A 72089-nucleotide genomic window follows, 5' to 3' on the forward strand; every position below is an offset into this window, starting at 1 on the left:
AAAAAAAAAGACACATGAGTTTATTATCAACACTGAAAAGAAATGTAATAAGCTACGTAAACCTTTAGCATCAGAAGAAAATGAGTATTTTAAAAATGTAATTGAAAGAAGAAACCATTGAAGAGAAAAGAAATGGAATAAGAGAGAAAATCAAGTTATTAAGAGTGAAGAAGGAAAAAGGGAGGCAAGATTTTTGTGACTGAAAAATTAGACCAGCAATTAAGGGAATGCTATGAGGAATTCAATACTAAATTGGTTTGTGTCCATGGGAAAAGGGGGGTGAGGACTGAAAAGTGAAGATAGCATTTAGCAAAGAGCTGAAGAGGCTGGTGGAAGAACAGATATTCACAAGACAGATTAAACAACAACAACAACAAAAATGTGAGAAAAGAGGAAACAGAAAGAACTGGTGGAAAACATGTCTGGCCTGAAGGTCCAAGTCAGCAGAATCTAGGAGCAAAGGCTGCACAGTGAAGGAAGGGAGAGGAGGTCTGCCTCCTGCAGGACAACAACGCACAGGTTAAACTAGAGACCCAACAAGAGAAGCTCCCACAATGGAAGACAGAAACAGGAAACTAAGGCCATTCTTTTTGAAAAGCAAGAGAAGATAATCTATGTAGCAAGAGCACAGACAGGAGGGGCCTGGATGAAACTTGAGGGATGGGCCCTTCAAGACTTAGAAAAGGAGGCAGATAAAAATAAGCAAGGCTGACTGGAGAGATGGCTCAGAGGTTAAGCACACCGGTCCTGAGTTCAATTCCCAGCAACTACATGATGGCTCATAACCATCTGTAATGAGGTCTGGTGCCCTCATTACATAGAGGTGTACAGGAGGAACATTGTATTCATAATAAATAATCTTAAAAAAAAAGGCAAATGAATGAAGACATGGCAAGAGAAAAAAAAGGTATATTATGAACATCTAACTTAGTGACAAAAGGAAAAAACAGCTCAGGAGAAAATGGGACAGAACACCAGAGGACACAAAAGCAAAGAAGTTGGCTAAGGAGGGTCAGGAGCTGGCACTTAAAAGGGGGGCTAGAACGGAACTCATGAAAGAGGATATGTGTACATGGAGACCCAAAGTTCAAGAAAAGCATAAGGAACCGAGTTATATCTATTTTATTATTTGCCTTTACGTTTTAAAAGTTAATCGCTTACTCCTACTGCTTATTCTCTGGCCTACCAGCATCACCCATCCTTCTACTGCCTCGCTACTGGCCATTCAGCTTTTTATTAGACCAGTCAGGTGCCTTAGGCAGGCAAGGTGTAACAAATGCAACACATCTTTACCATAGTTAGACAATTATTCTGCAACGCAAATGCAATACATCTCTACATAACTGATTCAGAAAATATATTGAGTGAGGTAACCCAGACCCAGAAATACAAATGTTGCGTGTTCTCTCTTATTGGAGGCTCCTAACTCCAAATCTTCAGATGTGAATACCTAGTCTGCAGTTAACTACAGAAACTAAGAAAGTTAAACGAGACCATTTCCAGGCTAAGGAGATTGAGGGGAAATTAAGAGGGTAATAGTAGGGTACAAGTGATCTGGTAGAGGAAATGGGAAAAGGGGGGCTACTTAGAGAAGGAAAAAAGGGGTAAACACATCAGAAGGGAGATGGATAAAATAATTGTATGGTAATCTGACAAGGCCACAAGGATTATAATACTATTTACCTTAAAAGTACCTACAATACATGTAATTCTGGGTGTGGATATTCATATATAGTTTTAAGAAACTTTTCTCATTTGGGCTGATGGTACTTCTCCCAAGAACCAAAGATCATCTAACAAAAACTTCAGTGCCAGATATGAGTAGCCTTCTTTTGAGTTGTTGACTAGGACTGTCCAAGAGACTCCAAAACCATTACAAACTATTGACATTGCCCTTGGTTATCCCCCAGAGGTGGAAGATAAATCCCTGCTTTTGAAGATACCAGGGCCAGAGGCACCTGAGCTGGAACTGACCTGAAATCCCCCTCTCAGAGGACTTTTATGGTACCAGAAGGTTCTACGTAAGCTTCCAAAGGAGGGAGGCAAGCAACAGTCCTACCCAGCTATGATGTCTATGAACCACATCAAAACCAGCATGGCATTATAACTTTATGGGTGCAGTAGTGGCACACACACCTCAGTGGTAACCAACAGCTCTCTAGCCTGACTTAAAACCTGCTCAACAAGAGGGATACCATGCCTGGTACTGGAAACCTAGCTGACTAGTCAGTGCTAGTGAAGTCATGGTTATTAGAGGAGAACCTATAGCTACTAATTTACTAACCCGGCAACATCCCTAACAACAATCGAAAAGCATTTGCTCATATATTCACAAGTAAGTGTAGTCTTCACCACTCATCCAGGGACTTCTCTGCAACAGAGGGAGACGACTACAGGAAGACATAACCAATCCAAGTACAGACTTGTGGAGACCAGTTCCAACAGAAACATTTACAAAACACTCCCACACCTAAGGCTCAGCGATTATTGCTGAAGAGGGGGCAGAAAGAGTATAAAATCCAAAAGATTAGGGAGTTTGCTGTGAGATTGTGTCTTATAGTAACATCAGGCACTATACCTGTAAAGTCTCACCCACATGAATGCTCAAACATGAGCTGAACAAGAATGGCACCAATGAACATGCCAAACTAGATGGGGAAAAATCTATGAGGAATCAACCCTACACAAAGAACTATAGGCTAGGGCTGGAGAGATGCTCAGTGGTTAAGAGCACTGACTGCTCTTCCAGGGGACCAGAGCTCAATTCCCAGCACACTTTCACACCAATGCACACAAAATAAAGTTAAATAAACCATAAAAATATTTTTTAAAAAAAGAGCTATAGGCTATTGAGGAAAGCTGGCAGTGGGAGAGGTGGTCCTCCTCAGGGAAGAGTACATCAATCGTCTAGTACTAAATGGTCAGCCCTGAAAGCAAACATACCAGTAACATTCTATGGACTCAACAGGTTATATATACTTGTATAAAAATACATATATGGATGCAATAACAATTAGTGAAAAAGGGAAAGGCCATGAATTTGAAGGACAGTGGGGAGGGGCATAGAGGAGGGCTTGGAGGGAGGAAATGGAAGCAAGAGATGTTGTGATTAAATTGTACTCTCAAAAATAAAAATTACTGGGGCTGGAGAGATGGCTCAGAGGTTGAGCATTGCCTGCTCTTCCAAAGGTCCTCAGTTCAATTCCCAGCAACCACATGGTTGCTCACAACCATCTGTAATGAGGTCTGGTGCCCTCTTCTGGCCTGCAGTTATACACACAGACAGAATATTGTATACATAATAAATAAATATTTAAAAAAAATAAAATAAAAATTATTCTCTTGGAACTCAGTGGTTAAAAGCATTTGCAGTTGTGGGTCTGGAGGACCCACATTCAGTTCTTAGCACCCACTTGGTCAGCTCACAACCACCTATAACTCCAGTTCTTCTGGCTGCCATGGGTACCAGCATTCATGTAGACACGTGTACACATGCACACACGCACATATGTATACACACACACACACACACACACAAAGTAAATATTTTTTTTGATTTTTTAGAGCTTTTAATAGTCAAACACAGAGGTCTGCTTCATTTCAGCTCCTTTACTGCCAAGCCAGGGGGCAGGGACTGTTTCAGTTTCTCGGCTTTCTCCTTGTCTGTGATGACCAGGGTGTAAAGGTACCTGCTACAGCGAACCTTGAACTTCACATTATCCTTGTTCTTCTTGATCTTGACAGATTTGGCATCCTTCCACCGGGCCGTCAGCAGGAAGTCCTTGATTTCCTCAATTTTCTGAGGCATGGCGACGGGCGCTCGGCGCTGGAGACCGTACCTCGGATTTAACCCCCGTCCCCGACTATCCCAAAGACTCACAGCCCAAAGTAAATATTTTAAAAAAGTTATTTCCTCAATGATTTTACGTTTTTTGTTTGTTTGTTTAGTTTTGTTTTGAGAGAGGGTCTCATGTAGTTAGGCTGGCCTTGAACTCCTGGCCTCTTGCCTCTACCTTTCAAGTACTGAGATTATACGGAAGCATCTTCACAACTGACTAGCTAGTCACCTTGCCTTTTAAAGGTGCAGAGTATGCATCTTGCAGAAGAAGGAAAACGGTGTGAGGTTTCGTTAGGGAACCTGCTATGTTGCGGGTGTGACTTGCCAGTAAAATTTATGTTGAAGTTCGGTTGCCCATGTGAGATGATTAAGAGGCTATGGGACCTTTAAGAGGTAATTAGGTTATAGGGTCTCCACTCGCATGAAGGAATTAATAAAGTGCCATAAAAGTGGGTTAGTTATCAGGAGGGCTTGTGCAGTGGGTCAGTTGCTCTGTTCCTCAGTTCTGCACACTCACTTCCCCTAGCCTTTCCATCACTCATGGAGCAGCACATGGCCCTCGGCCGAAGATGAGCAAATTCTGGAGCCATGCTCTTGGACTTTCAACAAAATGGACCAAAATCCATCTCTTTTTCTTAGGTGTTAACTACTTCAGCTACTGTTAGAGCAATAGCAATAACACTTAGGTCTATTTCTATTTCTGTGCCATGGTGATTAATAATGGTGGATATCAGGTGTTTTTTTTAATTTTCATTTTGCTCTTAGAAGTGCTGTCTTTCTAATGCAGTGAGACTAGATCCCTCTATTCTGTTCACTCCCGTTACTCCAATGATATTGACCATCAGTGGTTTCCTGTCTTGCTTCTAGATTTACTTATTTCATGTTATGTGTATGACTGCCTAACCTGCACTTATGTATGTGCACCACTTGTGTGCCTGGTGCCTGCAGAGGTCAGAAGAGGCCACTGGATCCTTGGGAACTGGAGTTATAGATGGTTGTAAGCTAGTATGTGGGTGCTAGGAACTAAACCCTGGGCCTCTTCAAGACCAGTCAGTGTTCTTAACCACCCAGCCATCCTTCTACATCAAGTGCTGTTAACCACTGAGCCATCTCTCCAGCCCCATTTCTTCAACTTTTTTTTTTTAATACAGGCTCTTATTCTGTATCCCAGTGCTGCAGGACAATGGTCTTCTACTCTGTAAAGATCTGTCACTTATATTGCTTTAATAAAACGCTGATTGGCCAGTGGCCAGGCAGGAAGCATAGGCGGGGCAACCAGAACAGGAGAATTCTGGGAAGAGAAAAGGGTCAGTCTGTAGTTGTCACCCAGACACAGAGGAAGCAAGATGAGAATGCCTCACTGATAAAAGGTTCCAAGGCACGTGGCTGACACAGACGAGAATTATGGGTTAATGTACAATGTAAGAGTTAAAAGAGTTAATAAGAAGCTTGAGCTAATAGGTCAACCAGTTTATGATTAATGTTTATGATAATGAACAGCTGCCGGATTGGGCGGGACAGAAATCTCTGACAACAGCCCAGGCTAGCCTTGAATTCAGACAGGGATCCTCTTGTTTCGGCATCCCAGGCACAGGGATTACAGGCTTGCACCACCACTTCCTGAAGTTCTCAAAGGCTTCTTTTGTGTAGCTGTTCTCTTTTCATTCATGTTTGCTTGAAAAACACCCACTTAAAAAGCCCTGCCCCCATCCTGTGATGTACAAGCCCTACTCAAAGCCGTCGCCCTAGCTGCTTCTTTCTAGAACACACCACTGCAAATATCCCACTAGGAGCGGAGCTGTACCAGAACATTAAGGTTTGGCTGATACTATCAAATTGTTCCCAACTGGCTGATAAAATGAGTGACAGTGTGTTTAGAAGCAGGCCTCTGGAAACAGACTTCACTTCTCACGTCTGTTTGAAGGGGTTCTTGGAATATCACCTTTGAGCTCGGTTTCATCACAGTCTTGTCATTTCACAACACTGACAGAATGGAAGTAAGGAACGCCATTTGCGTCTCCTTCCCAGGATCCAGATTCACATCACTACACCCATCCTTGTGATTCAAATCTTTACCGCAAACCCAATTCCCTTTTTGGACATTTCCAAGAGGCAACTGCTTAATCTGCCTGCTGAAAGTGAAGTCATTAAAACCCAATCAGGAAGGCTGCAGATGTTGCCTTCAAGCTGTGCAGCTTCCCAGCTGCTTCTACACAAAGCTCAGATCTAGGATCAGAAAGTATCTTCCAGCTAGGACTCAAATCCCAGTTTCAGCCCTTACCAGCTGGATGATCTAGAATTCAGTGGTTTTCAACCTTCCTAATGCTGCGACCCTTTAACACAGTTCCTCATGTTGTGACTCCCAACCAGAATATTACTTTGTAACTCTAATACTACTGCTCTGAATCATAATGTAAATGTCTGATATGCAGGATATCTGATATTCAACCCCAAAGGGGTTGACCCATAAATTAAGAACAGCTGGTTTAGAAAGTCGTTTTGGCAGTACAATTATAGTTGGCTATTCTCTTTCAAAAGGCTAGAGGATCAAAATAGAAAAGATTTGTTTGGGGACATAGATATGGCTCATGGCACACACACAGGCAAAACATATGTATACAAATCTCTTTTTAAAAGTGTAGTTGGCGGGCGGTGGTGGCGCACGCCTTTAATCCCAGCACTTGGGAGGCAGAGGCAGGCGGATCTCTGCGAGTTCGAGACCAGCCTGGTCTACAAGAGCTAGTTCCAGGACAGGCTCCAAAGCTACAGAGAAACCCTGTCTCGAAAAACCAAAAAAAAAAAAAAAAAAAAAAAAAAAAGTGTAGTTGGGTGATGGTGGTGCACGCCTTTAATCCCAGCACTTGGGGAGGCAGAAGCAGGTGGGTCTCTGTGAGTTTGAGGCCAGCCCGCTCCACAAAGCAAGTTCCAGGACAGGCTCCAAAAATATAAAGAGAAACCCTATCTCAAAAACGACCCCCAAAAGGTGTATTCTTTCTAGATTATAAAATAGCTATAAAACATGGTTTATCCTTGTTTATTCTTCATGAGAAATGGTGAGATATTTGAAGACTGAAACTTATCAACTGAAACAGTTAAATTTTTACACAGTAGGGCACAGAACCCTACCTATTTTATACAAGTGCATTATCTCTTTGGATCACACTCACCCCTCCATTACTCTCTGCCTCCTTCCCCTTCTCACTAACGCCCTCCTCTTCCCAACCCGTTCCCCTTTTGCTCTCACGTGTGTGCTTGTGTGACTGTCTCATTAGGGTTCCTTATAGGAATGTACATGGGGTTTGTTTACAGAGGCATGGACACTTCACCAGTAACTACACCACTGAAATAAAAGTCTCTCCATCCATCCCCCATCAACCATTAACTGCACATAAAACCTCAGGGGGGGTGGGACCCCATGGGCCCTTCCCCCTTCCATAACAGGACGTTGATCTGTCTAACCTTGCACAGATGATCACAGATGCTGTGAGTTCAAGATTGCGATAGTCATATCCTACCTGGAAGCCAGTATGCTACCTTGTTTCCCCTACCGCCTCTGTCTTTTTACATTCTTCCCACCCCTTCCACTAGTGCCCTGAGATTTCTAGAGAGTGATATAGACTCCCTATTTTTGAACATTTAACAGTCATTTACTCTCAGTACTTTGACTTGCTAGAAAGATGTTTCTCTGACCAACACTGACAGCAGCACTCATTTACAGGCATATGCACATAGCTATTTAGAAGGCAACTTGATGGATACATCATAACTATTAGCAAGACAACACAGCAGCTGTTTCCTGTCTTGGGTTTATGACCTCCTTGGTCATGGGCTTTTGACTGGGTATCAGATGAAACTATTCTCCTGTGGTGCCAGCATCAGCGCCATGCAGAAAGTGCTTGGTTACCCCCATAACACACTTGCCACTATTGTACCAGTGGGATCAGCTTGGCTAGCTGCTGTGTACTGTTGTAGCTAGGGTCCACAACTGATGACAGTTCTCAGCAGCCCGCCTAGCTGCCCTGTACTGTTGTAGCTACGATCCATTACTGACGACAGTTCTCAGTGCTTGCATAGCATCTTCCAGCACTATGAGATCCAGCTAACACGCAGAAAACTTCCAGCTTGATTTATGTCCTGAGACCAAAGCACCTTCAGAAGTACGGTCTTACTACCTAGTTCTGGTGACAATCGATTGTTCTGGGGCATCAAGGAACTCCCTCACCAACATCTCATGGCATTGGGATTTTCATTTAATAACCTGTAACCTTTTTTTTTTTTAAATCAAGTATCAGATTTCTTCCTCTACTGTAATGTATCCCAGACTGCCCATGAATTCATTCTGCTGCTGAGGATGACACTGAACTCCTGATCTTGCCCCATCTTAGCAGTGCTGGAAGTACCCAATTTCATGCAGTACTAGAGATCAAACCCAGGGATTTGTGTATGCTAGGTTAGCAGTATCACCAGCATTTCTTCGAACTGATACAATCTAAGTAATCTTAAGGATGGTTAAGTTCACAATTGGCAAAAAAACAAACAAAAAACCCCAAACAACACACATTGCTCATCACTTAGTTTTCTTCTATATAGTTTGGAGAGCTCAAGTCCAATTTTGGTTAGTATCACTATGGAGAGTGAGTTCAGCTAAGTTGGGAGCTTGGAGAGTCACGTCGAATAATAAGCAAGCCCCTCTGAACAGCCTTCCGTGCAACATTTGCAAACTAAAAAGGCAGAGGCTGTCATGAGACCTGCAAGCTATTCATAACTGTATCTCTAATGCAAGAGGAAAGGAAGTCAAAATAACGCCATTGGATCATTTTAAGATGCCGAGTTGTCAGACTAAAGCCTTGCTTGCAGAAATCCAACATACTCACTTCTCGGAGATCACAATGCCAACCAAGCTACTCAAGCACAGCTAGAAGAGGGAAAGCATAAGACCATTTTGGCCTTTACACACAGTAGACCTCACTGTCCTCTCAAAATAAAAATTCATAAGCTAGGTCTTATCTTCCTAATGTTTCAAGGAGGAGACTTCAGTGATTCAATAGCTATAGTTTTGGAAAAAATGCAATTTTAGGATAAATAAGGGAGCTTACTAGGAACCTCCAGCTTGGACTTATTAAAATGTGTCTTTAAGTTGGGTGGTGGTGCACGCCTTTAATCCCAGCACTCGGGAGGCAGAGGAAGACGGATCTTTGTGAGTTCGAAACCAACCTGGTCTACAAGAGCTAGTTCCAGGACAAGCTCCAAAAAAAAAACCTTGTCTTGAAAAACAAACAAACAAAAAAATCCAAAACAATAGAACAAAAACAAAACAAAACAGGTCTTTGATTGTTCAGCTGGTATGCTCTATTCTTTTACTGTATTTTCCCCTGTAGCATTTTTTTTCTGGGGCTGAAGAGATGTCTCAGAGGCTAACAGAACTTGCTCTTTCAGAGGACTTGGGTTCAGTTCTCAGCATCCAACATGGTGGCTCCCAATCATCTGTAACTACTTTTAGGGTATCTAGCACCCTTTTCTGACTTCTCCAAGAACCAGCCCAAATATAGTTGCACATACATTTGCAGACAAAACTCAATAGTTTGATGCCAGTTGTTACATCACAAATTATCATCTAATATATAACTATTGACTACATTCATTATTCCTATGCTTAAAAAATACATTTAAAGTAACTAGAACATTCTCTGGGTTTTTACCATTAGTCAACCCAAGGCCTCAGGTGAGTTCTGGCTTCTCCTAGAGACTCAGTTTTCAGGTCTCTAAGTTGTGAAGTATTGCATACTACTGCATAGTGTCTCGATGGACACTTTGAATCTAGCCTTGTGGATCTTCCCCAAGGGCAGCCACCTAACAACAGGATTTAAGAAGAACACATCTCTTACTTCATTCAGCAACTGGTGGATACAGATGCAGAGACCCACAGCCAAACATTGGACTAAACTTGGGGAATCCTGCTGAAGACAGGCGGGTTAGGGTTATAGAAGCCAGAAGGATCAAGACATCACAAAAAAACCCCACAGAATCAACTAACCTGAGCTCACAGGCGTTCACAGAGACCAAACCAACAACCAGAGAGCCTGCATGAAACTGACCTAGGCCCTCTGCATATATGTGACAAGTTGTGTAGCTTGGTCCTCTTGTGGGCCTCCTAACAGTGGGAGTTGTCTCTGACTCTTTGGCTGGCTTTTGGGACTCTACTCCTCATACTGGGTGCCTTGCCCAGCCTTAATACAAGGCAAGGTGCTTAGTCTTACAACTCGATATATCATGTTTTGTCAATATCCATAAGAGGCCTGTTCTTTTCTGAACAGAAATGGTGGAGGAATGGATGGGGGCAGGGGAAGAGGGGCAGAAGAGATGGGGGGAGGGGTTAAGAGGAGAGGAAGAAGGGGAAGCTGTGGTTTGGATATAAAATGAAACTGAAAAAAAATCTCCCAGAAGTGGTGGCACATATCCTTAATCCCAGCACTCAGGAGGCAGAGGCAGACAGATTGCTTAGAGTTTAAGGCCAGTCTTGTCACAGAGGGAGTTCAGGACAGCCAGGGATACACAGAGAAACCCTGTCTAAAGAACAAACACAAGAAAATACATCTCTCCCAATTACATTCTACTCCTAGCAGCAGTAACACTCTGCTCTTGGATCCGACTTCCCTTCCCACTGTCCTTCCTTTAAAACAAAAGTGCATATGGGTGCTTTGTCTATGTACCTTGACACCATGCCTTTGTGTCCACAGAAATCAGAAGAGGGCAGATCCTGTGGAATTGAAGTTATGGATGGCTGTGAACTGCCAATGTGGATGATGAGAATGGAACTTGGGTCCTCTGGAAAAACAGCAAGTTCCTTCCTTTAACCACTGAACCATCTCCTTGTCCTCCTTTGATTTTCTTTACTCGTTTGATGAATGATCCTTCTGCTTTACATTCTACAAGCTAGGATTACAGCTATGTGCCTAGCAAGATGGTCTTTTTGTTTTAAAGATTAAACAAAACTACAGGGCTAGAGCTAAGAGAAATACAAACCACGAGGGCAGCTAAATGCTTACAGGACTACCTAAGCCATTTAAAAGTAAAGAGAGATGGGCATCTGTCTAGAAATATGTGAATTTCTTAAGGGTGAAGTGTCATTTCTTCAACATTAAGATTTTTGCTAGTGAACAAAAGTATGATAGAAAACCCATTAGAAACAAATTCAGAAACAAAAAAGGTATAAAATACAAGTACACATTTTCAAGTATACAATTTGTTTTTATTTACAATACCCTATAAAAATGTAAATTTAGAAACTTTTATTTTTATTAATTAGAACTGAACAAAAAGCACAATAAAGAAGAAAATAATCAAGTGTTTACTTGATCAGGTGTGAAGGGAGGGTAGGAAAGGCTCAATGGAGACAGTCAGCAGACGGTAGAGGGGAGTTAGGGACCGTCATTGGGGAGCAGCTGGCGGAGCCTGAGGCCACAGAATGAAAAGAAATGAAGATGAGGAGGACAGCTGGTTGTAACGGAGGGCTTTACCGTATCTAGGTATGTGCAAAAACGTTTATTCTCTTTAAATATCATAGCCTGTCTCGACTACATTCAAAAAGGTGAGAAGAGCAGAAAGTAGGATCAGGATGGGAATATAAAATAAATTCAATTTAGTTTTTTAGAATTGCAACTACTAGGGAGCTAAGTCCCTTATCCTGGCTGACTGTTGAAGGTAAGAAAGGTGAAGGAAAGTGTCCCTAAGATTCAAACCCAGGCCCCAGCTGCCAGTAGATGGGGCTCAGGCAAGACTAAGCAGCCAGGACAGCACAGCAGTTCTGTTGCAGGGTAGAGGAGACTGAAGGGAGGAGCAGCCCAAGCTTAGCAGCCATGGCTACATTTGGAGGCTTCTACCCAAGACACTAAATGAAATGGGGAAGAGAAGCAGAAGCATGGCTTACAGAAGTCACATCAGGAAGACAATGCAGGCGCGCAAAGCTACACTGCAAAAGCAGGCTCTATGTGAGGCTCGTCTTGGGTACTCGTGAATGCACTTGAGGGGCAGGCTCAAGCACGCTGTAGTCATCACAGGAAAGGCTCAGCTGTGTGTGTGCTCTTTCCATTATGGTGGTCAGGAACAGAGAAAGAAAAGACTTCTCAGCCTAGAGCTGGGCAACAGCCAATTAACAGTTTGATTTAATGTAATGTGCCGTGTACCCTGTATTTATATATTAAAAAAGTAGAATCCACCAAATTACAAGATGGAACAGAAACAGACTAAAAATATATCAGCTGGTTTATTTTTAGAGGTATATGTCAACTAAATATTTTTCAAGCTAAAACTCACTCTTTAAGGACCCTCTGGAGACCATATGAATGTGTGTGTAGGGCTATGTATATTTACCTACATCTTGACTTCTACTTGGTTTTGGCTCTTCTATAGTCATATTAATAAGGGAAGATGAAAAAAAAGACTTCAAAGAGTGGAGAGAACCTTTGGCAGACTACAACCTACTTTGAATTGTAATAGTGGTGATGGGATAAAGGGATATTATGTTTGTGTCTCTAGGGCAAAGAAAATGCAAAATTGAGAAGAATTGAGTAAAAGTAGGACATGCAAAGTGTAACACAGAGGTCAAAGAAACCAGCGGAAGTATCAGAGCAGCGGGGAAATACCTGGCATTCAGAGCTAACCTCTGAAAATAGGTTGACCCCACAAGACTTTCCTTTGGGTCATAAGCTACCTCCCCTCCCTCATTAAAAACACTCCATTGGTGATGGCAGCAGTGCAGGTGTCAGCCAAAAGGAGGTACAGGGCACACCGGAGAGCTTTTATCGTATCCCCTGAACCAGCCTAAGGGTATGAAGAGAAAGACAACTTTTGTATAAGTAAGTTAAAATAAGATGAATCTTTTGCATTAAAGCTGTATCTCTGTAAGAATCCTCATAATAAAAGACCCTAGATATTTCTGTTCTCTCAGCATTCTGTCATTTTCTGAGGGACTGTTGCACACAATACAGTGATTTGTTTTAGCAAACACACAAACATTTAAATGGATGTCTCAACCTTTCGCTCCCATTCAGCTTCATCCTCTCACGGTATGATGTCTAAAACACCAAGGTAGTGAAATGTATTTGGAACTTACTGTAGTTTTGTCTCCAGCAAGTTCAGTTTCTGCCGGTCAACATAGCGAGAAAAAAGGGACACTAGATTTGTGGGTATAGAAATTGGCTTGGCCAAGGCTGCTTGGGGTATCTGTAGAAGTTCTCTGGTTGCCATGAACATCACCTCTGTCCTGATAGAGAAAACCCAAAACGTTATGAGAAGCACAAAGGGAAGAGAAAGGAAAGCAAAGATTATTTAGAAGAATTTAAAATACAAGTACTGACCACTGGTTATTTTGTGTTGACTCTATAGCAGGGTCCGAACTCTGTAGGTCTTCCCCGCGGCTTAGGAGGATTAGGAGCAGTGACAAGCCAAACTGTAAGAGAAGCCAAGTGGAATCAGACTTAACAATGCATCTAAGAGGCTGGAGAGATGGCTTAGTGGTTAAGAGCACTTGCTGTTCTTGTAGAGGATCAGGGTTCTGTTCCCAGAAACTACGGGATGGCTCACAAACATCCACTGGTATCTGTAAGGTGTACATGCACACAAAACATTCATGCACATAAAACACTCATGTGCATAAAACATATCTAAAAGCAACAACAGCAAAAACCAAAACAGTCCATCTAAGCCTCTTACACTTCAGTTAATGGGACCCTGGCACTGATGGGAAGGGCTGTTCACGAAGGCTTTTGTGCAGCCAGGGGTAGGGGATCAGGCAAGCCTGGTATTAGAGTTTGTCTTTCCTCTGGATTGTTTCTGGCATAGTAGACATCAAGTACAGAAAGCTCTCTCTCTTTCCTATTCTGTTTTGAAAAGATTTTCTTCCCAGTCACGAATAATCATCATTTGGCATTTCTTTTATTTTTTTATTTTTTTTGATTTTTTTGAAACAGGGTTTCTCTGTAGCTTTTGGTTCCTGTCCTGGAACTAGCTCTTGTAGACCAGGCTGGCCTCAAATTCCCAGAGATCCGTCTGCCTCTGCCTCCAGAGTGCTGGGATTAAAGGCGTGCACCACCACCGCCCGGCTCTTTTTTTTTTTCATTTCTTTTATTTTTAAGAATAAAACAGATTAAGAAGAAAAGTCAAAGTTCATAGAAAATTAGAAGAAAAAAATTAAGTAAGTAAAGTTATTTTGTAAAGAAAAAAAGGTATTAAGAACTGGAGCTGGGTGTGGTAATGCACACCTTTAATCCAGCAATTGGGAGGCAGAGGCAGGTGGATCTCTGTGAGTTTGAGGCCAACCTAGTCTATAAAGTGAGTTCCAGGATAGCTATACAGAGAAACCCTATCCAGAGGTAGAAAAAAAAAAAAAAGAAAGAAAAAAGAAAAAAGAGAAAGAACTACAAGGTGCTCTGGAGATGTAGCTCAGTTGGTAGCATTCTTTGCTAGCATGCACAAGGTCTGACCCAGCATAAACTTGTGATGATGCATACCTACAATCCCAACATTCAGGAGGATCAAAAGATCAATGTTATCATCCTTTGCTACACTTTGCTACACTGGGGGATGGGGACCAGCCTGGGATACATGACAATGCCTCAAAAAGCAAAACAAAACAAATTAACAAAAATAAAGAGAAATATACATAGGGTAAACAAAATAATTAAAGCTCAAAGGAAACTGAGAAAATATATATATACACTCCTGGGGCTAGGAAGATAGCTCAGTTGGTAAAATACCTGAGCTTAGGTCCCAAGAAATGAGAAAAATCTGCACATGGTGGTGTGCACCTGACCCCAGCTCAGGAGAGGAGCCTGAAGACCTTCATGTACAGTGGCCAGCCAGCCTAAGCCAAACTATGAACTTCAAGTTGAGTCTGAGAACTTCTCTCAAAAAGCAAAGGCAGAGAATAATCAAGGAAAGATGCCTGATGTCAACCTCTGGCCATATGGCCTCTACATGCACACCACCAAAAGTGCACGTGTGTGATGGAGGAAGGTCATTGGTTAAAAAATAAAGAAACTGCTTGGCTGGCCCTCATAGGTTAAAACATAGGTGGGAGGAGTAAACAGAACAGAATGCTGGGAGGAAGAGGAAGTGAGCTCAGAGGCCATGCTCCCCTCTCCCGGGCAGACGCACGCGATGAAGCAAGCCGCCAGGTCAGACATGCTGAATCTTTCCCGGTAAGACCGGTGCTACACAGTTTATTAGAGATGGGTTGATCGGGATATCAGAATTAGCCTGTAAGGGCTAGAGTTAATGGGCCAAGCAGTGTTTAAAAGAATACAGTGTCTGTGTAATTATTTTGGGCCATAAGCTAGCAGGTGGCCGGGGTGCTGGGGACGCAGTCCTGCTGCTCCTATTACAACACGTGTGTGTATACACAGAGTATATTCTTATCTGAAGTATAAAAACTTACAAAGAGTGTTAATAGGCATCTAAAAAAATCAGCAACATGATTTTTTTTCTGTTTTTCTTTTTTTTTTGAGACAGGGTTTGTGTAGTCTGGCTGTCCTTGAACTTAAGAGATCTGCCTGCCTCTGTACCTCAAGATTGCTGGGAAAAAAGGTATGTGCTAGCATGCCTATCACAACATGAACACTTAAGGGGCACCAAATGAAAATACCAATAACACTAGGTTAAATGTGTAAGTCATATCTATAATGGATCATAAACGGATACATATTTTGGGATTTCATTCTATTTTCCTGGGTTTATATTAGAGGGTAATCTTTCTTTTCCACAAAGCTTCTCTTAATGTTATTTGCAGGCAAATTTTCACCAGGCTCATGATCTGTATGACTTTCTGGTTTGTTACTGTTCTTATCAAAATTAAAACAGCAACTAAGTAATGGGAAGGTCATGACTGATCACTTGAGAACCCACCAATATCCCAAGGGACACAGGTATCCTCTCCTATCTCAGATGGCCTGTTATTGATGGCAGGTCAAAGAAGAAAGAGGTCCTGGGACTTCACCTCTGGGTTGCTTAGTGTGGCCCTAAACAAGTGCCTACTACATACCAGATATCATCTAAAAACTAGGACGACTGTAAAACCTGCATCAACACTTGCACATCCCAACAAATATCCAGGGTCATAAGGCTAGAAAAGGGCAAGCAAGGCCTGACACTGCCTGTTTAGAAACTCAAGATCCTCTTTCCTCATTAGGTTTCCTCTAAAAGGTTTTGAACTAAAAAAGACTTTTTTTAAAGGTAGGGTTTATGTCCTCAATATGTAAACTAGGCTGGAATCAAACTCAGAGACCCACTGGCCTGAATGCTGGGATTAAGCACAAGTGCACCAAGTTTTGCCTTAATCTTTGGGTCTTTAACATGACATAACTAAAACCTGTGTGTAGTTTTCCTGCAGCTAGGAATGCCATGTGGCTATATCCTGGCCACTGCTTCTCAGCAGAAGCTCGTTAGAATTTGCTGCAGGATTTATACACTGTAAAGATTTGTCACTCATACTGGTTTAAGAAAACGTGGATTGGCTAGTAGCCAGGCAGGAAGTATAGGCAGGCAACCAGACTTAAAAATAAAAATGAAAGAAATAGTTTAAAAAAAAAAAAGCTACGTAAAGATGGAAAATACAGAGAGGGTCTGGATACTCTGTTATTATGTTGTCTTTGAATTGTTTGACTGCTGAGGAAGGAGCAACAGCTGCTAAAAGACTTGACTAGAGATGCTGCTGGATAATGTAAGCTGTGTATTTTGAAAAGATATGTTACTTTGGAGTAGAGGTTTTGCTTTTGTGTCCACAGGAAATTATAATCAGAACACCTCTGCTGCACTTTCCTGAATTCTAAATCCAGAACAACCTAAAGACTGCTGGCTGGGGCTGGAGAGATGGCTCAGCCATTAAAGATTGGGCTCACAACCAAAAATATAAGACTGTTGGCTGAGATGATCCAGGCTCATATAATAAATACTTCAGTCAGGACTTGACTATAATCCTAAATTTTCTTTAGGTCCCCATAAGATTATCAGCACCCTCAATCAGCAGGAAGTGGTCTAGAAAACTACGCCAAAAGTGGATTATGGATGTTTGTCTTTGTTTGGAATGTTGATTACAAGTTGTTATTGATAATGGCCAGGAAAAAAGTTAAAACAAAGGAGATTACATTCAGAACTCTTGCTTGGAAAAGAAAAAAGAGGAAGTGCTGTGGGATAATGCTCTTGTACACTGTAAAGATTTGTCACTCATATTGGTTTAATAAAATGCTGATTGGCCAGTAGTATAGGTGGGACAATAAGACTAAGAGAATTCTGGGAAGAGGAAAGGCAGAGATGCAGACACTAGCTAGATGCAAGGGAAGCAAGATGAGAATGCCTTACTGATAAAAGGTACCAAGCCACATGACTAAACATAGATAGAATTATGGGTTAATTTAAGTTTTAAGAGCTAGTTAATAATAAGCCTGAGCTAATAGGTCAACCAGTTTATAACTAATATAAGCCTCTGTGTGTTTTGTTGGGACTGAACGGCTGTAGGACCAAGCAGGACAGAAACTTGTTTATAAGAATTCCTGGGCAAAGTCCTAACAAAGAGGACAAACAGTTAATCATCCATACCCAGCTTTGTTCCTCATGCCAAGACAGTTTTAACTTTCAGAACTGTCCTGAAGCATCATGAGGATGGAAATATACTGTTAAAGAGGACCAGAGTAATTGTAAAAAAGACCAGATGCTTGATGCCACAAATTTCATAAAGACCTATTTTCTCCAAACCACTGTTTGTTTTCTAGCCTTTGTTAGTGTAAAGTAATTCCTGAGTGAAAGAAAGCTATAGTAATCATAATTCTCCTAAGTAAATGCCACATAAGCTGAGGACACTGAAGGACAAGACCACCTTGTTCTGTAGCACAGCAGTGAGGTGAGGATTGGAGGGTGCTGGTGCAGTTGCACTTTGAGGTAGGTTCATTAGCTGTTGCAGAAGGCTGGTGACAGTCACTGAAGGAAGATGATAGAGGAGAAGAGAGAAGGGACTCAGTAAGCATGGCAGCACCTACAAAACATAAACAAGAGTATTACCTTCTGCCAACTGTCCCTTCACTTACCTCCCAGTAGGATACTCACCACCATATACAAAATCATTACGATACTACTGTTTGTCAGGATATTTGGCTATTGTGGAAAGGTAGGATAAATACTTGACTCTTCCTTTTTAGTTTTTGAGATGAGTTATTGGTCTAGCACTCACTACAAATGATTGATATATTTTTGGTATTATGAAGTCATTAAATGAAATCTAATTCAGTCTATTGCTGTAATTTTTCTTTCTGATGTTAAGTATACCACTTCTGGCAAATAGGAGTCGCTCAGATTGCTATGTGTACCCCTAGTAACGTATTAGTTACTTGCCTTTGATGTAAGACCAGGATTAACTGTAATCCCAAGCCTCACATCTGGAACCAGCAATTACTGCAAGAAAATGGATTTTGGGGACACGGTAGATTATTTTTTAATTGAATAGGTTAAAAACTCAGCACATGCATGTGCACATATGTAAGCATACATATATACAAACAGAGACGGGGGAAGAGAGAGCATAAACTATAACTCTACACATACATATTTTTAGGTTAGTCTCAAATTTATGGCAACCCCTCTGTTTTAGCCTCCCTAATGTGGAAAAGTTAGGCATGAGCTACCATATGCAACTTTTCTATATAGTTAACTAAGTGTTCTTTACTAGCAAGTAAGCTTCATGAAGGTATTTTTGAATTCCTAGTTTCATTTCTGCGACATAAAATGGTACCTGGTATAGAGATGTATTAAGTGAGCATATGGTAAATGTGTAAGATTTTCCCAAACTTGCTTCCACTGACGAATTTCTGTGAGATCATGATGGACACACTGCCCACTGCTGCATTCTCTTCTTTTTGCATTTATGTTTTATTCTCTAACATAAATCTCAAATCTTGAAAATGTTCCTCCATTCCATTTTTCATTCTTGGAGTCTCTTAAAAATGTACTGGTTTTGGGGGCTAGAGAGACAGGCTCAGCTGTTTAGAGAGCACTTGTTGCTTTTACAGAAGACCCAGATTAAATTCCTAGCATCCAAATGGTGATTCACAAACTACCTACTCTGACCTCCATGGATACCAGTTATGCACAAAATGCATGTAAACACCTGTGGGCAAACTATTCCTAAATAAAATTTAAAACATTTAATCAATTTTATAACATAATTTTTTTTCATTCTGGTACATTTTTCTAATGAGATTTAAACTTTTCATTTCTTTCTGTAAATACTAAAATCTCAAAAGCTACAGCAGCAATTTCCAGCTCTTTTGTGTTTTACATTATATAGGCATATCTTCTGCACAGATAATTCAGTAGTTACTACTCAATCTGTAGTTAACTACAATGTTTCCTTAGAAGTATCTCGTTGTTTTGAGTCCCATGCTCAATAATACTATTCTTTTAGCAATTGCTTGTCTTGAACTTGAAAAAGTACGAGAAATTTTGATAATCTTTGAAAAATTATTACAAGAATAAACAGGGATCTTTTAATCAAAAATTTACCTGTGGGTTACCATTCAACTAAATCTCCAGGCTAACAGAAAGCTACTGACAACAGAGCAGGGAGAGATATTTTACATACACAAAAGCAACTAAAAGCCAAAGTTTTCAACTTGACACGCCTAAGAAAAGTTGCCCTACGTGGTGGGTACCTCATCTTGTGCGTCCTTCTTGATAAGGAAAGGGAGGTTCCTGGCAGTTGCCATGAGAATGTCAGCTGCTTGCTCTGTGGAGAGGAAAGGGAGAATGCGGGCAACCATTCTCTTTCCTTTTCGGATACACATGATCTGTACGAAGTGGTCATCGCTTGGCCTGCAAGAAAAATGCCACCTAATGTCAGTAAGGGCAATATAGAAAACCCACATTAAAAAAAAAAAAAAAAGCAACCCTATTTTCATAATCATCTATATTACCAATATTGAAGATTACTCTCCAATTCTAACTAAATAATAAAAAGTAAAATTACGTTTTACAAATATATTCCCCATATTATATATAAAATGTGATCAAATTTGATATAAGTAAAAATTAAATGTTAACTTGTAAGTGTTAGGAAGGCACATAAAATTTGCATGGTTTTATAATTTGACTTTTTTCACCTTCCATCCCTGATATGAGGAATTGGGTGCAGAGCCTCCTGCATGCTAGGCAAGTGCTCTACCACTGATCTACAGCAATCTCCAACTTCAGTTAACCTCTTAAGGGAACCACTTTTCTCCATCAATAAATATGCTTCAGTGAAGTGCATTTAATGGGTACATAACATGCCTATCTATGGATAAACCACATTTATCAAACCAACAGCCCGAAGAGAAGTCTATTTTGTTTGTGAAGTTCTGACTCAGGAGAACCTGAGTGACGGGAAAGGAGCTGTCAGCAGATGTGGTCCTCTTACATTAAATATTTGGGATTTATAGGACATTATCACAACTAGGTTTGCTTCAGACAATGAGCAGGAGAAAGATGACAAAGAAAGTCAAAATTCTTCACTGGAAGATCGACTGGCTTCCACATATACACTAGAGTATGTCTACAGATGGAAATCCCAAGAAAGTACAAATATTGTTAAGTGCCAGTTTAGCAGGAAAGCAAATACATATAGATCACAAAGTTGAACACACTAGTAATTGTACTCCAGATATAACTTCTCACCTCAAAACCAAAATCCAGTAACGATCCCTCTTATCTGCAGCACTAGTACAATCCTAGTAGACACTGTATATTGTTGAAAAAATGAATCCAAGAAAGAACTCAAAAGGATTATGGAATGTTTTACATGAAGTAGCACCCAAGTGAGGACAAAAAGAAAGATACTAGTATAGTATGGTGGCCCACACCTTTAATAAGGACATTTGGAAAACAACTGGATCTCTGTGAATTCAAGGTCAGTCAGGGCCATGCAGTGTGCCTCTGTCTCAAAACAAAAACAAAACCCAGGAAAGATAGATGCAATGCTTATAGAAATGATGGGACAGGGCACACCACAATCCCAAGTAGGTGGAGTTTAGTGGCAATGGAAGAGGTCTCCCCTTTCCTTAAAGTGCACCGTGCATACCTCTCTTGTCCAGGCAATTTGCCCCTCAGGTTGTCATACATGCTACAGATTTTGTGCTTTCTTTCATCCACCAGGGCAGGCCGCTCTTCTTCTAAACTTAGGAGATAGCGCCTTTCATAATCTTCCACATCAAGGAGTAAACTATAGGTCTAGGGGAGAGACAGAACAGGCTATAACATGCTGGGTCAACACCACAGAGTATTAGATAAGCGTCTTCATAGTTTAGGCCTAACAAGTAAAAATACAAGAGTATAATACAATTTTTTTTTTTTCAAGACAGGGTTTCTCTGTAGCTTTAGAGCCTGTCCTGGAACTAGCTCTTGTAGACCAGGCTGGTCTTGAATTCAGAGATCCGCCTGCCTCTGCCTGGGATTAAAGGCGTGCACCACCACCGCCTGACTAAAATGAGTTTTTAGAAAAGCCAGAGCCTTATGGACGGAGGGGGGAGGACCTTGGACTTTCCACAGGGCAGGGAACCCTGACTGCTCTTTGGACTGGAGAGGGAGGGGGAGAGGAGTAGGGGGAGGGGGAGAAGGGTGGGAGGAGGGGGAGGGAAATGGGAGGCTGGGAGGAGGCGGAAACTTGTTTTTTTCCTTTTCTCAATTAAAAAAAAAAAAAAGAAAAAGAAAAGCCAGAGCTTGAGTGTCAAGGGTTTCCCTCCATCTTTTAGTACTTTCTGTATGATGGAGCATTTCTACCTGAACCCAGAGGTTGCCAATTAGGCTGAACTAACTAGCTAGGTTGCTCCAAAGATTCTGTCTCTGCCCCCCGTATACTGGGAGGATTGCCATATCTCCCTGGCATTTATGTGGATACCGAGGATGCAAACTCTGTTCCTCAAATTTATACAGCAAACATTTTATCATCTTCTCCAGCCGTGATAATCTGTGTGACAGATAGGGTCTCACCGTGGAGCTTTTCTGGAACTGACTCTTTAGTCCTCACATTTAGAAACTGACTCGGATTCAAATCTACCACACTGGATTCCTGATAAATATTTACTAATCAGGCCATTTTTCTTTTCTTTTCTTTTCTTTTTTTGGTTTTTCGAGACAGGGTTTCTCTGTGGCTTTGGAGCCTGTCCTGGAACTAGCTCTGTAGACCAGGCTGGTCTCAAACTCACAGAGATCCGCCTGCCTCTGCCTCCCGAGTGCTGGGATTAAAGGCGTGCGCCACCATCGCCCGGCTTTTTCTTTTCTTCTTTGGTTTCTTGAGACAGGATTTCTCTGTATAGTCTTGGTTGTGCTAGAATTAGCTTTGTAGACCAAGTGGACCTCAAACTCACGGAGATCCATCTGCCTCTGCCTCCCAAGTGCTGGGATCAAAATTATTTTTATGTACATTGGGGGTCTGCCTGCATGCATGTCTGTGTGAGGATGCCAGACCCCTAGAACTGGAGTTACAGACAGTTGTGAGTTACCATGTGGGTCCAAGAACTAAACCCAAAGTCCTTTGGAAGAACAGCCAGTGCTCTTAACCACCGAGCCATCTCTACCCTGACCAGGCAATATTTTAAATTTAACTTTACAGGTGTCAACTAGTGATCTAGCACTCTGCAGGTAATTCATTTGCACACTTAACCCCCAAACAAAACTATTACAATCATCCCCATGAAGAAACTGACGACAGAATAAAAGGTTAAGTAACTCAGCTTCTTGTTATAGACTCAAAAGGGCTGGTTTGCGCTATGTTCTAAACCACTGTGCTCTAGGTAGCGTAGTGCGGTATGTATGCAGTATGTATGCAGTATGTATGCTGTGGTAAGCGTGCTTTACAGACTGTCTATATGTATCATTATGTTTCCCTTAGTCCACAGGAATGCCTAATAAGTGCTGTAAAACTCAATTAGCTCATGGAACAACAAAACTTTTACTCTTATTTTTATTAGGCTCAAGATGACCTGGGTTGATGAGATGGCTCAGTGTGGTAAAGTCTGATGGCCCGAGCTCAATCCTGCAGGCCATGTGTTGGAAGGAGCTGCATGCTGTCTCCTGCAAATTATCATCTGACTCCCACACAAGGGTTGTAGCAGATACAACACTGACACATGAGATAAACATATGACCTGCTCAAAGATAATCATCTATTAGCTGAGTAACTGCGAATAAAACCTCAGCGCAGTATTCTTCCCAGGCCTCCAGGGGCAAGGTATAGAACAATCACTGCCAGAACACTCTGGTAAACAACAAGCACTCAACACAAATTAATTCTTAGGTAATAGAAAAGAACATGTGCCAGTGAGATGACTCAGCAGATAAAGGTCCCTCCCCCCAAGCCTGACAATCTGAGTTAAAGCCTTAAAGCCTATATGGTGGAAGGCAAGATGCCACCCCCTCAAGTTGTCATCTGACAAATGTAATTCCAAAAAATTAAAAAAAATCAAAGAACACTGATTTACTGCTCACTTTTTTACTCTTGAACACACATATATTTGATAGTTCTTTAAATTGAAACTAAATATAGAAATAGATTCTATTCTTACTTTCTCAATTATGACAAGGGTTTTCCTTCTCTTGTCCCGAACTTGTTTTTCTTTTGTTTCCTTAAAAAAAAAAAAAATTAAAGTTATTCAGTACAAATTCTTTACCTCTATTAAGAACATTTAATCAAGAATGCACCTTTAGGTTTATTAGTGAAAATACTTGAGAATACAGACTCCTTAAAAGTTAACAATCTAAAATGACAAAATTATGAAACAAAGGTCATTGACTAAACCAGCTCACAAATTAAGCTAAATTAATAAATCTAAAAACACAGAAATAATGTTTTACGCAGCAAACTGAACTAAACAGGCACTATTTGCAGCCAGAGGTATCAGATCCAAAGACCCCTGCTATTGCAGGCCCTGTGGCCGACTTGTAAGTAAAGGCTTTAGAGCCAGCAGGAGAGCTCAACTGATTAACAGTGCCTGCTGCACTGACCATCTGAATGTGATCCCTGAGTCCCTGTGGCAAGGAGAATCTTGGAAAGTTGTCCTCTTGATTTCCACAAGTACACCGTGGCATGTGTCACATACACACTCCACTTTTTTTTTTTTTTTAAGAAGGCACCATATTTCAGGGTATGTGAAAAAGCAAAAAGTCAGGACAGACCAGGTCAACCTAGGTTACAATTCCACCATGCCTCGTCTCATTCCAATGACTCCAAAATGAACACCCATTAACTGGCACTTACATCATCCTCACTCCGAGACGTCACAACAGCATCGATCATCTTCCGAGGATTATTCACACTAGAGACAGTAAGCTTACCCAAAGAGCCCTCGAACTGCACTGCAAGGACAAAGAAGACTCCAGTAAAGACTTGGCATAAAGCAGACAGCATTCAAATCTTTTCTTGGTTCTTCACCCATGGTTTAATAATTTACCACAAGAATGTATTTAGTGAAGCAACCCCTTTCCTTTTCTCTTTTGCTTCAATCATGATCCTATGCTTCTGCCTCCTCAATACTGAGATTACAGATGAGAATCACCACAGCCACCTAATGCAAGTCCTTTGCATAATCTATTCTCTACCTTTCATTAAAATAATTATCAAAAGAATATTTCCTCTATCTATTTTAGGAATACTAAAAAAGATCATAGTAAGTTTTTAAAAATTACAGAATCTCAACGAGCAAAGGATCTATGAGTTCGTCTGTCGGGTTACCCATGCTCTCCACAAGTTTCTCTTAACAATAGACTGGGACCTTACCAGGCTTATAAGCATGCTCCAGTTTGGCCACCTGGGGGGTGATGAGCTTGGTACGCTCCTTCTTAGGACCATCACCTTGTATTTCTTCAGCAGCTGACAATTTCTCCAGTTTTTCAAAGTAATTCTACAAGACAAGATGGCTTTCATTGCAAAACAAACACAGATCCCCACTGTTATTCATACTAATTACACCAATGGTAGTCATAAAGCTAGGACTCCAGAAATACACTGATGCCTAGGTTTTCTTTTAACTTTATTTTGTTTATGTTGTGGGAATAATCTTTTTGTACACTGTGTAGATATGTCTTTGCCAAGGCATCTTCTGATTGTTTAATAAAGAGCTCAACGGCTAATAGCTAGGCAGGAAGAGGTTAAGCAAGACTCCTGGGAACAAAGAGAGGAAGAGGAGATGAATCTACGCACTAGGAGATGCCAGCAAGCCGGACACACAGAATGGGAGAGAGCCACACGAAAGAATGTGGATTAATAGAAACAGGTTAAATTGAGCTATAAGAGCAAGCTGGGAAGAAGCCTAAGCTAAAGGCCAAGCTTTCATAATTATTAATAAGTCTCCGTGTCATTATTTGAGGGCTGACAGTCCAAGAAAGTCCAACAAGAAAGCTTACTACACATCTATTTATTTTTGCTTTTTTGAGATAGAATTTCTCGGTGTAACTGCTCTCACTATCCTCGAATTAGCTCTGTAGACCAAGCTGGCCTCGAACTCAGAGATCTGCCTGCCTCTACCTCCCAAGTGTTGGGATTAAAAACATGTGCCACCACCACCAGGCTATCTTATTTTTTTGATTTTTTTCCCCCAGTGTGCCCTCGCTGTCCTAGAACTCACTATGTAGACCAGGTTAGTCTAGAACTCAGAGATCTTCCTGTCTCTGCCTCCTCTGGTATTAAAGGCAAGTAAATCCATCCTTGCTTTATTAAAAACTAATCTATGGTCAGGTGGTGGCCGTGTACACCTTTAATCCCAGCAACTAGGAGGCAGAGGCAGGTGGATATCTGAGAATTTGAGGCCAGTCTGAGAAATCCTGTATCAAAACACACTCAAAATCCAAAACAAAACAACGAAACCAATCTACTGATTACGGGAACACAAGCGACAGAGTATGTTTATAGCACGTTCAATGCCCAGCACCACAAACCTGACACTAAGGGATTAAGGATTTGAAAGCTAAGGGATCCCTTAGCCTTCAAAAACATTGACTGGTTTAGTAAAATGTTCCAGTGGGCAAAGGCACTTGTCACCAATCATGATGACTGCTTAATAGGCACCTCAGCCACTACTCCTAGATATGGTGGAGGAGGAGGTTTATTGTAGATAAAAGGGAGACTGTAGGCAAAGACAGGGACACCTGGAAAAGTCCAGAGGGGGCATGACCCTGAGCCACGTGAGAAGGGAAGGGCAAAGGAGGAGACAAGGGAGAGAGAAGGACCAAGATACAGCAGCCAAGAGGACAAGGATACAAAACAGGCAACCAAAATGGCTGGATTATATAGGGGAACACCTCAAGGGGAAGGGCAGCCCAGGCTCTGAGCTAGAGTGTTCTGGGGGGAGGTGTTGGGAGGGGTTAAGGGTGGAGTATATTGGTCATACCTGTGGAGGAAAGGATTCTGGGAGAACCTGGTGGCCAGGTCCACCTTGATATATTAAATAGACACCTCAGCCATTTGTCTTGGGGTTTGAGACTTAACACTCAATCTCTGGGATCTACCTTATGAAAGGAAAAAGCTAATTCCCCACATGTGGGCCTCGACAGCTGTGCCTCAATGCCCACAAAATAAATGCTTTTAAAGAGTATTTTAAAAACGTGAATTAATGAAGTTGTCTTTAACAAGATCTCCTGAGTAAATTGGGAGCGTGGGGATCACAGAAGATAGAAGGGGAGGGCAGATGAGGGAGGGGAGAAAAATAAATAGCTCAATAAAAACAAACAAAAAAAGATGAAGATGTCTTTAAAGTTAGATTGCTAATATTCTTCTCTTTATTTTTTGGTGTGTATGGGGGTACTACAGATTGAAGCCTGAAACTTATACATGCTAAGCAAGTGCTCTCCCACTGAGCTACATCCCTAGCCCCACACCACCAATATTCTTAGATTATTAATGCCAAAATGAAAATATCAATCTGAGCACATAAAGCTTGACAATATCAAGTATTAAAAAATGGACAGAATCTACTTAGTCAATTTGTATCCCTGAACAATATCTCAATAGAAAATTCTATTACTAGCATAAGTGGACAAATAAATTGTTCTCAAAGCAAGCACTGGCTATTTACCTGGTAATAGAAATCATCCAGGTAGGGATCAGTGCTCTGCAGCTGCATCATCTGGATTTTAGAGACCCAGTCCTTCTCCCGCTGCAACATGAGATTAGCATAGGGATCCTTCCGGAGATGATCTTGATGACTGGTCCGGTGACTTCCTCTGTCTCCCGCACCATTGAGATTCCGATGCTGACTAAAAGGCCAAGTCAGCATATTAGCCATGCTTTTCTTTCTCTCTCTTTTTTTTTTTTTCGAGATAGGGTTTCCCTGTGTGACAGTCCTAGCTGTCCTGGAACTAGCTCTTGTAGAAGACCAAGCTGGCCACAAACTCATGGGGATTCACCTGCCTCTGCCTCCCGAGTGCTGGGTTTAAAGGGGTGCACCACCACCACCCGGCCAGCCATGCTTTTCAAAATACAAACATGCTGGTTCAAAAACACCCCCCCTCTGCCTTTGTGAAGGAAAAAAGAATCAAAGGGAAATAAAGCTATGTGATACACAGTCACAGAAATAACATTAAGATCTGAGCACTTCCCCTTTGTTAAGTACATCCATATCTGGACTTTTTTGCAGATTATAACCACACGCAGGAGGTAGATTTCTTCACTTAATACACTGAGGCCAGGAGAAACCAAAGCTATTTAGAGGGTGGCAGAGTAAGACTGAATACTGGCCAATCCGATCCTAAAGTCTGTACTCTTTAATTTTTCCTTAACTCACTGAAAATCATAACACTTTGATGTATCCAGCTCAAGCAAATACTTTAATAAATATTTGCCCATTGTCCAGATTTAGTATTTTGGCCAATTTGGTTCACTTTGAAGTCACACAGCCAACCATGGTGACACAAACTTATATTCCCAATACTCAAGGCTTACTAAAAACCGTGGATCTGAAGCCAGCCTGGGATAGAGTTTGAGGCTGGTTTCGACTACACAGAGAAAACCTGCCTCAAAAAACCAAGTAATACAGTTGAGAGTTGAAGGCCTTCAAGATTGTGTAAAAATTTTTATGTGCATGTACAAGGCAGAAGAGGGTGTCAGATCTCCTGGATCTGGAATAATAGGTGACTATAAGCTGGGAACTCAACTCTGGTCCTCCTACAGCTTCCTTTTCAAATAAGAACCACCATGCAGTCTTTAGATGGATTCAACATGTTCATACCTTTATACTGCTTGTTCATCTGTCTTTGAATGTTTCTTTCTTTCTTTTTTTTTTTTCTTTTTTGATTCAGGGTCTCACTATGCAGACCTGGCTAGCCTGGCTATATATATAGTCTCACTATGTAGGTCAGGCTGTCCTGGAACTCAGAGACCCACAGTGCTTTTACCTCCTCAGTGCTGGGATTAAATGCATGAACCACCATGCTTGGTTTGTCTTTTAGTCCCTGCTTCCCCCCAAAGACAGGGTTTCTCTGTGTAACAGTCTTGGCTGTCCTGCAATTCACTTTGTAGACCAGGCTGGCCTTAAACTCACAGAGATCTGTCTGCCTCTGCTTTCCAAGTGCTGGGATTGATTAAAGGAGTGCACCCCACTGCAGGGTTTCGAGTCTTTATACAGTATTATTCTGTATACTTTTGATTGCATAAATGGTAACAGGATAATTCTACTTGCTTCCTTACATCACAAAAGTATATTATAACGTGAAACTGCAAAGATGTGGTCTAGCCATGTTTGTAACTTTGTCTACTGCCTAAATCCTCTCCTGAGGAGCTACATACTCAATCGTCATCCCAAATAGAACAGTGAGAAACTTCAAGTTGTGCTTGTCTGAAGATGGTAACTGTCTTAATTTTCATCTTTACACTGAATTAAGTGCGCTTGAACATCTCTTCAGTTTTAGAAACCACTCAACACATTTTCTTCTAATGAGAACTAAATATTTGGGCATGTGTTTTGCTAGTGTTTTCATTTCTTCATCAAAGAATTTTTTTTTTTAGCGATCTTTGTTTATTATTTGTTTGGCTTCTTCCTTTTTTAGGTCTCCCACATGCCTCCAAGTTATAGAATTACAAGCATGTGGGCTGGAGAGATGGCTCAGAGGTTAACAGCACTGGCTGCTCTTCCAGAGGTCCTGAGTTCAATTCCCAGCAACCATATGGTGGCTCACAACCGTCTATGATGAAATCTGGTGCCCTTTTCTGGTGTGCAGGCATATATGCAGGTAGAATGTTGTATACATAATAAATAAATCTTTAAAAAAAAGAATTACAAGCATGTGTCACCAACACCTGCCAAGAATTAAATTTAATTATTTTAATACAGTTAAATGTATTAATCTTTTTCTATATAGCTTATAAATATAAATGGAGTTTTGTTTATAAGTCCACATTGGTTTCCTTTTTCTCCTCTGCAAAAATATATTCTAGAACATTTTTGAAAGTGAGAATTATACAGAGAACAAAATCGGATGTTGCGAACCCCTCAAAGCTATACCTAGTTTCCTTAATTTATCTAGGCAAATAATTATAGAACGACTTGATATAGACACAGAAGAAGAAGCTTTATATATCCTACTGTTATTAGTTTTCAAAACCTACTAAAGTTTTGCCACACAGCCAGGGACACACACACGTGTGTGTGTGTGTGTGCATACATTTGAATGAATACAAAATAATGAGAGAAAAAGAATGACCATTGTGCTCACTAACATCTACATTTAGAGCTGGCTACTGTATTTAAGATTACTTCTGAATTAGAAGACAAGAAAAAGGCAGTTAAGACGTGATTATAAATTTGATAAGGAATATAAATGTCAGAGATCAACTTTAACTATGACTTAAGGCCAACATGACTTTGACTATCACATACATAAGTAAATAAATGTAATAGAAATCTTGTCATTTAGAGAGCTAGCATATAGTGTGTGTGTGTGTGTGTGTGTGTGTGTGTGTATACACAGGTGTATATAAAAAAGAGAAGAAAAGAAGAGCCAGTGATATAGTTCGGTGGGTTATGGCACTTGACAGTTGAGTTCAATTCCCAGAACCAACTTGGCGGAAGATAAGAACCAATCCCTGCAAAGTTGTTTCCACGGATCCACATATGCATACACACAGCATAAGCACAACAAAATATGCTCTGTACTTAACAAACGTATAAAAAAAAAAGCAAAACCAAACAAACCAAAAGTAGCCCGCGTCAGCAGCTTCCTCTTACATGTGAGAATGATGAGTACTCACTTTCTGCTCTGCTGCTGCCTCTGATGCAACAGGCGCCGGTGCTGTGGATGAAGGTGAGTTGTGTCTGGTCTAAACATTGGGGCCTGAGATCTAAGAAAAAAGGGAAAATGGTTCTTGATTACCTCATTTTGATGACTTCATTTTTAAAAAGATTGTCAGTACAGAATAATGTCACACATGTTCTCTCAAGGGACGGTCAGAGTGTATTCCAATCAGGCTTTTAGAAGGGAAAGCTGTATTTTTAAATTTCTTCCACAATGACCAATCCCTTAACCCAAGAGGATGACTATGATTTATGATACCAAATCCCACTGCAGACACTGCTATGAAAGTATTTTATAGACATAATTTACATTTATAATCAGTTGACTTTAAGAAATTGCCCTCCCTAATCTGGGAGGCCTAACAGCCAAAACCAGAAGTCCCTCAGAGAAGAAACCTCTATCAAGACCAGAAATAATCTGCTGGGACTCTAGCCTACGAGCTGACATACTTCAGGGTCAAGACTGCAATGTGACTCTTAGTTTCTAGCCTACTAAATGGATTTCCAAATTGCCAGTCAGTTCCTTAGATTAAAATAACTTTCCCCACATATACGTATCTTCTACTGATGTTTCTCTTGAGAACATGAACTGACATGATTTATATAAGACGACACAATTTTTTCCGAGCAGAATCCGAGTCCGTCTCCTTATAAAACCAGCAACTCAGCTGGACTGAGATCAGCTAGCTTCTTGGCCTGTCTTTATCTGTTACTTCTTCAGTCATCACCACCATGTATCTTACTGCATAATGTTTGAAAAATGGGTATGAAATAAAACTTTAGTAAAAGAAGCAATTAATCTATCATGTGCAAAAGAGGCAAAATACTCCGGAGAGCAGTGTAGAGCCTGAAGACTCAAGCAGTTCTCTGACAACTTGAGGATCCAGGAGCTTCTCAAATACTTATATCATAAAAGTTTTACATTGTAAAACTAAATGAGAAATAAAACTTTTATACCATAAAACTAAAATGTCTGACAATGGATCAACAGAGACATGTTTTGTATACCTTAGGTTTTGCAGGTGAGGTCCTGGGCCAGGAGGATGCTGCTGGGGGGGTGGTGTAGTGGGGGGTGGAGCACTAAAGAAGGCACGGAAGCCTGGTGCTGGGGGAAGCATCTGCCCAACTCGCCCTTGTAGCAACTTAGGATTCATGGCAGCCAGGGGGCTACCAACAAATCCAGGGACCCGTGCAAACTGGCTGGGAGACATCCGTCCAGGCTGTAGCTGCAAAGAAGAACAAGATCTTTAGTATAATAGAATTAGCAATTCCCACTAGCCCCACTCCCTTCTGTGGACAGGGTTTCATTATGTACTTCAGGCTGTTTGGGAACTCCCGTGTAGCTCTGGCTGCTCTCAAACACATGATCCTAATTCAGTCTCCCAAGTGTTGGAATTATAGGCAGGCACCATCAAAAAGGTAAATACTATTTCCATTAATGTTCTTGCTTGAGAAAACGAGAGGGGGGGCGTGAAATGAAAAAGGGCCACGCGCTAAGAGTGAAAGAAGCAGGTGTCAAGCTTCAGTGGATTTTAGGACAGTAGGATTATCTTTATGGGGTATGGCTAAACCGTAGGCTTACCTGTGCTCCTCCAAGAAGCTGTGCTCTCTGCAGGGGACTAAGTACAGGAGGAACACTAGGCGGAAAAGGGTGGCCCAGAAGGGAGGAGTTCTAAGGACACAAAAAAGGGAAATTATGTTCATATTATGGATCAAGCAAATCAATATATTAAGCAAACTCAGAATAAATTTGGTATAAAGTTAGATTTAAATACCCTCAAACTGGAGAGCTTTATATCAGAAAAGAAAGAAATTATGAAACACTATGTCCATGTAAGAGGAAAGACAGCAGCAGAATGAAAGGCTTAAGTAGCAGAAAATAAAAACGAGCATAGATCTTTCTGCGCTTTTCCTTTTGTTGAGACAGAGTCTTGCTAAGTAGCTTGAACTGGTAGCCTGAAAGTCACTCACTATACAGACCAGGCTAGCCCGGAATTAAGAATCCTTCTGCCTCAGTCTACTGAGTGCTAGGAATACAGGCATATAGAGTAATTCCCAGCTGAGCTTACAAAAAGTGGCAGGCAACAAAGTAAAATTTTCTTTTCTTTTCTTTCTTTCTTTTTTTTTTTTTTAGTTTTTTGAGACAGGGTTTCTCTGTAGCTTTGGAACCTGTCCTGGCACTAGCTCTTGTAGACCAGGTTGGCCTCGAACTCACAGAGATCCGTCTGCCTCTGCCTCCAGAGTGCTGGGATTAAAGGCGTGCACCACCACCTCCAGGCCAAAGTAAAATTTTCTCCTTTGACCTTGGGACCACAAACCTCAGGAAATAAGGAATACATACAATCTAGAAAATATCAGCTCTACTACATAGTAATGGTGATCATGAAGCTCACATTATACATTCCTATTATGTTATAAAGTGACATACCGGGACACTGCAGAGCTGGTTTGGTGACATCCTCTCACCATAGGGAGCAGGATAACGTGGTGGCATTGGGGGCCGTACATGAACAGGCTTCGGACACAGAATCTATTAAGACAAACATACACAACTACATTCAATGAATCAGTCTTTTGCCTTCCTACACTCCCTCCCCTTAAGTACTGGTAGAGACACAGAACTCAATGCAAAGCCCTACTTCTAAGCAAATTTCTCTGGCTATGGGTTCAAACATAGAACCTTTGTTCACTTCCTCTCACAAATTAGTTTCATCTTAACTGAGGAAGATTTAGCTAATTCTCCAGTATCCCCACCCTTCCATGCTATCTGAGGGAAGTACCAGCAGACATTCTGACTTGAAAATTTTCTCCAAGAGGATATATTTTGGTTATAGTGAGGGACAAGGAATGATAAGAAAGCTGGAGGATTAACTAAGTCCTATTCTGAAGCCTCAGTGATATGGCCGCCATGCTCAGCAATGTTGTGATACATTGTGACTCCACCATTTCTTATGATATTGAGCCTAACTAGGCCATACCAACACCACCCTCCCCCCATACCTTCCAAATTGGCCTTCCTTTTCAGCTGCTGGTTTCAGGTGGAGGAAAGTCTATGGAACAGGACTGCACAGGCTCTAGGGAAAGCAGGGATATCTTAAAGGTAAAAAGGGATGTGGACAATGCTGAGTGTTCCCACTCCCCCCAGCTTTCAGTTATCTCTCTGCTAATGTACCCGGCAGCCAGCAAAACACCTCAAAAAGGATATAATGTACTAATGTGGCTAACTACTCTTTTCTCCCCCAGTTAAAAGATATCAGAAGCAGCAGCAGCAAATGGTATTAGGGAATGTGTCTCATCTGCACTAACGTCTTCTCTAATTGGCTATTATTTTAGTGCCTACCCACAATGTCCACCCTCCTCCCAGTATCCTAAATAATTTTGCCCAGATTCCCAATATTCTGGGCTGTGTACATTAATGAAAGGTACCTGTTGGTTGAAGCTGGGAATGGCCATCTGCTTAGGTGGGGTGCCTATAGGAACAGCTCGAACAGGAGGACTTCCAATGACAGGTGATGTTGACCGCCTTGGTAAAGCTCGCTCAGAAAGGTCCCGATCATCTTCTGGGCCCTGTGGGGGCCGCTGAGGCAAGGCATATTCTAATACAGACACTGTAGGCATTTCCTAATTGAGGAAATGGTTAAAAACCATACAGAGAAATTATCTAGCTTGTAATGAAGGTATCTTAATTTTTATTTAATTTTAACTCACATATAGTAAGTCATCCTTTAGTATACAATTCTCTGACTTTTGATAAATTACATGACCAATTTTATGATTCCCATAAAATTCCTTTATATTATTCTTTCAAAATCAGCCCTTTGGCCCTGTGCCTACCACTGTCCAACAATCTGGCCCTGATCTGCAGTTCTGCCTAGAATTTAACTAGCTCAAATCTTACACTGACATCTATGAGCTCTAACAACTCCCTTTTAGCCTTTAAACTGAGGGCTGAGAAAGGGAGCATTATTAGCAGGTACAATTAGCAAGTGCTGGATACAGCAAAGAAAGCTAACACTGGTGAATGAGACACACTTCTATATTATTACAGTATATTACTGTTAATATATACTATATTATCACAGTAAGACAAGGATGACAACGCGAGCTAACTTATCTGTGGATACGAGTCACTGTACACGAAAAGAAAATGTTTAAAATACCTGAGCAAGAAGTGGTCCACGGATTCGCCTCAGAACTTCAGATCCATCCCAGATGCTGGAATTCAGACTTCTGGGTTGAGGCTGCCAAAAAGAAACATACACACAGTCTAGAAAAGTGTGGCTCTTGGGCTTGGTCCTCAACTACTTGGGAATAAGATGTCACACTGTCCCAGCCTCAGCCTCCCCAGTGCTGGCATTTTATATGCGAGTCACCCCAACTGACCAATTAATAATTTTCTATGGCACATATAATTCTGTTATTAAACAGAAAATAAATGATAAAGCTAAGTACTTTATTAATCTGTTGTTATCTGAGCTATTGTTAGTTCCCACATAAGTAACTTACTTGTAAAACTGGCCTCGTCTGCACTGCTCTCATGATAGCTGGATCTTCTAGCTCATTTTCAATCACCATCTTACTGAGCCTTTCTGCGAGATTCTCCTCATGGTCACCCAACAGGTCCATCTCATCCCTCTCTCTACTGCCTGCTTGTTCATCAGCTGCCGCAGGTAGCTTCTCTTCCAGCTCAGCCAGGCGCTCATGTGCTTCCTGCCAATCATCATCTGTAAGACAAGTCAGTTCATAGAAGAAATGTAGCTCAGCTGGATGGTGTGGTGCATGTCTTTAATCCCAGTACCTGGGAGGCAGAGGCAGGGAGATGTCTGTGAGCTCTGGGTCAGCCTGGACTACACATCAAGTTCCAGAGCAGCCAGAGTAGAACAATGAGACCCTGCCTCAGAAAAAAACAAACAAACAAACAAATAAATTCTCTCTCTCTCAACAAAAAGGTTTTATGACAGTTAAGTTTCTGTAAGCAGACACGACATACATAAAGTGAACTTTTCACTATTAAAAATAGAAAACATATTAGGAATAAAATACAAGTTCTGAGGGTCTCGAGAAATGACTTAGTGGATAACAGTACTTGCTGCATAATCATGAAGACTAAAATCTGGATCCTAGTACCTGTTTAACGGGGCCAGGGATCCTGCATATGCCTAGCACACTAGCTCCAAGGTGGGACACCTGCTTTGATCTCCACACACAAAAGGGCATGTACCTGAACACTCATGTAGGAATACAGTCACATACTCATTCTCTCTGTCTCTCAACAGTTTCAAGTATTAACTAACAATGTCTGAATCTTTTCCCAGTCTGAAACTGACTTCTAAACTGTGGATAGGTCTTTTATACTACTTTGGGTACACAACTAGTTTCGAAATTTGAAGATATTTCAGGCAAACACTACAGGAAAAAGTAAGAACCTATAAGCACTAACACAAGACTTTCTCCTAAATTTAACTGCCATCTTCTTCTAAGCCAGCAGTTCTCAACCTGTGAGCCACAGACTCTTGTGCAAGCCTATCTCCAAAAATATTTACAATTCATAAAAATAGCAAAATTACAGTTATGAGAATAATTTTATTGTTGGGGAGTAACCACAACATAAGGAACTATACTAAAGGGTTGAAAATTAGGAAGGCTGAGAACCACTTAGAATTTAAGTCTTTGAATCTATTAAATTTTAGTTAGTATTTTTAAAGTCTTTATTATATGACAAGTGCTGTTTTAGGAACACAGGATCCAATGTACACGACAAGAATGCTACCCTCTCCTAGTCTTCATTCAAACAGGAAAACAAAGAAAATAAACACAATGAATAAGCAAAGGACACATTGTACTAGAAGAAAATTCTATGGGAGCATGGAAGAAAGGTAGACGAAAATGTAAACAGATGTTCAAAGACAGGTCACACTGTGATGACGACGACAGAGCCAAGATTTTAACTCTCCCTCTGTACACTGTACCTTGGATATCTTCTCGTGTAAATACATGGAAATACTCATTTTTTTAAAAAAGATTTACTTATTTAGTATGTATACAGTATTCTGCATACAGGAATGCTTGCAGGCCAGAAGACACCAGATCTCATTGTAGACGGCTGTGACTTACCATGTGGTTGCTGAGAATTGAACTCAGAACCTATGGAAGAGCAGCCAGTCCTTAACTGCTGTGCTGTCTCTCCAGCACCCAATACTGATTTTTTCTTATTTTTTTTAAACCACTATATATGATTCTATTCTATCAACATACTAATTTAACTCATTCCCTAGTGAAAAGCATTCCGAAATTTAAAACTACACTGTAGGAAACATGATGCATATCTTAAGAGACTGAAGTATTTACGTAGGCTAACTCATGTTTAGAGTCAGGCTATATATTTAAACTTTACTATTTATCAAATAGAAATGTATCACATATATAATACTAATAATCCAAAAAGCAAAGCAAGTAGGACTTCCAAATTCAATATTTTGGTGTCAAAGGACTTTTTCAGAACTCTGTGAAAGATCCAAACATTAGTCTTCTTAAGGTGTCCTTAAAATGATGTGGATCATGGAGAGAGGGCTCAGTGGTTAGGAGCACTGGCTGTTCTTCCAGAGATCCTGAGTTTAATTCCCAGCAACTACATGGTGGCTCACAACAAGGGATCTGATACCCTCTTCTGGCATAAAGTGAACAGAGCACTCATATACATAAAATAAATAAATTAAAATTAATTGTGGACTATGCGGGGCAGTGGTGACGGTGCACACCTTTAATTCCAGAGGCAGAGGCAGAGGCAGGTAGATCTGTGAGTTGGAGGCCAGTCTGGTCTACAGAGTAAGTTCTAGGACAGTCAGAGCTGTTATACAGAGGAAACCCTGTCTCAAAAAACCAAAACAAACAAAAAACAAAACAAAACAAAACAAAAACCAAAACAAAAAACCCCAAAACAAACAAACAAATAAACCCAAGCCTCTAAACGTAAGCCACCTTTCATGTGGGGTTTCAGCCCCTTAACAAAATGCATGGTCAAGTGTCATAGAAAAAAATTTAAGGAGCTACTTTATTATGAGAAGCTTGGAAAGACACCATGTTGTGCTCAAAAGGGAAAAAATATACTTCAGATAAAAATTATAGAATTTAACTGGGTGGTGGTGGCTCATACCTTTAATCCCAGGACTTGGGAGGCAGAGACAGGCGAATCTCAGGGTTCAGAGTTCAAGGCCAGCCTGGTCTACAGAGTCAGTTCCAGGCCAGCGAGGGCTACACAGAGAAACCCTGGCTTGAAAATAAATATTATACACACACACACACACAAATATAATTTAAATTTTACTTATAAGTCTTACTTATAAGCATATATATATATATATAATTATAGAATTTACGTGGCTAATTACAAAACATTATCAAGAAAAAGGTAACTGGGGTTGGAGAGATGGTTCAGTGGTTAGGAGCACTGGTTGCTCTCCCAGAGGACCTGGGTTCAATTCCCAACACCCACATGGTAGCTCAGACCTGTCTGTAATTATAGTTCCAGGGCTTCTGACAACCCTCACACAGACATGCATGCAGGCAGAATACCAATGAGCATAAAATAATAATACAACAGCAATAATAATAACTGGAGCGATGGGTCAGTGGACACAGCACTTGCCACATAAACATGAGGTTAATAGTTCAAATCCCTAGCATCCATATAAAAAAAAATCTGTGTAGTATTCCATCTGTAATCCCAGTGCTGCAGAGGTGGGGGAAAGGGGGACAGGGGATGGGGAAGAGATATCTTGGGGCCAAGTTGCTTAGAAAGGCTAGCAAGCTCTGGATTCAGCTAGAGACCCTATCTCAGCATTTAATAAAGTGGGAGGGTGATTGAGGAAGTTACATTACCTACCCTCTAGCCTCCACACACACCTTCACACATGCAAACATGAACACACATACACCACACAAAATACACATGATAGAAAGTGAAACTAAAAGCTCAACACACAAACATGCACTTTCATACACAAGCACACACAAATGAACTAAAACATGAACACAAACTAAAAATATAGTTGCTCAGCTATATGCCAATGTCTGACCGAAGTTTACTATTGCTCAAAGAGATATATAAAGAATAATAAAAGGAAGGAGACATTTCTTCACTTAATTAACCTGTACACCCTGAATGAACTCTTTCCATAAACTTCAAGCCCATCTTCAGGCTATTTTTCTTTTCCTTTTTTCTTTTTTGGTTTTTCGAGAAAAGGTTTGATTGTTTAGCTCTGGCTGTCCTGGAACTTGCCTGTATACTAGGCTGTCCTTGAACTCACTGAGCTCTGCCTGCCTCTGTCTCTGCTTCTCAAGTGCTGGAATTAAAGGCCTGTGCCACTACCGCCAGGCAGCTATTTCTAAATAAAAACAAGAAGTCATTATGTTTATGCTAAGGAAAAAGCAGGGAGGAACACTGAGCTCTTCTAAATCAAAGCAGATTTCCAGACTTCACCAAATACACCTGTACGACAATCAGTAACTTACAGTTTGTATTCACAGTTCCTGAACCCCTTGGCCTCTGTGTTTATCTATTAAAATCAGGACAATATTGAGGCTGTGGATATAGTTCAGTGGTACAGCATTCACCTTGTGAGGCTTTTGTTCAACCCCTAGTACAGGGGAAACAAACACTGCTGTAAAAATTAATAATATACGTTCAATATCGAGAATGGAGTCTATGACCACCAGGTTAAGTTTAAGCTTTTATTTTTAGAAAACGGATAGGGATTACTTAACACCATTTGTTGCTCTGAGATGATGTAAACACTTTTTTTTTTATACAGAAGACAAAGGTTAAGTTTCTTACAGAAAGGTGACATGAGAACTTTTGTTGCCAGTGACCTAACATATTATTCAAGGCGCTGACACCACAAATCACAAATCATTAAATCGACAATTTAAACCCACTGGTTTAAACTCTGTATATTGCTTGTGTATCTATGGTTTTTCCAAAGAAGTGACAGATCAACTTAGAAAGCATTTTTTTCCATAACAAAGATATTGTAAAGGTATCAAGAATTTCAGTTTACAATTCCATCTTATCAAACTCTGAATGGAAAGCAAAGACCTTTGGAAAACTTTTTTCTAGTATAACCTTTGTTGGCAAAGAAGTCCTTAATCACCCTTCTGTTCTCAGGTGCAAAGTAAGCTAGCCATGTTATCCTGTTGCCTCTACATTCTACCAGCTGCTCTACTACGCACCCCAAGAACCTTTACCAGACCACATAAAACAGTTCTATATAATCCAGTATCCTTTCCAAGAATACTTGTGATGACAAACAAAAATGTAAGGGGGGAGGGGGAATATTGTCAAAACTCTGAAGGTCAGTAAGAAGGTGAAAACCATTCTATCAAGGTTCAAAATTGAGAATATATTATTATGCTGTCTCATCTTAGTAAATCTAGAATAGAAATCTAGTAAATAATAGAAAAATCCAGAGAAGCATATGCTGCTTGCTGCTTCTATTGTATTTTAGGGGTTACCGCTAAACTACCTCCTAAATACGATTTGCAATTCATGTCATTCCTCAGTGCCTGTAATTCTATTCTACATAGCTTCCTTTGCTATCTCCATGGAGACAGACAACAGCATCTTGGATCATGCCACTCTCCTGGACAATCTCATCTCCTGAGCGCTGGCTATCCTCCAAAGCTCTCTATGCCCTTTTCTACCAAGCACTGCTTCTACTTTCAGTTATCTCTTGTTGCTCTCCTTTGTGACAATTTTGGTTTTCTAGACAAAGCAAACCTTTCCATTTTGCCACTTCATTCAACTCTGTGAGCTTTGAAGAATTTAAGCTGTCTAAATTATTGCAAAACCAGTAGCCACTATAACAATTTTAAAGTTTTTTGAAACTGAACACCTTAGGATCATCCAATACTACTGTATTTTTCCTGGATTTCTTATTATTTAACTTGGAACACTTATTGCAGAGACTGAACTTCAGCAATTCCAAAGAAATCACAAATATTTACACACACCCCTAATCTAAACACCGTTATTCCCGGATTCTGATAGCAGAAGCAGGAATACCTACATTTCATGTTCTCATCTGTACACTTTGTTTTTTTTTAAAGCACAACTTGTTAGTTTACTTTCTTTGAACTTGTTCTGAGTACTTTTATGAACTCATGAAGATATTCTATTACTAAAATTCTTTGTATAGAAAGTGTTTTTAATGCACTGAAGAAACCTTGAGACAGCAGTAATTATTATGCAACAAAGTTGTGATGGTCTAGAATGTTTCCCCCTTTTGAGACAGGGCTTTTTCCCATGTAGCCCAAGCCAGCCTAGCACTCAAAATACCCCTCTTCCTCCTTTTGATTGTGGTAGACTGAATTTTAAAATGTCTTACATAGAATTTTCTACAAGTCCATTAGTTTTCCTTGTGTGCTCTACAAACACTCCCTTTACTACAATTATTTTCATCATCATTTAAATGTCTACTTTTCCAGGGATTTAAATTCTTTACTCTGGCAACCCAGAGCTACACTGTGTTGAGACTTCCTGTTATTACAGGTAAGGCAGAGGCCCAGGTGAGCAGAAGAGAAGATAAACTACTGTGACTGAGGGGAGTCTGTACTATTATATAAGAAACAGAACTGGGTCGGGAAGAAGGCTCAGCTTAGCAGATAAAACCACTGCATGCACACATCTGAACCTCAGAGCACAGCTGCATGCACTGGGCCCACATCTGTAATCTCAACATTCCTACTTTGGAACAGGAGGTGGAGACACAAAAATGACTTCCATCTCTGGGTCACCTCGTCTGGAATATGTAGCTCTCAGGCAGAAACAAGAGATCCTTTCTCAACAAGGTGGAATATGAGAACCAACTCCTGAACGCTGTCCTCTGACCTCCACGAAACGGCCAGGCACATGCTACACTGACCTACACTCATGCATACGCACACAGAATAAACAAAAATTCAAATTAGAGGTTGACTTTACTAAGACCAAAGCACTTGATCAGATCAACAGACACTATAAAAAGAAAGATGCCACTTACCAACTGCACCTGACCCAAACGTATCATCATTGAATTGATCGATTTCTTCATCTTCTTCTCCCAGGCCTTGAAATGCATCTTCATCTTCATCTAGAGGACAATCCTCTAAAGACTGCAAGAAAGAGAAAGACAGTTAACTTTTCATCAAATTTACTCAGTCATTTAAAGTAAGTCCTAATATTGGTGTCTCTTTAATGGCAGTAACATCTTAGACTTTTGGTAGATAAACACACAATTCTTTTATTCCACATGCTGAGATGTGCTAATTATAAACGAATACTTCATTATCTTGAGTTTCATATAGTTTCAAAAATAAAATATATTTTCTTCACTACATCCATGCTGTTTTCCCAACCCTTTGAAACCTTTCCATCTTTCTTCCTCTTTCCTGTAGAACTAAACTCTAGCCAGAATGCAGAACTCAAAACATTTTTATCCACAATTAAGCTGAGCATTAGAAAAACAATCACAGGTTCTTACTCTACTCTTACAAAACTGTCTAATCATGCACATAATTAACTTTTAAAAATTCTTAATTTATCTTTATTTTACGTGCATTGGTGGCTTAACTGAATGTATGTCTGTGTGAGGGTGCCAGGTCCCTTGGAACTGAAGTTAGTTATGAACTGCCATGTGGGTGCTGGGAATTGAACCTGGGTCATCTGGAAGAGCAGCCAGTGGTTTTAACAGCTGAGCCATTGCTCCAGCCCCTGCAACTCATTTTTAAAATTAATTTAGCGATACCGTTTGAGGGCCTACTATGTCTCAGGCTTTGAGCTAGGTACCAAACCTCAGTCCCTTACGTTGTAATTTTGAGCCAAATACAACTTGATTTAAAGAAATCTGTGTGAAGATCAAACCAAGTAAAGATTGTAGAATGCTGAATAAAAAAAGCTAGAATCACCATATCATCTTGGGTATGTTCTACTATTTCTCGGATCCTCCTGCCTCACCTTCCAGCCAGTAAATTAGCTCGGTGTATTCTAATTCCAATCATTTCTCTTGCTTCAGTTTAACAGGTTTTCTTTACTTATGGCAACTCTGTTTTGTTTTGTTTCTAGACAGGGTTTCTCTGCGTTCCTGCTCTGGGTGTCCTGGAACTCGCCTGGTAGACCAGGTTGGCCTTGAATACAGAAACCTGCCTGCCTCTGCTTCCTGAGTGGTTGGATTAAGGGCATGCACCACTGCTTCTTCTGGCAATTTCTAGTCACTGTATCTCATCATCTCCACGTTTAGACAAAGTAAGTTGAGTCAAAACTGTAAAATCAAAGACCCTACTGCTTTCATTGGTCAAAGATTCCAAATTGGAATTACACACTCTAATAGGAGGGCTTGTAATTTACCTCACCTGGGAACTTTTTCGACCGATGCTACGGTCCTCTCAATCTTCCACAGAGCTAGGCCCGCAACTGCCTCCACACCAGAAGCAACATCTAGCAACTCTCTTTGAAATCACAATGATCTACTTGTTCAAATCAGGATGACTCTCTAAAGATTTCCCTAGCTCAGTCCTTAAACCGTGGGTCCGGAATCTGTTTCATCCCTAGATTAGGAGTTGCTCAAGGTCACACAGCAGTGGGTGGCTGTCAGCAAACAGCTACTTGCTCCGGACGACGTCCTGAAACCCACCCTTTTCCTCCACTCACCCCGTAGAAACTTCTGCCGGACACGCCCCCCTCCCCACTCCGTGCATTCTTCACCGGCCGACTAAAGTCTCGGCCAAAAGGCCAGTCCCGGCTCCTGCACCTGACGGCTGCCCGCGTGCATAGGGGTGTGTGTAACAGGGGAGAAGGGGTTCCGGGTGCAGGGCGGGAAAAGCTTCCGTGGGCATCCCACGGGGAGTCTGCCTGAGGAAAAGCAACCGGGTAGGAGCAATGCTAATCTCCTCGGCAGCTCCGGGAGCGGAGGCGCAAGTGTAGGGTCAGGTTACCGCACTTAACGGGCCCTCCCCGCCGCAACCCAGCGGCCGGCTCTCTCCAGTCCCGCCCCTCCGCGGTCCGGTCCGGGCCCCGCCCGAGTCCCACGGCCGCTGCCGAGTCCTCAGCCACCCGCGCCCTGCCCCCTCCTCAGCGGAACAGGACCCACGCGGCGGGGCGGCAGAGGAAAAAGGGGCGCGCGGGCGAGGGAGGGGTCACTTCCGGTCGCAGCCACTCACCTCGTAGCGGAACATTCTTGGGGAGGGGGAAAGGGAGCGGGGAGGGGAATGGGGGGGAGGGAGGGAAAGAAGCGCCGACTCCCCGGGCTGCTCCGCGCGCGCGGGTCTTCCACCGGCTCGCGACCCCTGGCCGCCGCCGTACGCCGGAGCGTGCGTGGGGACGTGCGCAGGCGCGCCTGGGAGTGGGCGGGCGCCCAGGCGGCGGCGGCTACGTGGGGACAGATTTGGCGTTTGGCTTCCCTGTGTGAGCGGCGGGAAGGAAATCCCGAGGCTAGGCACTGCGCACGCGCGGGCTGTCTGGGCTGACCTAGGGAGCCTGGGCTTGCCGCTCCGCCTTCGTGCTCCCGGAGGCGCTGTGCTCTGAGTCACGAGGTTGCCGTCAGTGCCTGGGCGGAGAAAAGCCTTGTGATTGTCACAGGATTCGTCCCTGAAGCTTCTCGGTTGAGGAAATCCCGGATTCTTGGGCGGTTTTCTTTAACGCTTAGCGTCCTTATCTGGGTGCCTTGGTTTAGCCGGGGACGGGGAATAATTATGGAAAGTCAGTGATCTTGGGAGGGGAAAGGTTGCTGGCTCCTGAATCAGCGGGCCGAGGCTGTGATTGATAAGGGGTCAAAGTGTTCACGGCGCCTGTTTTCTTAGAAAAATGCCGGGGATACATTTAAGGAGGGTTATTTAGGGGGATTTTACTCACCAGGCACTTCTGGCCGGAGGGAAGCGAAAAGGCGGTTGGAGTCACCGCGCCTAGGTCTGCAAGCCTGGATGCCCAGTAGGGCGACAGCCACTTCCTTGGAGTTTGTCCAGCTTGCAAGCCTGTTCTAGACGTCTGGTGCTTTGGTTTTGTTTGGCCCTAGCGTTTCTGGTGTTGCTCTGGCTCAACCTCTCCTCCCCCACCTCAAGTGACTGGGTTTTTTTTTTTTTCTTCCTTTCTCTTCTCCTCTCTCTTTTCTCTCTGTCTCTGTCACCTCTTCTCTCTCTTCGCTCTCTCTCTACTTTCTCTTTCCTTCTCTCTGCTCTTTCTTCCCTCTCCCTCTCTTTTCTCTCCTTTCTCCTTTCTCGCCTCTCTCTCTCTCCTTTCTCTCTCGATTCTCCCTCTCTCCCCTCTCTCCAATCTCCGTCCCCTCCGCTTTCCTCCCTCCCTCTCCCTCTGGCTGCCCTGGCTCTTGCTTAGACCAGACTGACCTCGACCTCACAGATCCCTATAATCTCTGCCTCCTGCCTCCCAAGTGCTGGGATTAAAGGTCTGCATGACCTCCTGACTCTGGGTGTCTTAAATACAGCCTCACCTGGGAATGGTGCACTGTAAATTCTTTAACATATTACTGTGACTGCAAATCAACTGGTTTACTACACGCATTGGGTTTGAAAATAAACGTTCTGGGTGGGAAACAGCAGCAGTCTTTTCACTGCTGTGAGATACTGGGTACGTTTTTTCTAAACACCTGACCCTTGGGGTATTCTTTTGTAAAATGGGTATAATTATATCTACTTCACTGGGTGTGGTGGTGCACACCTTTAATCCCAGCCTTTGGTAGCAGAGGCAGTGTAGTTCTGTAGGTTCAAGGCCAGTCTGCTTTAAGTAATTGAGTTTCAGGGCAACCCAGGGACACACGCGTAGGCCTTGTCACAAAAAGAGCTGAGAAGAGGCCAAGTATGGAGGTTGCCCATCCATAATTCCAGAACTCAGAACAAGATAGAGGCAATGGAGGCAAGAGCTTCAGGAGTAAAGAATATTTTAGTGAAGTTTTGCAGGTCATGCCATCTGGGCTACATGAGATAGACCCTGCCTTTAAAAAAAAAAAATCAAGCCGAGAAAGGGTGTCAGACATCACCATACTGTTACGGGCCGGCAGACCTTAGCACAACTAATGATATAATAGAAACTCTATTTAGGCCTTGAAGCCCAGCATGTATGTAGGCACATACATACCTGCAGACACACACACACACACACACACACACACACACACAGAGAGAGAGAGAGAGAGAGAGAGAGAGAGAGAGAGAGAGAGAGAACAAAGACCTAATTCATCAAGGTCCCATAGACTGGGACCTTGATGAATTAGGTCCCTAGATGTACTGACCTTGCTTTTAGGTTGCTGTAGTTTGGCTTCTGACTAACTGTACTTGCTAAGGTGTGTCAATTCGGTACGGTTTCTGTGCTTGTAAGCTCACCTTGAGAGGCTCAGTACAGCACTGGGGCCCTGGAATACCCATTGTAGTTCCAGGCCATCTAATAAAGACCTACTAGAGCTGGGCAGTGGTGGCACACGCCTTCAATCCCAGCACTTGGGAGGCAGAGGCAGGAGGATCTCTGTGAGTTCAAGGCCAGCCTGGTCTACTAGGGCTAGTTCTAGGACAGGCTCCAAAGCCACAGAGGAAACCCTGTCTCTAAAAACCAAAATAATAATAATAAAGACCTACTATTAACTTAAACCTATGTCTAAGTAGTCTTTGGTGGATACCTCACAGCAATACCAACTTCCTTTAGATTTACATTTTCTCCAGTTTTTAAAGGTAATCCTATTTGTTATATACATATATCATGCATTTTAAAAACTTGTAAAACAGTTGGATGTGGTGTCACATACATTTACTCTCAGAACTCAGGCAGCTGAGGCAAGTGGATCCTGTGTGTTTGAGGCCAGCTCTATGTAATGAGACCTAGGCCGAGCAAAACTACATAATAGCACTGTCTTAAAAACAATATTCAGTGTTTAGAGAGATGGTCAGCATTTAAGAGCACTGCGTAGTCTTCCAGGGACTTGGGTTCAAATCTCAGTACCTACAAGTGGGTCACAACTGTAACTTCCGTCCAGGAGATTGGATGCCCTCTTCTGACCTCCAGGACAAGCTCCAAAGCTACAGAGAAACCTTGTCTCGAAAGGCCATAAGAAAAAATAGGATAATGGACTGTGTGGCATTAACTGCTCATCCTATGGGGAAGGGATGAAATGCTCTTTATTATTACTATTTAGTGGGAAAGTGAGGAAGAGCTTAGAGAAGTGCTAATTCCAAGAATAAGATTATTATCACAATCTTGAGCCAGACTTGAAGCTTGATTTTACTGGGGTGCATCCAAAAGCTGGCTGTCTGGTTAAGGAGAGCAGCCCCACATCCATTTCTTGGGACCTTTTAAAGAGTAAAATCATAAGTTGTTGCAAAGCAGGTTTACAGAAAAGAGACAATGAGCATATTGAGTAGTTCTTTGGACCATCAGCTCCCAAATAATGACAAAGACTTTTTTTAAAAAAATTTATTTTATTGATATTTATTGAGCTCTACATTTTTCTCTGCCCCCTCAGGAGATCTTGTCTTTTTCTACTTTACTTCCCATGTAGATTATATCTATGTAAGTCTCTCTTAGTGTCCTCATTGTTGTCTAAGTTCTCTGGGATTGTAGTTTGTAGGCTGGCTTTCTTCGCTTTATGTTTAAAAACTACCTATGAGTGAGTACATGTGATAATTGTCTTTCTGTGTCTGGGTTACCTCACTCAAAATGATGTTTTCTAGCTCCATCCATTTTCCTGCAAAATTCAAGCTGTTGTTATTTTTTCTGCTATGTAGTACTCCATTGTATAAATGTACCACATTTTTCTTGTCCATTGTTCGATCGAGGGGCATTTAGGTTGTTCCCAGGTTCTGGCTATGACAAACAAAGCTGCTATGAACATAGTTGAGCATATGTCCTTGTGGCATGATTGAGCATCCTTTGATATATACCTGAAAGTGGTATTATTGGGTCTTGAGAAAGGTTGTTTCCTAATTTTCTGAGACACATTGACATCCAAAGGGGTTGTACCACTTGCATTCCCACCAGCAATGCAGAAGTGTTCCCTTTTCCCCACAATCTCTCCAGCATAGGTTGTCATCAGTGTTTTTGATCTTGGTCATTTTTATGGGTATAAGATGGAATCTCAGAGTTGTTTTGATTTGCATTTCTCTGATGACTAAGGATGTTGAACATTTCCTTAAGTGTCTTTCAGCCATTTTAGATTCCTTTGTTGAGAGTTCTCTGTTTAGGTCTGTACTCCATTTTTTTTTAATTGGATTATGTGATTTTTTGGTGTCCAATTTCTTGAGTTCTTTGTATATATTGGAGATCAGACCTTTGTCTTATGTGGGACTAGTGAAGATTTTTTCCCATTCTGTAGGCTGTCGTTTTGTCTTGTTGACCATGTTCTTTGCTTTACAGAAGCTTTTCAGTTTTAGGAGGTCCCATTTATTAATTGTTTCTCTCAGTGTCTGTGTTGCTGGGGTTATATTTAGGAAGTGGTTCCCTATGCCAATGTGTTCAAGTGTACTTCCTACTTTCTCTTCTATAAGGTTCAATGTGGCTGGTTTTGTGTTGAGGTCTTTGATCCATTTGGACTTGAGTTTTGTGCATGGTGATAGATATGGGTCTATTTTCATTTTTCTACATGTTGATATCCAGTTATGCCAGCACTACTTGTTAAATATGCTTTCTTTTTTTTCCATTTGATATTTTTTGCTTCTTTATCAAATATCAGGTGTTTGAAGATGTGTGTATTGATATCCAGGTCTTCTGTTCGGTTCCATTGGTCCACTTGTCTACTCTTATGCCAGTACCAGGCTGTTTTCAGTACTGTAGCTCTGTAGTAGAATTTAAAGTCAGGGATTATGATGCCTCCAGATATTATTTTTATAGTATATCCCCCTTTGTATATATTGGAGATCAGACCTTTGTCTTATGTGGGACTAGTGAAGATTTTTTTCCCATTCTGTAGGCTGTCGTTTTGTCTTGTTGACCATGTTCTTTGCTTTACAGAAGCTTTTCAGTTTTATCCCCCTTTCCTTCAGAAAGACATACTTTTATCTAACTCCTTTGTTTAGGTTTTTTTCCTGACCATGACTAATAACAACTTGTAATCAACCCCTCCCTAAGTGATTACAAATATCTATAACTATAACTCATCAAAGGACCAAAAGCCATCCACCCTACCTCTTGGGAATGTGGGCGTTGTGTTCTCCTGACTGCTTCCTGTTGTCTAGGAGTGCTGGCTTCTTTAGGAGACCCTGGGAAAATTGGGATAATCATCAAGTCCTGGGACAGGTAGCTGTAGTATTTGTTGTCCAATCTCTATGCAACGAGAAAGTATAAGGCTTATGTGAAGTCTTGGCTGGAGTAGTGTGTGAGACCGGACCATCTCAGCCAGCAGCCTTGAAGCTGTTTGGGATTCAGAACTCTGAGAAAACTGTAACAGAGACACTCTGAGATGCTGCATCACCCAAGTCACCCATTTTCATTGGTATTTGGTCCCCTTGCTCTGAAAACACGTAAATCTTTAAAAATAGCTTACATATCTGCATTAATAGAAGTATAGATTATGTTTGTGGTGTGCACAAGTCAGTTAAAGCTGATTTTTTTATGTTTGAACATGTAAAAGGCATCCTGCAGAGCAAAGCTTCACCAACCCCCAGACTCCTGAGCATTGCTTCTCAGAGTCCATTCTTGTAAAAGAGGTCCCATGTACTTTGCAAAAGAGTTTACTATTAGTTTTGCTACAAACCTTTCCTCCTTAGACCCCTATCTTGAGTGCTGTTTCTTTTAGAAAGAGGTCGCAGGTGCTTTGCAAAAGACATATCCATTGCCAAGGAGTTTCAATGTAGTCATGCCCTAAGTTTTCCTGTAATAATTGTCATGAGGAAATTTGTTCCCAAAGTTTTACTGTGTTTAGATATGTAAAAATAAACTGCTGAGGGCTGAACCATTTTTGCTAAGTCAGTTGTGCTGAACCAAGTTTCCTTCTTGCCTCTTGTGGTTCATTTCTATGCCAGCAGTAGAGCTTGCAGGGACCCCCTCCTCAACACCCCCTTGCAGTAATGTAATCAAAGTTCTTGGAATTAGGATCTGGATAGTTTTGAGGAGCTATTTTTTTCAGCCTATAGCAAATGGTACATATAAGTCATTGTTATATTCAAAGTGAATTTTGGTATTTATCTAGCATTGCGTTTCTTTCCTACTGAATTAGGTTGCCTATTGTGGTGGTTTGAAAGAAAATGATCTTCATAGGCCTATAGACAGTGGCACTATTAGGAGGTGTGACCTTGCTGGAGGAAGTGTGTTAATGTGGCTATGGGCTTTGAGGCTTCATATGCTTTGCCCCGTGTGGCACAGTTTCCTTCTACTGCCTGCAGGTCAAGGTGCAGAACTCTCAGCTACCTCTCCAGCACCACATCTGACTGCAGGCCACCATGTTTCTTGCCATGACAACAATGGACTAAACGTCTGATTTGTAAGTCAGCCCCGGTGAAATGTTTTCCTTTATGAGTTGCCTTGGTCATGATATCTCTTCACAGCAACAGAAACGCTAACTAAAACACCCATTGTATAACTTTGATGTTTAACTCTGGGAACTATTGCCTTTATCTAATGTGTACAACACACCATCCTGGATTCAGTGGATGAAAACAATGATTTTACTAATGAATCTAAAACTTGACCATGATGCCACGGGAGCTTCTCATCTCCACAACATGAGTCATTTGCTGGTGCTTCCTGGAAGCTGAGTCAGTCGGTTGTTAGGAGAAGGAATTGCTTGAAGTTTGAAGTATTAAGAAGTTGGTGTAATCTGCCAGTTGGGAGATCTGAGGGTGTCAGATGAGGCACTCGGCTGTGGGTATTTCTTGTGGTCCCCAAATTGATTTGCAGAGTAATGACTGGATTCCAAGAGCAAGTCCCCAAAGAAGCAGTGAGAAGATGTACATCATTTATCACCTAGGTCTGGAAGAGAAAGACAGTATTCTCACGGTCAGGAGGTTGACCAAAGCTTGAGGAACACCAGTGAAAGAGTGAAAGAGTTTAAGAACTGCCATGTTGACCAGAAAGGAATACATAAGAGTGTGGAACTGTCACTCAGCCCAGACGCTGAGAGACTGATACTTCAAGTGATACTGCCAGTGTACATTAGCAGGAAGCTCACAAAGGCAAACATCTGGATTTTCAGGAAGATGGAAATAGAGTTAGCTGGTCTCTCTAGTTTGGTCTTCGTCCCCCATGAATATGATATATTAGGTTTTCTAAACAAAAGAAAAATGTATTTTAAGAAACAAAGTGTTAGTGTTGACACTGGGAACTACAGCTGATAAGAGGTAAGAGATAGTGTTTTTAATCATGTTTAATGTTAGCAGTTGTGAAGATGGGGCTTGCAGAGATGCCTCAGTGGTCAAGAAAACTGACTACTCTTCCAGAGTATCCAGGATCCAGTCCCAGCATCCACAAGGTTGGTCATAAACAGTCCAAGAGGATCTGATGCCCTCTTCTGGCCTCCATGGACACTGCATGCATGTGGTACACAGATTTGCATGCAGGCAAAACACCTACACATATAAAAATTAATTAAATTAAAAATACAATTCTGAAAATGAACTTATATTGTTCAGGTCACACTTTTAACTGAGTCAAACTACCAAGCTCATCACCATGAAGAAATTAAATTAATTTGCCCCTTGTGGGCAACTGAAATCAAGAAACCTTATATATTTTTGTTGTTGTTGTTTAAGAATTAGAATTTGTAGACAGAAGTTTTTGTCCTGCCTGGTCTTGCAGCCATTCGGGTCCAAATAAGTATACAGAGGCTTATATCATTATAAACTGTTTGGCCTATTGCTCAGCTTTATTACTAATTAGCTCTTACAACTTAAAATAACCCCAAATTCTTTTTTTAAATTTATTTATTTATTAAAGATTTCTGTCTCTTCCCCGCCACCGCCTCCCATTTCCCTCTCCCTTCCCCAATCAAGTCCCCCTCCCTCGTCAGCCCAAAGAGCAATCAGGGTTCCCTGCCCTATGGGAAGTCCAAGGAACCCCCACCTCCATCCAGGTCTAGTAAGGTGAGCATCCAAACTGCCTAGGCTCCCACAAAGCCAGTACGTGCAGTAGGATCAAAAACCCATTGCCATTGTTCTTGAGTTTTCAGTAGTCCTCATTGTTCGCTATGTTCAGCGAGTCTGGTTTTATCCCAGGCTTTTTCAGATCTAGGCCAGCTGGCCTTGGTGAGTTCCCAATAGAACATTCGCATTGTCTCAGTGTGTGTAACCCCAAATTCTTATCTATGTTTAGCCACATGGCTTGGTACCTTTTCTTAGTATGGTATTCTCATCTTATTTCCACTGTGTCTGGCATGCAGCTGTGTTTTTGCCTTTCTTCTTCCCAGAATTCTCCTAGTCTGGTTGCTCCAATTCTACTTCCTGCCTGGCTAGTGGACTATCAGCATTTTATTAAACCAATATGAAGCTGGGCAGTTGGTGAGAGATGCCTTTAATCCCAGCCCTCGGGAGGCAGAGGCAGGCAAATTTTTGTGAGTTCGAGGCTAGTTCTAGGACAGGCTCCAAAGCTACAGAGAACCTTGTCTTGAAAAAACAAAAAAATAAAAATAAACAAAATAATAACCAATATGAGTAACGAATCTTTACTGTGACACGAGTATTATCCCAGAGCATTTTCCCTTTTGAAAACAAGAATCTTGAATCTAATTTCCTTTGTTTAGCTTTTTTTCCTGACAATTATCCATAACAACTTGTAAACAACACTTTAAACAAAGACAAACATCCATAATCTATGTTTTGGGAATGTGGGCATAGTTTTCTAGGCTACTTCCTGATTATTGGGGCATTGGCAATCTTTGAGAGACCCTGAGAAAATTTAGGATTATGGTTAAATCTTGACTGGAGTTTTCCGAGGTGGATCACCTCAATCAGTTACCTTGAAGCTGTTCTGATGTAGAACTTAGAGGAAACTTCCACAGATCTTCTGAAACATTAGATCATCTGGGTCACCCACTACTATTGGAGATCTTTCAGGGAATCTTCCTTGGCCAAATCTGATTTTTCTTAACCCAGAATGAATCCACAGCCTCTTATTTCCTGTGGAAATAAAAGCAGAGTCTCTTTCCCAAAGTAACATGTCTTTTGACTTAAATTTTGAGGTCAAGATATTTTAAAAATATATAGGTTGGTTTAATCCAGAAGCATTTGTAATCAAATGTCTTTTAGCAGTTGTTGCTCCTTCCTCAGCAGTCAAACAATTCAAAGGCAATTCAATAACATACAGTATCTAGACTTTCTGTATTTTTCAACTTTACATGACTGATTTTTTTTTTTTAGTTTGTTTTTTGAGACAGGGTTTCATTGTAGTTTTAGAGCCTGTCCTGGAACTAGCTCTGGTAGACCAGGCTGGCCTCGAACTCACAGAGATCCGCCTGCCTTTGCCTTCCAGGTGCTGGGATTAAAGGTGTGTGCCACCACTGCCCGGCTACTCTGTTTCCTTTTTAAGGACTTTATCCTTTTACTTTTCTCTCCCAAGCCTACATATATTTTAAAACATGCTGTAAACCGTTTAGAGAGTTTTTTCATTTTAATCTGCCTATTGAATATCTCTATCTTTTTCTGACCACATGAGTCTTTAATCTTTTTAGCAGCATGGCTAGGATTAATGTTGCAGCTTTGGTGGCTGGTTCTGCCCCATTCCTTGGTTTCCTGGGAGTCTAGCTTCTTGGCATAGTTACTGGCAGAAGTCATATTTATTTCTAGGTCCATGTCAACAACAAGAAGCATTGCACTGATGATTATAAACACCATTTGAGTGTTTGGTAACAGGGCTTCTTAAAAGAACCATATGGTTTTTGCTACTAATGCTGAGTCAGGAAGCCTCTCTTAAAGGAACCATACCTCTGTTTGCCTCTAGCAAATAGACCCCACCCAAGAAAATACTACTACCAAGAAGTCGTACTTGACTTTGTTCTTTTTTTTGCCTAGAATCCTTCCCAAGTTCTCTCAGTTTTTGTTGTTGTTTTTTTTTTTTTTTTTTTTTTTTTTTTTGGTTTTTCGAGACAGGGTTTCTCTGTAGCTCTGGTGCCGGTCCCGGAACTAGCTCTTGTAGACCAGGCTGGCCTCGAACTCACAGAGATCCGCCTGTCTCTGCCTCCCGAGTGCTGGGATTAAAGGCGTGCGCCACCACTGCCCGGCTTCTCTCAGGTTTTATGTGGATGTAGTTGCTGAACATTGGGTGTCATTTGTAGTTGTAAGTTTCTGTCCCACTTAGTCCCACAGCCATTCAGTTCCAAATCAACACACAGCGGCATGAACCCTTATATCATATATAATTGATATAATTATATATGTATAATTATACTACAGCTCTGTAGTATAATTCTTGAGGTCAGGCATTGTTATATTCTTTCAGCATTGTTCTTCTTGATTATTATTGCATTAGCTATTCAGAGTCCTTTGTGCTTTCATATGAAGAATAGTTAATAGGGAATAACCTTTCAGACAAAGGAAAATAGTTTTAAAACATGGACACCAAAACAGAAAGGAAGCAGTAGTTTTGAATGTTTACATCAGGGCAAGAGATTTGTCATGAGACCCATATCAAAAGGCAATAATTAGGGCTGGAGAGATGGCTCAGAGGTTAAGAGAATTGCCTGCTCTTCCAAAGGTCCTGAGTTCAATTCCCAGCAACCACATGGTGGCTCACAACCATCTGTAATGAGGTCTGGTGCCCTCTTCTGGCCTTCAGGCATACACACAGACAGAATATTGTATACATAATAAATAAATAAATAAATAAATACATAAATAAATATTTAAAAAAAGGCAATAATTATCCACTTACCTGATCTGTTACCCTGAGTCTTATATGAAGCAATGATATTTAGGGATACATATACAAGCCTAATATATTAATCTTCCACATTAAAGTTTGTGGCATTTAGGTATATTTGTGAAATGGAAGAGAGTTGAATTTGTTTTAAATTAACTTGAATATGAAGAACTCAAATAATAACTGGAGACAAGAAATACATTCGTGTAAATAAAGAATGCCAGTTTTCAAATATTGGAGTAATGGCTCAAAAGACATTCTTTTAGATATAGTCATAATGCCTTTGCTCTTTGAACAAGTTTTCTGTCCAATTATTTCTAATATAATTTTTTATAAGAATGATTGACTTAAGATTCATCCACTCAACAGATTTGTAGGTGCACACTACAGCTACAGGAAGAATTTTGCTGAGATTTCTTGAACTTACTTGCACACCTGAAGCCTTTATGTTTGTTGTATTAATTTTCATTTCTTTTCCTCTGCTGTGATAAAATCCATGGCCAAGAGGGTTTGTTTTGGTTGTTGGTTTCAGAGAGATAAGAGTCCATCATGGTGGGGAGGCACAGCAGCAAGCAGCAAGCCAGAGAGATGATATTTTCAACCCCCCACCCCCACCCCTTAGGAGTAACAGAGGGGGCGTGCTCAGGCCTGGGAAGTCAGTGTGCAGAGAAAGAGAGGAAGATGGTGCGTCCAGCTTTTTTTTGTTAAACCATTTTTGTTAAATATAAATTATGTGTATATATAAGTATATATATAACACAATATATAGAGATTGCACACACACACACACACACACACACACACACATATATATATATTACAGACTTTAAAACTTTTTTATTGATTTTTTTATTGAGCTCAACATTTTTCTCTGCTCCCCTGCCTCTCCCCGTCCCCCTTCAACCCTCCCCCAAGGTCCCCAAGTTCCCAATTTACTCAGGAGATCTTATCTTTTTCTACTTCCCATGTAGATTAGATCTATGTAAGTGGAGAGATGATATTTTCAATGGAGACAGGAAGCAGAGAAAGTGAACTGGAAGTGGGATGAGGCTAGCAACTCTAAAGTCTTACCACCTCTCCAACTACCACCACCAACTAGGGACCGGGTGCTCAGACACATAAGCCTGTGGGGGACATTTCTCCCTTAATCACTACACCTATTAATTAGCAGTTTCTCAACTTATGTTTCCACCTTGTCTTGGTATCCATGCTTCTAACTTTTATGAGTTTGAATGTTTGGAATCTCATATAAATAGAATTATGAAGCAGTTGTCATTTTGTGATTGGCTCATTTTGTGAGTGTATCACCCTCACAATGAAATCATAATGCTGCCCATTTTTTCCTTTTAAAGAATAAGTGATATTTCATTATATGTGTTTTCCACATTTTTGTCATGTAGTCATTTCGATGGGCATCTGAGTTGTTTCCTCGTCTCAGCTCCTGTCAGGAGTGCTGTCAAGAAGCCTGGGTACCAATGTCTCTTCCTGAACATGATTCCAAAGATTCCTTTTCGTTTGGTTTTTTTTGAGACAGGGGTTCTCTGTGTAACAGCCCTAGCTGTCCTGCAGCTCACTTTGTAGACCAGGCTGGTGTCAAACTCACAGAGATCTACCTGCGTCTTCCTCCCAGGGGCTGGAATTAAAGGCGTGTGTCATCACACCTGGCTAATTCCAATTATTTATAATAAATACTAATAAGTGGGATATCCATGTTGCTTGGCAACGTTGGGAACAGGCAAAAGCATTTTGTCCTAAGTGCTAACATTTGACTTGAGACTCCATTTTACCTGCAGGGTGAAACAAAGTTCAGGTTCCCAAGCCCTAGGGGATCTGGGAACTGTCCAGCAGGTGACCCACCTCCTCCCTAAACCATGGAAATAGTTGTTATGCACCTGTAGTTCTCTGGAAACAGTATGGCTGTTCCTAACTACAGAAGGATCAGAAGAATCTGATTGGTTGGACTGAAAGGCTTGCATTGTATGTTGGTTGACAATGATAGAACACTTAAGGAAAGGCCCTGTTTTTTTTTTTTTTTAATTCTGATGGATGAAAATTATAACTAACTTGGCAACAAATGTTTGTGATTTTTGTGCTTAAATACTTGCTTAAGATGACATTTGGTTGAAGTTCAGCTCCCAAGTCTGTTCAGTCCGCTCCCCTTGCCCCTTTCTTTTGTGCTGCCTGAATTAAATCTTGCTTTGTAGTGTATGATAGCTCCGACTGTCCTGGAACCCACTTGGTAGATCAGGTTGGCCCCAAACTCACAGAGATCCACCTGCCTCTGCCTTCTGACTGCTGGGATTAAAGGTGTGCACCACCACTGCCTAGGTATATAGTGTTTCAACAGTGGCTCCATCATTTTGCTTTCCCAACATTGTGTTAGGTGTTTATAACTCTTTGCATCTTTGACAAGAGTATTGTCTTTAGTTTCTTTTAAAAGACAAATGAATTTATTTATTTTATATACTTGGTATTTTGTCTTCATGTATTTATATATGTGTGCCATGTATGTGCTATGCCTGAAGCAGTGAGAGAGAGTATTGGATCCCCTGGAACTGAAGTTAACAGAAGGTTGTGAACCACCATGTAGGTGCTAGAACAGAACCAGGGTCCTCTGAAGAGCAGCCAATGTTTTTACCTGCCAAGTCATCTCTCCAGTACTATTTTTTGTTTATTTATTATTATTAGTTTAGTATCTTTGTTTTTGATAGTAGCTATCTTAACATGGTTGAGGTCCTGTATTGTGGTTTTGATTTACAAAATCCTTAATGATTTATGACACTGAACATCTTCTTATATACTTGTTGGCTATTTGTATGTCTTCTGAGAGAAATTTTCATTCATCTTCTTAGGTCATTTTTAGATTAAATATTTAATTTTTAAGATGTTCAGTAGTGAGTTGTGTGAGTTCTATACATGTTTTGGAGATTAACCCTTTTTCTGATGTGTAATTTTCAAACATAGTATCCTATTTTGTGCCATTTTTCACTCTGTTATACATAAGCCTTTTAGCTTGATGCTGCCTTTTAACCTATTTTTGCTTTGTGGCTCTTATATTTGGTGTCATCCCTTGATTCAATTGCCCAAACCAACATCTGGAATAGTTCCTTTTATGTTTTTTGTAGGCATTTTAGAATTTGGATCTAATGTTTAAGTCTTAAATCAATTTTAAGGATTTTTAAATTATTTTATCTCTGTTCATGTATGTGTGTGTGTGGACATGTATGTCTGTACATATATATGTAGAGGTACTCACAGATACCAGAGAAACACCTTGGATCCCTTTCAACTGGAGCTAAAGGCTTTTGTAAGTCACTGAACATGGGTGCTGGGAACTGAACTGTGGTCCTCTTGAAGGACTAGTGCTCTTAACCTTTGAAGCATCTTTCCAGCCCTCAGTCTTTAATCCATTTTGAATTAAATTCCCCTACCACGCACGTGTGTGTGCACATATGTGCAGGCATATGAGCATGTGTATACATGGAGAGGCCAGAAGTCAGCTATTATTCCTCTGGAATCTTTCATCTCGACTTTTGAGGTAAAGTTTCTTATTGGGATCTGAGACTAACCAATTAGCTTGGCTGGTTTGCCAGAGAGCCCTTGGGATCCTCCTGTCTTTGTTGTCCAAGTGCTCGGATCACAAAGGCACACTGCTCTGCCGGGTTTTGGGACTGGAAATCTAAGGTCCTGCATTTTACTAACTGAAATGTATCACCAGCTCCAAGTTGCTCTTTTAAAAATTAGTATCCACTGTAGACAGTACTAGATGTCATAAAGATATTTTCATATAAGTATATAATATACTTTGACCATGGTCCTCTCTCATACTTCGTACCCTCCTCTTCCTCGTGTTACTTTTCTTTTTCACTCTTTTCTGGGGGTGTTGAGACAGGGTTTGACCCAGGTAAGTTTTGAACTCTCTTTGGAACAGAGGATGAGCTTGCTCTCCTGATTCTCCTGTCTCCACCTCTCAAGAACTAGGATTATAGGCATGAACCATATAGCTGTAGTGCTGGGGATCAAGCTTCCTATTTGCCAGACAGGGATTCTTCCAACTAAGTTACACTCCTAAATCATGAGTTGATTTTGTGTTATGGTGTAAAATAAAATACAAAATCTGTCACAATATGTTTGAACTTTCAGATAGAAGTGACCTCTAGAGAGGAGAAACAAAAGGACCAGGAGAAGGATGTGAGTCATAGACAGACCTTAGCCTGAGATGCAGTTTAACAACTTGAGTTGTCTTGTAAGGGATGGTCCATCTTACAAGGTAGTGATGACTCCTACTGAGAACCAGAGCGGATCCTGAAGACTGTCCAGAAGGAGAAACTCTTTTTGATTCATACTATGTGTTTGAGTGTTTTGCCTGTATGCATGTATGTGTACCACATGTGTTCAGTGCCTGAGGAGGTCAGAAGAGGGCATCATCTTTCCTAGAACCGGAGTTAGAGATGGCAATGAACAACCATGTGGGTGCTGGGAACTGAACACAGGTCCTCTGCAAGAACAAGAGGTGTTCTTATCCACTGAGCCATCTCTCCATCTCCAAGAGGAAGAGAAGAAGAAAAGAAGAAAAGAAGAAATTCTCAAAAATTGTAAGATTCAGTGATGCTCGCTTTCATCATTCCCATTATTTTCACTTATTAAATTAAACAACTTTCCCCTTTTTGCACTTTTTCATTATTGGAAATCTCTTTAAAAGTTCTGAGCCCCTTTTTGAGTTTTCACTTTTATTAATAACAAGAAAATATACAAAAAAATTCTCCTACATGTTGCTTTTATCATTATTTGTTACTATTATTTAATTTTTAATTTTTTCCATTAAGTACATAGTTGTACAATAAGCAAACTTGAGCCCACAGAGATGGCGAAGCTTGTCTGCATTTACATATGGTCCTATTGGCAAAGCAAGCCCAAATTATAAGAACATCACATAGAGAGTTTAGCCTTTAGATTTGTAGATACTGTGTTCTCATCTTGGAGATATCATTTTTTTTTAGCTACTTGCAATTTTTTTCCCCTGAAAAATTAGCATGGTATACATGAGTTAATCCATACAAAGTGCCTGGTATGTAATAGCTGCCCTACGAATCTTGCTTTGCCTCTCTCCATTCATGTCCAGGGCATAATATTGCTTTATGTGATATAGCTTTGTTTTCAGAAAGACAGAAGCATAAATTTTCTCTGGAAGTCAAATCAGACCATGTGTCTCCAAGTGCTGAGGACATTTCTGAATTATGCGTGTCATTCCATCACTATCTTATTATTATAATCAGTTGTTTTATTTGTGTTGAGGCAGGATTTTCCTATGTAGCTTAGTCGGCTTCTGCCTCCTGAGTACCAGAATCACGGATTGCACCATGTATGTCTGGAACCTTCATAATTAGCAATAGAATTCCATTTCATTTTCAGAGTGCCCTGATTAAAATAAATCACAAGTTCACCCTCCCTAGAACTTTGTCAAGGCCTTCTTTAGAGCGTCTTTTAGTTCCTTGTTCCTCATACTGTAGATCAAAGGGTTTAAAATGGGTGTGATAAAGGTGTAGACCACAGACACCATTCGGCCCATCTCAGGAGAGTAGCTGGAACTGGGAGACAAATATATAAAACTGGTGCAGCCATACTGCAGGAGGACCACTATGATGTGGGAAGAGCAGGTAGAGAAGGCTCGATGTCGCCCTTCAGCAGACCGGATCTGTAAAATGGTTGTGATGATGAAGACATAGGAGATGGAGATCAGAGACAGGGGGATGCTCAGAACGATGAAGCTGATGATATACAGGGCGGTCCTGTGAACGTGTGTGTCTGCACAAGCCAGGCGCATGACTGCAGGCATGTCACAGTAGAAGTGGTAGATCTCGTTGTTGTGGCAGAACGGGAGATGGAAGATTAAAATAGTTAGTGTCAGTGACAGAAAGAATCCCAGGACCAGCGACCCCACCACCATCTCCACACACAAGGGCCAGCTCATGATAAGTGTGTATCTCAGGGGGTAGCAGATTGCGACAAACCGGTCGTACGCCATGACTGCAAGCAGGACACAATCAGCTCCACCCAAGAAGACAAAGAAAAACATCTGGGTGCCACAACCAGTAATGGAAACAGGAGTTTTGCCCATTGAGAGAAGGTTTGCCAAGGCCAGAGGTGCAATGGCTGATGTGTAGAAGATTTCCAGAACTGCCAAGTTAGCCAGGAAAAAGTACATGGGGGTGTGGAGCGAGTGGTTAGTATGAACAACCACAGCGATTGTGGCGTTTCCACTGAGGCTGGTCAGGTACATCACTAAAAAGGCCACAAAAATCACCATCTGCACCCCAGGGTCAGGTGAGAATGGACGGAAGAAGAATCGGATATTAGCAGTTTTATTTATTGTTTCCATGGGGAATGTACAAGGCCTACCTCAAAGAAAAACGGCGGGAGTCTCAAGGCATTCCTCACTGTGTATGATGCCCTGCTTCAACCTCCATTCACTGCTAGAGCTCCTTCCAAGGCACCTCAGCAACATGCATAGTTTATTCCACAGAAGTCCATGGAACCGATGACCTAAACATTTGCCATCTCCTCGTCTCTCTTTTCTTCCTCTCCAGTAACAAAGACTGAGAAATCCTCAGTCCTGGGAACTTTGACATCTGAGTGCAGTGTGAACCACAGTTCCTGTTGTAGAGGAGTTCCCCAAAGTATGCGCTGAACAAATCAATGAATAAGACCAATTTAAAGTTCAAAGCTGCAAAATGGAGAAACAGAATATAGATTCTATGAAACTTAGACTAAAAATTGTTATGACTGTATAGACAAATATGTGTCATCATTTAGAGAGAATTATATGCTACTGGTATTTTATGAGACTGTATCATAAACTCTTGTGTATTTCAAAACCTAGAGCCTTTATTGTTTCATTTTATTTTTGTTGTTGTTGAGAAAGGGTGTTCCGTAGCCCAGGCTGTCCTCAAAACCACTGTGGAGCTAAATCTGATCTGGACTTCTGTCCTTCTGCCTCCACCTTCTGAATGCTGGAGCGCTGGTGTGGGCCACCATGCCTCGTTTTATGGGGTCTTGGAGATTTGTACCTGCTAGGCAAGAACAAAGTTGAATCCCAGCCCTGAGTCTGCCTTGTTTTTCTTAACATGATGATCTCTAGTTCCGTGAAATGTTCTGCAAATGTGACTGCCTTTTTAATGCTTACATTCCAACCTTCACATACATCTGACAATCATTCAAGTCTTTCTTGGACCTCACTCTTCTAGTCCAATTCCACGGTGACACTGAAATATCCTTGTTTATACCACGTGGTTTACTCTAATCTGGGTCTTGGACTCAACTTCATACACTTCCATTTTCAATATTCTCTCTTCTTAGTCTAAAGCTCATCCACTTTTTAAATTCTAGGATCTGTTTCTTCCATGAAATATGGAATTGGGTATTGTAAATTCTAATTTATTGATGACATTATGGTTGAAGTGGCATCATACTGCCTTTTCTTGTATCATTATGTCCTGTACCATATACACACACATACACACACACACACACACACACACACACAATTATATACATACATAATTAGATACAGAACATATAATACATAGAATAATAATTATGTATTATGTTGTCTATATATGTATATTGATTTTTCATGACAGTGTTTCTCTGTGTAGTCCTGGTTGTCCTAGAACTCACTCTGTAGACCAGGCTGGCCTTGAACTCAGAGATTTGCCTGCCTCTGCCTCTTGAATGTTAGGGTTAAAGGCTTGGGCCACCACCACCCAGCTCCTCATTATATTTTTTGGTTTTCCCAAATCAGGCCTGCGGTTCTGAGGTCAACAGCTCATAATGGAACATGCTTTATTATGAATTTGTTTACTAATCCATATCACTATTTCAGTAGGCATGCATAGTCAGCACCAAGCCCATCTAACAGGTGAAGACACACATGGGAGATTAAGGAAGCCAGTGACACAGGGAAGCATAACCTCGCTTTTCTTCATTCTGTCTGTTTCCTATGCTTGCTTTCCCTGACACTCTGGGTTTCCTTACTCTTTCTCTTGACTTCCCAGTGCCCTTTGTCTGCTGGTGCTTATCTGCCAGGTGGCTGACCTTCATTGCTGAACTTAACTCTAAATTAAGAAAGAAAGTGACAGATGAAGGTGGGAGAGGCAGGCAGAATGTAAATAAGGTGGAAATGAAGTGAGGCGTGGCCCAGCACTTGAGCACGTGCGTTCCCTCATTTCACTGGCTCACTCCCTTCTCAAGAACACATTTTTCTGTCAGTAAACTGTCTTTCTGTCTCTTCCAGATAAATAAATAGGGATAAAGAAAGAAAAGGAAAGTGTCAGACATTCCAGACCCATAACACAGGAAGACCATGGTTTAATCAATTTGGTTACCCAGCATTTCTTAGGTTGTATTGTACGGCCTCACTCTTCACCTGCTAAGTCGCTTTGCTGAGTGGTTGAGTACAGTTCAGCTTTAGGAAGAACTCTAGGTGGTCACTGTGGGAAAATACAGCTAAGATAGAGCTAAGGACTAAACATTAGGTTACAGTGCCTTCAGACTCAGGAAACTGCTATAACCTAGACTGTGGCTCATCCGGTAAGGGCTGCGCACAATGCAGCAGAAAGAACCTTTGTTCTTCGTCTCTAATGAGCAGGAGGAAAGTATTTGTCTAAAGGCTATGCTGTTTTGGGGTATAGGGAGATGGGGTGTGGTTTAATTTGTCTTTCATGAGCGACAGAATGGGAATGAAGGAAACAGTCCTCTGTGAGCTAGGACCTGATCGCTTGTGCAGTGCCCCAAGGATTTTCATTAGGTGCCTAGGGTTTGAAACACCTGCCTCCTGGTTGCCAAGATTCTAGTTCAAAGATCAGAATGGTATCTTGAAATTAAAGCAAATCTATACACAATGAACTACTCAGTTCACTGGGACTCTAGTGATGAGAGGTTTCTGTGGTGACCTCTATAATGTTCTCTCAAGACTTCTTAGGCCCAGTAAGTCCCATTTCAGACATAAATGTTCCTAATTTTAAGGCAATTAATTTCAGTGACTACATAGATTTCATTTCTTCATAAAGCGTAGAGAAACGGAGAAGAAAATCATTGAAAGATGCTGCATAACCCAGGGCACTTCCCTAAACCAAACAGAACCCCAAGCATCATAATGGTGGCACGGCACCCATGTTATTTTTATGTAAATGCTTCAAGTTCATCATTTCCCCGCCTAGCTGGTGATGAGGAAAACAGTGAGTTAGGTCACATATGGAAGCAGAATTAACATAGATCAAGAGCTTTTGCCCTTGTGACGAAGAGGCTAACTAGATGCAGCCTTTGTAACATGATCCAGAATGTTCCAGCACGGCCTTCTAACCATATGATGGGAAATTATTGAGCCAAACCTTGGGCTTCGTGAAAGCATACAACTCTAAACAGTGCTGACTCCATCTTCACATCAGCCTTGGGGTGACACTGACCACACATCTTCCCTGACTTGGAATGTGTTATGTTCTAGGATCTAAATGGGACAAAGCTGTGTTCCTGGAAAACTGAAGTTACAGGACATTTTAAAAATTATTTTTAATTTGAAAAATTGGGGGAAATAATTTTATATTAAAACAAACATTGGTTTATTTGTGTGACGTTGAGGGTATAAAAACCATAAGATTTCAAGTAAATGTTTTATTTTTTTTCCCCTTTGTGGCTGATCTCTAAGTTCTTAGGAGTGTAAACTGTCTTGTTGCTGATTAGAAGGTAGGAATACAAAGTTTTCTGATGTGTTGATTTAGAGCATTGATTAACTATCACCTCGTGCAAGACACAATTCCCTAAAATTTTTAAGTCCGGAATAATCACTTCAAATAGCTCCCTTCTTACCATTTTTAAAGAAAACAACGTATCAGGCAAATTCTTCTGAGACAGGCACAACTCAGAAAAACTCTCAAGAGGCCTCTTCTTTGTAAAAAGAAGATTGTTTATTTTTACTTCTTGAGATTGTTCTCCAGCGTGAACCAAGAAGAACAGCTTACAAATTCTTTGCCTTTGGCTGTTTTACCCCTGTCCACTGGCGAGTGGCTTTAGAAACTTAGATGCCCGTAGAAGGAGAATTCTGTAGGCTACCTAGTCTCTTTCTTTGAGGAAGAGAGTGTTTGATTTGTCCAAGATTGATAATGGATCAGTTTAAAAATTAGTCACAAGATGCAAAGGGGTCTCAAAGATTATAGAATGCAATCTCCTCTATGGGACCGATGGGACAACGCCATTTACAAATACTTTGCATAATCCCACCTTGTAGTTACCATCACTTTTCATGTGTAGATAGCATTTAATCATAGAGAGGAAAGAGTATATTAAAAGAAACTTTATTTTACTAAATTTTCAGAGAAAATCTCGGTGGATTTAGGTAAAAAAAAAAACCAACTCGCCTTCTTGATTATGTAATGCAATTCCAGTTATATGTGTGTAATACATATTTATGCTCCTATACATTATATACATTTGGGAGTAGCTGAAAGCAGGCTTTGATGGAATTGCATGGGATGTGTTAGAATCCCATCTTTCTCACTTAACTAGTTTTGTATCTTGTAAGTCAGTTTACCTGATTTCCTCAGACTAGCATCTCAATGCTTCACTAGAAGATTATTGTTAGGTGCAAATTAAACAACATCTATGAGAAAAATAATCTAAAATGTCTATTAGATGCTCCAAAAAGTGGGTAGATTCATGGATTCATTCATTGTCTGTCCTGGGGATGAAAATAATTTCTGAGTGGATAGAATACGTGGCAACCTATCTTATATTTTCCAGAAGAGGTTTTATGGCTCACTTGGTTCCATTTCCAGTTTTCTACATCACCTTTTACTGTTAAAAAGACACGAGCTTAGCCGGGCGGTGGTGGCGCACGCCTTTAATCCCGCACTCAGGAGGCAGAGGCAGGCGGATCTCTGTGAGTTCGAGGCCAGCCTGGTCTACAAGAGCTAGTGCCAGGACAGGCTCCAAAGCTACAGAGAAACCCTGTCTCAAAAAACTAAAAAAAAAAAAAAAAAAAAAAAAAAAAAAAAAAAAAAAAAGGCACTAGCTTATGTAAAAGTGTGTGTGTGGGTAATGGTGCTGTATGGGCACATGTGTGCACTCTGCCTCATTCCCACGAGATAGAGTTTCCTACCAGACCTGGAGCCCACTACTTAAGTTCTGCTAAAACTCAATAAATACCAGTCATCTTGTCTCTGTCCCACCACGGTGTGGTCATGCCCAGCTTTTTCATGCGGATACTAAGGATTCTAACACAGATCCTAATGCCATTTCCTAGCACCATCTTAAAATATTTTGATGTTAAGCACATCTTTATGACTGGACTGACCTAAATTTAGAGATTAGCATAATTCTGGATTTACCCAAGGATGGGAATAAAGTATTAGTTTGGGGATTGTGATGGTGAGATGAGCAGAGATGGTGGAACATCATCATAACCATCACAGCCAGGGCAAAAGCTCTGCCTTCACTACAGCACGTGGTAGCTTCTGGAGACCCTGGCAGAAACTGTCAGGGAAGAGCTGCTGGTGTCTAGTTAATAGCAAGGTAGGACACGAATTTGGGGAAATGGAGATAAAACAAAATTGGAGTCCTCTGATATTCATTAGCTTCTTCAATTGTTCTTTTGTATTATAATGGATGATCTTATTGGCAAAGGATCAAAACAATTTGATTCAGTGAAAATCCCTTTATCTCACTGGCCTTAGTTTTTATTAAACAAAAATACTGGATCTCTCTCAAACAACAACAGCAGCAACAGCAGCAGCAGCAGTAACATTACAGGTTTCAACGTTAGATGCATTCAAACAAAAACTATTATATTCTTATAAGAAATAATTTTTTAAAAAAATATTTTATTTATTTATTATTCATACAATATTCTGTCTTTATGTCTGCAGGCCAGAAGAGGGCATCAGACCTCATTACAGATGGTTGTGAGCCACCATGTGGTTGCTGGGAATTGAACTCAGGACCTTTGGAATAGCAGGCAATACTCTTAACCACTGAGCCATCTCTCCAGCCCCGAAATAATTTTTTGATATTAAATCTAGTTATGACGCCTTGACTGGCCTGAAATTTTAGAGTAGGCTGAAATGCTGGTATTAGAGTTGTGGGTCACTGCCACCAGGCTTCATCTGTGACGTTCTTAAATAACAGTTATGTATGATTTGCTTGTTTGTTTCTTGTCAGTAGCATCTAGAATGGAAGGAGAGCCAAAGCTGGACCTTTTACTGATTGCAATGGCAGTACCCAGGCAATTTGATGTGGTTGACATATGTCTACAAGTGAACTGTGAAGTCATCCTATAAAACATGTGACTTTGTTGTTCATGTATGTTTAATTTTTAAATTATTATTATTATTTTATGTGCATGAGTGTTTTGCTTGCATGTACACATGTGAATCATGTGAGTGCCCATATGAGGGCAAAAGATGAAATCAGATCCCTCACATCTTACAGATGTGAGAACAATGTGGGTTGGGTGCTGGGAACTGAACCTGGGTCCTCTGGGAAAGCAGCCAATGCTCTTAATTGCGGAGCCATCTCTTCAGCCCCTCATAGTTTTTGAATGAATAAACTGAGGTTTAAAAGTTTAACTAACTTGTCCACTTAGTAAATGACAGGGCATTAACACTTAGATCAACTTGGAATTAAGTCTGTCATCATAAGTCATAGGTCACTGAACACATACTAGGTGCAGAGTAAGTGACAGCTCTCCTAGAGAAAAAAATTCTGTTTTCTGATTTTTTTTAACTGATAAAGTATGCCACTGTAAAGTGCTGCACCACAAGCATCCCATCACAGAATTATGTTGAGCTTCAGGCTAGAGAGTTGGCTCAATGCTTAAGAGTATATGTGCCAACCATATGACAGCTCAGTCATTGAGCCAACTCTCTACCTGAAAATCAACATAATTTGTGATGTTCTAGAAAATTCAGTGCGTTTTTACTGGCCTTTCTGTGCACCAAGTAGGCACACAGTGCATATACATACATGCAAGCAAAACACCTATACATATAAAACAAATTTTAGAAATCATGCTGAATTTGAACCTCTAGTCTTTCCCAATCTTGCTCTTTCATCACGTACTTATTTAATATTTATTTTCATGAATAATTTTGGGAAATCTCCTGTTTCTCTTCCCCCCCATGCTGTGTGTTTTGGGGAGAGAGTGATGTATCCAGGGAAATTCACACATTCCCCCCTCCCCTCCACACTCACAGAGAAGGAGGGAAGAGGATGGGGTGGGAGGAGAGAGGAAGGGGTTGGGGATCAGGCTCTCACTGTGTATTTCCGTTTGGCATGGAACTTGATACGTAGACCAAGGTGGCCTCAAACTCACAGAGTTCAGCCTGCTTGTGCCTCCTGAGTGCTAGAATCAAAGGCGTGCATCAAAGGTGTGCACCTAACACCTAAGTTTACTTTAACAAATATTATTGAGTCTTTATCTTATCTTTTTCTTTTTTGAGATTTTATCTCATACAAGGCCTAGCTCTAGTTTCTGGGGGAAAGAAGAGTTGAAAACAAGAAAGCTCAACATTGACTGCCAAAAAGAGTAAAAGCACACCAGGCAAATCCAGCTGAGGGCAGCTCTAGCAGGACAATGTGCTACGGTTGCAGTGTTGCCTTTTTAGCAAAATGTGCACCGTCACAGTTACTTTTAAAGCATAAAGAGGACTCATGTGAACAAAACTTCTGATTATTTCTTCTCTAATACAACTAAATATTTTCTATTTTATACTACTATGAAATTAAAATTGTGGCTAATTTTAAATAGCAGAGAACTCCTTGAACATATTCATGTCTCTGTCTCAGGGCTGATTTAGAGCCGAGCATATATTATCTGACATAGAATGGGCGACCTCTTACTCTTCAGCAACAGATGTTTCTCTCTGCCTGGCATCAGTTTGACAAGCATTAGGCCACAGTTCTTGAGTTCTTAAAAGGCTTCCAGCCATCAAATGATACTTCTGAGTAGGAACTACACAATGGCCTGCTTTGCAAAGCTCCACATGCAACCTCTCCCTGGTCAATGGCTGCCCAAGCCTTGGCCTGGTGACAAGCACAGGAGTTTTTTTTTTTTTTTTAATATAAAATCTGAGATAAGGGATGCAATTCTTACCTTTTGATGAACTTCTTTGGACTTCTTTCTATACATTATGAATTTACAAGAATCTTTGGCAAAACTCTGAGAACTCAAGGTCAGTGCCTCAAGGCTTTTGTGTCCTTGCAAAATCTCCAGGCTGCAGTGGTGACCACTTCTAGATCACTAGTGTTGCTAATTGACAGCATGATGGGAAATCATCTGAAAATCAGACATGATTCCTCCCTCATTAGCTCTTCTAGGCGTACATTCCACCCTATCCTTTTCTTTGTTCACAGTTACAAATGATTCTTTACTTATGACATCTTTGCAGCTTCGAACTTACCCTTGTTGCACCAGTTTTTCAGATTTGAAAATATTATTAACCAGCAATCATAACTTGGCTAACAAGCCATGTTGGCCCCCTGAGGTGACTGAGGTCAGCTTGGGAAGCATAAATTAGCAAGATGAAAAAAAATCACCATACCCAAGAGTTAAGTTACATCAGGGCTATTCCACTGGTACAGCTTCCCTAAGGACTGTGTTTTAGTTCACTTGTTCATGTTTTTAGTGATGAGGTCAGTTGGGGGCAACATAAATTACTGTTTCCACTTAACTTACCTGAAAAATCATTAGCTTGTTTGCGTATTGTTTTTAAAGGTTTAAATTGGATACACAAATTTTCAAAACAAGGTTTGAGGCAATATAAAAGAGTTGTTAAGACTGGCCAGGTCTGATGTTGGGGACATGCTGGCTCAGCTGGCAAAGTGTTTGGGAGTCTTAATTCCCAGCACCCAGGTAAAAAGTTGAGGTAAAACACTTGTAATCCAAGCACTGAAGGCAGAGGCAGGAGAATCTCTGTTGCTGGCCAGCCAGTCTAGCTAACTTGGAAACTTAAATGTTGTGTCAGAAAATAAGGCAGTCATAGAGGAAGACAACGGATGTTAACCTCTGGGAAATACACACACACACACAGACACACAGACACATACCAAAAGGTCTGGATTCATATATTTTTTAATTAAAATTTTTGCTCAGATGCCCATCAGTTGTATGCTTTTGAGTAAGTGACTTATCTTTTTAAACCCTCAGTTTCCTAATTTGCAAATTAGAAGGAATACTGCTCCCCTCCCCTCAAGGGCTAGTTCTGGAGATAGACTAAGATAACACACGCACGATGTTAAAATCACAAGATGTAGCACACTATTAGCTGTATTACAATTGCTATGCTCTTCAGAGAGAACACTGTAAAATTCTTATGGTGCAGAGAACATTGAGAATTGTTTATGTAATCTAATCCCATTTCCAATATGGCTATTCATCTACACTATTTTGGGCAGAAATTAAATAACCCAGTCATCCACTAGTGGGAAATGAAATAAGAGGACAGGGAAGGAAGACTTCAAAAAATATTTCTAGAGAATTATCATCAGATACAGAACAAAACCTTGAGGAAAAACTTGATGGTAACTATCTGATCTGACACACAACTTCACTTTCTCAGAGTATCACAGAAAGGCGTGAGGTATAAGTGCTCTACAGCAAAGACTGAGGCTACCACACTGCGATCCACCTCTTCCAACAGATTCACAACATTCCAAGGGCATCATTGTAAAAGTTAAAAATGAAATTAGATTGCTCACATTGTCTCTGAAATAGCTACTTTGCTGTGCTCTCTTAGGGGGAAAGTCAGGAGATGAGGCCAGACTAGTAAATCATGGTACTATTTTCCATCCATGAAGCCACAATGTGTAAAGTCCCAGTTACTCAGAGTGCTAATGAGTGCAGTGGGTTCATACTGATACAGGAAGAAAATGCCTGGGATGGAAGGGTGGACAGGGACAGAAAGTTAGATTGGCACAGGATCAAAAGAAAATGAATAGAGTCCACATGGAAACCTCTAGTTATGTTTCTTAGTGTATACTCCACTCATGTGTTCGAGTGGCTGAATCCATGATAGAAACATCTCACTCTACTGTCCAGCAAAAAGTTTCCCACCTGACGATGTAGAACATCTACTTTGAAGACTTCAGGAAAACACAAGAAACAATTGATAACTTTGCTAGAGAAATATTTCAATGGATTCATTTACTCAGAAAAATCCCAAGGGCTTAATGTTTGATTTGTCTCTTTGATAATAACTCCAGAACATGTCAAAGTTTTGAATTTTGAAGTCATACACACACACACAGACACACAGACACACACACACACACACACACACACACACACACACACAGACACACACACATGCTAAGATGATCCCTGATTTACAGTGGTTCGAATTGTAATTTTTAACTTATTTTTAAAAAATATTTATTTATTATGTATACAATATTCTGTCTGTGTGTATGCCTGCAGGCCAGAAGAGGGCACCAGACCCCATACAGATGGTTGTGAGCCACCATGTGGTCGCTGGGAATTGAACTCAGGACCTTTGGAAGAGCAGGCAATGCTCTTAACCTCTGAGCCATCTCTCCAGCCCCAATTTTTAACTTATGATAGTGCAAAAAAGCTAAATACAAATTGAACTGAAATTTAAAATTTTAAGTTTCATCTCTTCCCAAGCAAGCAGTTTATAGCATAATAATTTTGTGCTGCAGAACAGCAGCAAGAAGTCACAGACTCCAGCCAACTCCATGATTTCAGAGGAAATCAGTTGATTCTGCAATCCGTAAGGTCCAGAATCCAATAAATTGTATGGACAGCCAGTGCTTCACTATATGATGGCTTTATGATAGGTGACTTTTGTCAAATTGTAGGCTAAAGTAAGTATTCTGAGTGTGTTTAAGGGGGCTAAGTTGTGACGTGCAGCAGGCTAGACACATTGAATGTATTATGACAGGATATTTTCAACAGGTGTTAGGCTTATTAGGATAATATCACTGTAAGTTGGAGGACATCTGTTATGCCATGAATATATCAACTCCTTTATATCTTTTCCTTCTTCCATATTTTAACTCTTTCCTGATCCTTGACTTCTACTTCTGCATCCACCACGTACTTATCATAAGCTGTCTGACTTCAGGATGCCTGGCTTTCATTTTATCATCGTTGTGATGTCATATGTAAGCAACAACTCCTAGTAGATAAGATATGAGGCCTGTTTAATCAAACCTCTTAAACTTCAGGGCACGGGTATCTTTTAGATTATGGATTCGCTACTTGATAATTGCATGCAGCAGATGTAGTCACTTTTCCCACTTACTAAACATTTTGGCTTTCCCAAAGTATCTGACCCACTCACAGTTTCCTTTTTGTGACATCTTTATATAAATTTATAGATGAGAGAGAGAGAGAGAGAGAGAGAGAGAGAGAGAGAGAGACTAAGAAGATACCAGTTATTCAACAGATTTACTTTTTCTGAGATGGAATCTCAGAGTTGTTTTGATTTGCATTTCTCTGATGTCTAAGGATGTTGAACATTTACTTAAATGTCTTTCAGCCATTTGACATTCTTCTGTGGAGAATTTTCTGTATAGATCTGTACCCTATTTTTAAATTGGATTATTTGGTAGTTTGATGTCTAGTTTCTTTGTATATTTTGGAGATCAACCCTCTGTCAGATGTGGGGTTGGCAAAGATCTTTTCCCTTTCTATAGGCAGGTCTTTTATCTTACTGACTGTGTCCTTTGCTTTACAGAAGTATCTCAGTTTCAGGAGGTTCCACTTATTAATTGTCAATCTCAGAGTCTGTGCTACTGGGGTTTTATTCAGGAAGTGGTCTCCTGTGCCAATGTGTTCAAAGCTGCTTCCCACTTTCTCTTTTATGAGGTTCAGTGTGGTTGGCTTTATGCTGAGGTCTTTGATCCATTTGGACTTGAGATTTGTGCATGGTGACAGATGTGGATCTATTTTCATTCTTTTACATGTTGACATCCTGTTGTACCAGCACCATTTGTTGAAGATGTTTTCTTTTATCCATTTTATATCTTTAGCTTCTTTGTCAAAAATCAGGTTAATATCAGTGTTTTCAATTCTATTCCATTGGTCCATCTGTCTATGTTTATGTTATTCCAAGCTATTTTCATTACTGTA

General features: G+C 40.9%; 3 protein-coding genes across 3 annotated transcripts; all 3 read right to left on the reverse strand.

Moving 5' to 3' along the window:
- Positions 1-3546: 3546 nt before the first annotated feature.
- Positions 3547-3877, reverse strand: LOC121454651 (60S ribosomal protein L38-like). Its single transcript, XM_041662072.1, has one exon. The coding sequence runs from the start codon at positions 3806-3808 to the stop codon at positions 3596-3598; it is 213 nt and encodes a 70-aa protein (XP_041518006.1). The 5' UTR covers positions 3809-3877; the 3' UTR covers positions 3547-3595.
- A 7194-nt stretch (positions 3878-11071) lies between these two features.
- Positions 11072-43431, reverse strand: Patl1 (PAT1 homolog 1, processing body mRNA decay factor). Its single transcript, XM_041662031.1, has 19 exons — positions 43327-43431; positions 41172-41283; positions 34642-34859; positions 34296-34376; positions 33562-33756; positions 32564-32665; positions 31718-31807; positions 31144-31361; positions 30093-30182; positions 26923-27103; positions 24630-24753; positions 24111-24208; positions 23419-23478; positions 20937-21085; positions 19534-19693; positions 17706-17861; positions 13195-13286; positions 12951-13100; positions 11072-12658 (listed from the first exon to the last, which is right to left on the reverse strand). The coding sequence occupies exons 1-19, from the start codon at positions 43339-43341 to the stop codon at positions 12637-12639; spliced, it is 2313 nt and encodes a 770-aa protein (XP_041517965.1). The 5' UTR covers positions 43342-43431; the 3' UTR covers positions 11072-12636.
- Positions 43432-59396: 15965 nt separating this feature from the next.
- LOC121454678 (olfactory receptor 10V1) lies at positions 59397-60326 on the reverse strand. The gene has a single exon (XM_041662113.1). It carries the CDS (start codon positions 60324-60326, stop codon positions 59397-59399), a length of 930 nt encoding a protein of 309 aa, XP_041518047.1.
- Positions 60327-72089: the final 11763 nt, after the last annotated feature.

The sequence above is a fragment of the Microtus oregoni genome, unplaced genomic scaffold (assembly GCF_018167655.1).
Source record: "Microtus oregoni isolate MIOR12 unplaced genomic scaffold, Mior012 000012F_ref0000307, whole genome shotgun sequence".
NCBI lineage: Eukaryota > Metazoa > Chordata > Mammalia > Rodentia > Cricetidae > Microtus > Microtus oregoni.

Bases quoted from the DNA above. Each gene is read 5' to 3' on its own strand.
- Patl1 (XM_041662031.1), bottom strand. The intron at 34,377-34,641 runs GTAAGTTACTTA...TCTTTTTGGCAG, and splicing joins AGACGAGGCCAGTTTTACAA to CCTCAACCCAGAAGTCTGAA. The intron at 31,362-31,717 runs GTAAGCCTACGG...TCTTCTTTGCAG, and splicing joins AGCTTCTTGGAGGAGCACAG to CTACAGCCTGGACGGATGTC.
- LOC121454678 (XM_041662113.1), bottom strand. From the start codon at position 60,326: ATGGAAACAATAAATAAAACTGCTAATATCCGATTCTTCTTCCGTCCA.
- LOC121454651 (XM_041662072.1), bottom strand. From the start codon at position 3,808: ATGCCTCAGAAAATTGAGGAAATCAAGGACTTCCTGCTGACGGCCCGG.